Consider the following 72,089-nt stretch of genomic DNA (forward strand, 5'->3'; position numbering starts at 1 on the left):
GTTACCGCTAACTGGAAAAGCAAACTTGAAAATTTGGTGGGGTCTTCTCCACTTTTAGAGCTAACACCAAAAATATAAACCATCATGTCCTTAAATATAATAGATTCTCTACCAAAGCGTCTAAGATGTTTCATTCATTCCAGGTCTTTCAGTATAATGAACTTCATTATGATTCAAACATCTTATGATTATTTTCAAACCTCAGTACCTCACGTGACCATTTTCAGTCCTACTCTTTTAGTCTTAGCATTGAATTAAAGTATAGTTGTCCTGTTACTCTCAAATAAACACAAGCAAGAAATTTAATTGTAAAAATAATTGTAATATGAAAAATAAGAAAGAGTATTTTACTTCAAATATATGTTATTCCATCATTGAGGATCAGGAGTAAACATGATTCAAACAGTCTCAGTCCAGCTTATATACTACTTGTAGATTGCCTCTTTCCAAAGCTTTTTGTATAAAATAATAAGTCATAAAATACTTTTCAGGGAGGGAAACTTTGCTCTTCAGTTTCTGTAAACAGTATCCTGCCTATACCTTTATTATAGTATATTTTAATAATTTCACCAGGTCTTGGCTGAAAATAAAATTAATGTCCTAATAAGAGATACACAATTTTAATAAAATAATAATTATCCATTTACTGCAATAATTTTTCATAAAAATAATTTTTCAAAAATATTAACTTTAAACTAACCTATTTTTGGTTAATAGGTCAGTTTGAACCAAAGATAAAATCAGACATAAAATAAATATTTAAAATTAACATTATAATAGAGCCTTTACAGGATACAAAGGTACATAAGATAAAATAGTAGACAACAGTCTATTAAGTACAATAATATATCACTAGGAAAGTTTAAAGGCATAATGAGTTCATAATACAGTATGTTAATAGTGATAACTGAGACCACTTACAGTGATATAACTTAACTGTTCTGACTGAGAACTGAGATAAACTTGGCAATAACAACTATTTGCTCCAGAAAATTCTTGCCTAGTACAACGGACTGCAAAGTAGTCAATATCTGTGCTCTTTGCTTCAGGAAAGTTTTATAATTTATCTGAGCGAAAAATTTGCTCATTAAGCAAGTTGCCTCAAAAAGACAACAGGTTTTTCACTTGGACAGTAACTTCAAATATCAAAACAGTTTTCTTATCAGATCTTGTCATAAGACCTGCATCTTTCCATGCGAAATAATTCTGTCTATTGTGTTACACACTTAGCCAACCAGTCCCCTGCCGTGGATGGCCTATGCTAAATTCATTGAACTTATACCCCCAAACGTCATTAATATCTTTTCCTAACTTTCTTATTTTGAATCACTATGAAGACTCTGCTAAGGTACAGTTGTCCCTTGATGCTATAAGTTTATAAATTCAGCACTGCTTGATCTTAGATGTTTCAGTTAGAGCAGTTTTGGATGAGATTAACATTTAAATTAGTGAACTTTAAGGAGAACGGGTTGCTCTGTGTAATGTGGGTGGGCCTCATTTGATTAGCTGAGGCTTGAATAGAACAAAAAGATTGACTTCCCCAAAGCAAGAACGAATTCCACGGCTGGCAATTTTCTCCCAAAACTCTAACATTGGCTTTTCCCTGGGTCTTCAGCCTGCAGGCTGCTTTGCAGATTTTGGACTTGCCAGCCTCCATCATCACATGAGTCAATTCCTTAAATCTCTCTCTGTTTATATACCCATCCTGTTGTTTCTGGTTCTCTGGAGAACCCTGACTAATGCAGATTTAGACTGTTTCACAATCTGCAATTGTTCTAGGCTACCAAAGAAGCTGAAGGAAGAAAAAATAATGTGGGTTCACAATGTAGGTACTCTGAAAAAGAACCAAGCACTTAATCCAGTTTTCTATTAAACTCTTCAGAATAAATTTCTCTAAATACAAAAGAAAATTCTTAGGAAAAAAAAATATGGATATCATGTAATGAAATATTAACCTTAAATTTTGCCACTATCACACAATTTTATCTTTGGAAGGAATCACTACTCAGGTGGCAGAAATCTGTGTAACAAACTTCAGACATTATGCATTCATCACACAGTAAGCCTCACCGGTGTGTCTGCAACCAAAGAATATTTTTTCTCTTGTGAAACCACATCTGATAACTTAATAGAAATAAATTTATTTTATAGATGTTTAAATGCTCTCAGGGAGACTTCATTCTTGAGATAACCAAGAACTCTTCTTAATAATCAGGTCAATCGTAGTACATTTATGTGCCACTTAAGAACAGAGATATGTTCTGAGAAACGTGTCATTAGGTGATTTTGTCATGGTGCGAACGTCATAGATGCACTTACACAAACCTAAATGGCATAGCCTACTACACACCTAGATGGTATAGCTTATTGGTCCTTGGCTACAAACCTCTGTAGCAGCAGTCCCCAAATGTTTTGGCAGCTGGGACCGACGCTCCTATGAGAATCTAACGCCTGATGATCTGAGGTGGAGCTGAGGTGGTGACGCTAGCGCTGGGGAGCAGCTGCAAATACAGATGAAGCTTCACTCTCTTGTCTGCCACTCATCTCCTGCTGTGCGGCCCGGTTCCTAACAGGCCACTGACCTGTTAGGTTACATTATACCATACATATACATAGTGATTTCGGGGATTTACTTTTTAATGCCCTCCTCATTAAGATTTATAGCCATTTTCCTGGGAAAGTCTAAAATATACCTGTACTATTATGCCTCAGAAGTTGACTAAGACACTCTCCATATGACTGATATGGCCCATAGCTCAGAGGTTGGGAAGCCCTGATCTATAGGATGTTACTGTACTGAATACTGTAGGCAATTGTAACACAGTGTTAAGTATTTGTGTATCTAAATATATGTTAACATAGAAAAATCAAGTAAAAACATAGTTCAAAAGATAAAGTGTGTGTGTATGCATGCATTCCCACATGGTGGGACACAGCGAGGGCTTTGGAGGGAGGCACTGTTGGAGAGAGAATAGATGTCAGGAGAAGGAAGGGAGGAAGGGTGAGATGGGAGGAAGCGAAGATAGAAAGGTAGAACAGAGATAAAAAAAAATACCTAGAAAGATAAAGCTTGATAGGAGAAATAATAAAAAGGAATGGGGTAAGAGAGAGAGAGGGAGAGAGATGGGGAGGGATGGGGGCAGAACCAGGAGCAAAGAGAGGTAAAGAGAAACAGGGAAGTGAAGTGAATCTGTGCTCGCGAGTGTGTGTGTGTGCTTGTGCATGTGTGTCCGTGGGCATGTGGTGGGCGGACAGCTTGCCCAGCCTTCTCATCTATTCAAACCACTCAGAGCCAGCAGTAAATTCAACATTGTGGTTGGGTCCAGCCTTTTCTTTCAACCTCACAGACCAACTTTTTGCTTATACTCCATTATAATTTTATGAGACCACCTTTGTATATGTGGTCCATTGTTAACTGAAATTTCGTTATGCAGCGCATGACTAAAATTCGAATCTTAATCTACTATTTTGCTTGTGTCTGAATTAAGCTCCAATTGAAGATCTCCAGGAGTTCATGGCTTTTTATGGTCTAAATATTCTGCTGATATTAGCAGAGTTACTAGTGTTGAATATATTAACATTTAGATTGTCTCATACATACATTTATTCAACTTGTATATTTTCCTCTAGAACAAGAAGGCAAAAAAGGACCAAAACCCATCACTGTAAACCTGATACAAAAAAAGACTTATCATACTTGTGCCAATCACTGTAATACTAATCCTCCAAGACACAAAACACAGTAGGAAAAGATATTGATTTGTCCAGTACTCCATGACAAAAAAAGGAGATAGCAATGCCCTGCTTCTCATGATACCGAATCCAAGAAGTATTTTATCTTCAATGCCACCTAAGCCTATACATTTTACAATGTTTATCTGCACTTTGCTTTAATTTTTTAACGCCCTCCTCATTAAGTTAATTATTTATTGCCCTTTTTCTGAGGTCTAAAATATACCTGTACTACTATTCCTCAGAAGATGACTAAGACTCTCCATTTTTCACAAGTCTTTAACCAAGAACTTCATCATCTTAAATTCCCCTATGATTCTCTTATCCAATATATGAATCACCTCTTATTATATTCTCTTGATAATGTGATGTCTAAGATTGATTTTATATATTTAATTAGCTCAAGAATATTATGCTTGTTTAAAAAAGTTATACTTTGTCAAAACAAAAGATATGACTTATTCCAGAATAAAACATATTCCAAGAATGCTAGTCTTTCAAATATGACACATTTCGTATTATTACTTTTTTTTTTTTTTTTCATTCTGGTCAAGAGGTATTTAGAAGATTCCTTCATCTCACTGCCAATATAAGCAATGGGTTCATTACTTTTCTGAAATCATTATATATATGTATGGTATAATATAACCAAATTTTCAGTGATTGTACCTCTAAGCAGAAACAAACAATTGATGATTTAAAATAAACTCTTCAATAACTTTCCATCCATTCATGAATAAGTGATCTGGACAAGCCCTTGGTGTTCTGACTCAACTACATGAAAATCATCAGACAACAATAGTTTATTATAACATTTCTTTTTACTCTGTGGCAAAAGCCTATACACTCTGTTTTGCATCAATAATGGCTTTAATTCAAATAATAGAAGCCTGTGAACTGAGATTTAGATTTTCTTTTAAATTTGATAGTTCCTCATGCTAAACAATTTTTATTGCTCATTTAAAAATTCAATATTTATCAACAAGTAGGTCTATCCCCTCTAAACTTCTATTACTCCCTCACACATTTCCAAGCTTTAATGCAATTCTTTAAATCATGGCACTTTATTTCCATAGTCAGAATAAGAGGATATAAATAACTGACTGAACTCTGCCTAGAATTATCATCTATGTTCCAAACATATTTATTTTTCAAATTCTTACAGAAAATTTAGATATGATATCATATGAGTATCATCATATGATCAGAGCAGGAAATTTTCAAGATTTATCAAAACAGAATTCAACTTATGCACAGTATATGACCCTTTACTAGAGACCAAATCAGCCTGGATGGCAGAACACAATGCACACTCTAGATCTTGACAAATGTCTAGAGATAAGGGAGCTAGCATCTATCATAGTAGCAGACATGTTTTGGATCTAGTATATGACTTTGTAATGCTTTCAAAGAAGCAAGCATTCTTGATATCATCAGGAATTTTCATTCAGAATATCAAATAGATTAAAGAACTCTTTATGTTCTGATACTTTTGAAGTATATAGTCATCATATAATTAGAAATCTACACACAAAAGAATAACTAGAAGGCCAAAGGAAAGGTTTTAGGTAATCATTGTGAAAGACAGGAGCTTTAATTAAGATCTTGGCAGCCTTAACCAAAGTCTAATTTTTTAAAGAAGATAGAAGAAGTTATTATGTAATGCCAGTGAGTGGTATCACAATTAAAATACATATATATCTGGTTATGTATTACATGAAAATAATCCTTAGCACTTTCAGATCAAACACTTGCTAGTCCCTCAGAAAAATTGGAATAATTTTACATTAAAATTTCTACCACAGTAAAGACAATTAGAATATTATATTCAACCAATATTGGAGTTGAGATTTAACTAAAATGGCTAAGGAATCTCTGCTTTGTGTATCATCTGTCATTATTACTATCCTGGTGAACCTGTAAAGATGGGATGTGGACAACAGAACAAGTCTTAGGGTACCTTTGAACACATTCAACTGAGTTTCATACAGTACATTCTGCAATGAATTTTAAATGTGTCTTTGTCATTGTTTCCTTACTTTCGTGATGGATTGAAGCTTTACTTGATGGAAGGCTACTGGTTGAATGTTAGCAAAAGTATTGATTCATTCCAAATCTGGAGATTTTCAGTCTGTCTCTCCAGTGAAAGTAACGTTAGTTTAGAGTAAATAATATTACAGAGAGTTGCAAAGTCTTGCTACTTGCTTAGAAGTCTCACTGTCCAAATTATACTCAATCTTCAAAAAAGTTAGAAAGAAAAATATATAATTCTGAAATTAAAATCTGCAAAGCATTTAATGAATCTTGATCTTCTATGGCCTATGATTTGTTATTGGTTTTAATATGAAGGAATTAACTGCTTCTGGGGTTCATCTAATCCTTATGATTTAGTAATAGGTCAACCCACCTATCTAAAGATATTGCTCTGATGACGGACTCTGCTCCATTGCAAATAGGCATGTCCAAATACTCCAAGGAATTTCTGCAAAATACTTGTTCTTATCAAGACATGCAGTTGAACCTTCCTCAACATTGTTTTAACAACTCTTGAATAATTAATTCCTAGAGCCTCGGTAGTCTGGAAGAGAAATCAAAGAAAGACAGCCTGAAAACTCCTATGGAAAGGACCCTGCCAGCATGTAAGCAAAACTGAAAGAGGCTGGTTGTTAGAATCACAACTATTTATTTAAGAGACACAAGATATCTTCATATCAACTGCAGGATGCTCTGGGTGCAGACTTGAAAATGAGAATTCTTAGGAATTATCTGGAAGCTGACACATTCAAGCTCATGTAGATAACAATGTAAAGTTGAAGTTCCTGTCCAAGACTGAGAGAACAAGATCCTGAATTGGCAGAGTATCGTGCTTTAATGTATGGTAATGTATTATTAGAACTATTTTATTTTCTCTTTGCGGGGTTAAGATTTTGATTTCAATAGATTCTAACTAGTTTTTAACTATGATGCCCATAAGGCTTTTTTTCCCCTTAGTATCGCTGCTGCATTCCCAGCTACTCCCTGGTATAAGTTCAATATCTAGCTATAGTTTGCTTATGATTTAGCCAATATCTGAAATTCAGTCAACTTTTTGGTCTGTATATATATTCCTCTATGTTTCATCCAACTCCATTGTGAAACAAATAGCTTCAAGTTTAATGATCTCAACCAGTAAACAATTTTAGAAGCAAACATTACAAAAAGACAGCTAATCACATAAAACTTCCTCTAACGTCTCACATAGTAAAAAGTCCCGGGCCCTTTTGTAGGAACCTGGATTTGTAAGCAAACTTTCATGTATATAGAGCTTGGGAAGACTCTATGAAAGATATTGTGTTCATACTGAAGCTTTCCCACTTTTATATACTTGAATAGGAAGGCTCACTAGGTGAATTTTTTGACTCAGATCTTTAATAGATGATCTGTAACTGAGTGGCACCTCACCGCTCTTTTTAAACAACATTGAAAATGTACAATACTAATCGGCTACTTCAATGGTATGTTTTCTAAAAACCAGATAGTTAGGTGGTCCTTTACAATTATTATTTGATTTGTAGCACCAATGCCTATAGGTTACTGTAGGCAAACTAGGAGGGCCTTACCTTAGTAGATTGTTACCCATCTCCCTGATAGTCTCATATTCAAATAAACCCAGGGTCCATTATTACATATTGATTTATCCTATCAAAAAAAAAAGATTATTTGATAACTTAATTCAAGGAAAAAGATATCTAGCCTTTGAACTGTAACCCCAAAACTTAACCAACAAAAAGGAATTCAGGACTGTCTTTAATGCTCTTCATTTCATACTTTACAAGGGGTCCAGAAAATGGGGAGAAAGTCTTCATTCTGTGATTCAAATCTTGACTAAGATACCAGACAACTACTTGCCCTATAAGATTGGACAAGCAGTTGACTAAAACAGATTATCCTTAAATACAATATTGATTTCTTTAGAAGGAGCATGTGCTATCTTTGAGGAAGTATGCACTACTTCTAAACCCTAGACCTTCCTGTGATCTTTGATGGTATGAAAAAGATCCAGGAAAACAAAGAATAAAATTAGGTCATTTGGCTGATACTCCTTACCTGGTTCAGAGCGACAGAATCTTTCACACTGGGATAGAATCTTTTCTCTTCATATAAGTTGGGTGTTCTTGTTTTCTTGGTTTACAAGTGAACAAAACCTGATTGAATCAGCTTAGTCTGGATAATGACACAAGGCAGGGACTTAGAATTGAGCCCATCGGCATCATCATAGCTGTTGGGACTCAGATTTGAGAATATCTGTGTCAAAATAACTGCTTGCTCAAAGAACTTCTTGCCTCAGAGGCAAAGCTATAAAACTTTACTATTTCTTTAAGAAATGATGAGAAACTATTTTTTCATGCAAACAGTTTGCTCATCGGGGAAATCAGGTGCCTAATCATGGTGATAGTTTACACTTCTCTATAAACAGCTCACTTGACAGTTCATAAAAACAGTTCAAGAAAATCTGCCTCAGAGCCCTTACCTCACAAACCTAAAATATTGTGTCATACATTTTTTCATAAAAAAACTTCCTGCCTTAAATATATTACAATTTTATCTGCCAATTATATCTCAATAAAGCTAAAGAAAAGGGAAAAAATCATAAAAAGCTAACTTGATATTAGAGCTGATTTAGACATTATATTGCCCTATTCACTAGAACTAGGATGAACGGCGATGCTACGAGTAAAGATAAAGTAATACAGGACAACATGCAGATGTTGGGGTAAGACTCTTTCACTTTTAGAATTCTCTGTTTTGAAATATCCACATTGCATGTAGTTGGTTGAATGATTGAGTCTGTCCAGTGGATTGGTGAGAGATAGCACGTTAAGAGTTATCAGTAAAATGATGATTGTAATTGCGAAGAAAATGAAAAGAGAAGAGAGAACACAGTATAACCCTTTGGGAACAACAGACTGATGAGTAGGTAATAGAGAATATAAACAAACAAACAAACAAACAAATATAATGATGGAAAACTTAGAGCAATGAAGGAATAGCAAATTTTGAATGTCAATCAGGTTTTAATGCCAAAGAAATGCACTTAGAATTTATTTGATTAAAAAAAAAAATGGTGCCACTGTAATTTGAGCATAAAATTGAGTTTTGGGAAAACTAAGAATGCACATGTCCAGATTGAAAAAAAAGGTTGACAGAAACAGGGGCAGGAGTTTAGGGTGTGAAAACATGCTATCTTAGTACAGGGAAGAAGCATGAAAGTCTGTTTGCTCTAGAGAAGTATTGCGTGGAAAACAAAGGGGAGATTGGTATCAGGTTGTTCAATATTAGGATGCAGTTAAAATCTAATGTACAATATACTGAATCTGTGTGACCCATATTCTGTTTTAGATTTTCTTACTTCCATTTTCCCAACTGTTTCTCCACTATATTTACCTAATTTACATTTTTTCTTCACTTTTAACTATATCGTAGAGCTGAAATAGGTTATAGCTTATGATCTGTTATACTCTAAACAATAAAACCTCATATAATATTAAAATGTATAAAATATTAATATTTAACTAATAAAATTATGCATTTAGTGAAATGTATAATAAGAAAATGAATTTAAATTTATTCCTCAATATTTCTCCTTGCCTTTTGGTGTCTATGCCCTTTCTCTAGTCATCCTCTGAGGGGAGAGGAGGGTGATGAATAGTGGGAAGTTATGAGTGCTAGGCCAGAAATTCAAACACATAAAAAAAAGAAATATTTAGTTTCTGACTTCCCAAATAATAGATAAGAAACCTGAAAATCAGACTTCCTTGGGAAATTAAGTATTTTCAAAGTCCTGTATCTAACCTGGCCAACTGGCATGCTACAGTTTTACAATATGCCCAGAAAAGGAACAAAGAAGACATGATGATAAAAGTATGAAAATGACAAGAAAAGTGAGAAAGGCCTTGGCAGAAAGAAAAAAATGAAACCCCTGACAATAGAGCAGCTAATGGTTAAACGCTACCTGTAAGCTTTTGAAAAAATTCTAAAGAAGGTCATTTTCAACAATGTGTAGAGAAATCGTTGTGTGTTAAGTGACTGGCAGGAGAAAGCAATTTAGTTGGCCTTTGCCCTTCATGACCAACATGTGCTATGCCGAGAACCCAAATTTCCCAATGTGCTTTATGGGAACATGGAGGCAGAGGGAGGTTTGTGGTCATGGTGAAGCGATCACTGTACATGGGAATGTCAAGAACAAAGACAGGTGCCTAGGACTCCAGATGCTAGCTCTGGATGAAAGCACATATTTTTCTGCCAAGAGCAAAATGCATCATTTTGAAGCAGAAAGAGAATCCAGAAGATAGGGATGTGTACACCTCATTTCTCTTGCTCTTCACCAAGACATATTAGATACACACTTACATAACAGCCAGCCAGTTACCGTCTTAGTTGGGAGCACCAGGTGTGGCCAGAACTCTAAAAATATAAGAATTTTGCATAATCCATTCAAACACAGAGTAAGTTAGAAAAGATACTGAAGAAAGTATTAGCTTAAACTAGCTACTGATTAGGTCTAAGTATTACTTTATCTTTTATTTTTTAACTGCTCTATGTGGTGGAATTCATAAGGAAGAACAGATTAACAAATAGGAAATTATTTTTAAGGAACTACTTCTTTGTGATCTAAGTGGATTATGAATTCTGCTACATAATTTTCTTCTTTTGCTCTCATATGATTCATGCACTTAGTGGAAGGTAATAGATATCCTAGTACTTTCAATGTTAGGATGAATCATTGTATTGAGCTGGTAAATTGGAAGAAGTAACTGAGCAAAAGATTTTCTTGCCTTTACCTGGTTTCAAGTGTGATTCGATGTTGTAATTGTGATTAAATTCATGTTCCTGGAATATTAATGATCTTTCTAAAAAGGAGATATAGTAACGGTACTATCTTTATAGAATTATCTATTCTAGGAATCTGTGATTTAAAGCTAGCAATGGAGGTGTGAAGTGATAAAGGGAAAAGATTACAGGAGAAAATAAGTCCATGAATTTGAATTTCTGTTTTTTTTCCACTTCAAAGAGAGTAATTTATCGAGAGCAGTTATAGCTAAGCCAAGTTCTAATCAATTTCCACTATTGGTAAGGAGGAAATTGTTCATATTTTATTTAACATGTCATAGAATATTTGGATTTGAAGTCAAACAGCTTTCTTTGCAAATATTCTTCAACGTCATCAGTTTATTCTTTTTTTTTTCTTTTTTTTTTTTATCACTGTCATCAGCCTAGAATCTGAGGGAACAAGTTGATGGGAAGTTATATTTGACACCTAGAAATTTATATTAATTTTTAAATAATAATAACGTCTTTTATCTCTTCATAAGAGTAAATTTTCAAAAGAAAGAGAAAGAAAGAAAGGAAGAAAGGAGGGAGGGAGGGAGGCAGGAAAGGAAGGAGGAAAGAAGGAAGGAGAGAAAAAAAGAGGTCTTGTTGGCATTTTAGAGGTATCTATGTACACGAAAGCAATGAACAGAACACATACAGTGTTACCATTATTTAGGTAATGTGTTGGGATGTATTTTAAAATGATTCTTATATAGATGTTATATCAGATTTTCCTAATGGACAATTCTTTGATAAACTCTACATATTTAATGATATTTTATAGCTATTTTTCCACAAATTATTCCGAGCTAAAGTTTTGTACAGATACGTAGAGGAGAAAATATAGAATACTCTTTCCTGAAGTATTATTTGTGATAAGTAAAAGAAGGCTTTCATAATTGCTCTAACCTTTGTATTGCAGTACAGCTTCCTAAGAGGAAGGCTCATGTTCCTTTATAAGAGACAAAAATTGAAATGTTGCCAAGGTATCTTGCCTGAAGCCATCTCCCTTTATTTGTATCTTAAACTGCCAATTGAAGGAAACCCCAGAGATAGTACACAGAAATGTACTTTTGGATGCTTTATTTGCCAAGGAAAGTGTTGTGTTTAAAAGAAAAAGATGGAAGGGAAATAGTTGAATAAATTATTTGGCAATGCTAATGAAGAAAATCTGGAAATAATGATATGATTGACATAAATATCACCAGTTCCTCATGGTATTTGCTGACTTTTTCTAAGAATCAAAGAGTGGAGAACATAGTCTCTAGTCAGAAAGCCTGGCTTTTTGCCTTGAGTCAAGCCACAACACTAAATATGTTGCTAGTGTTAAATAAGGAGGTAACACAAGGTAGTTTACAAAAAACTTCAGCTCTGAGATGACACGATTCAATGTATTTTTGTTTTGTTATTTAATTATGCAACTCTTGCCCCACTTTCGAAAAATGTTCAAGTGATAGTGAGAGATACTCTTTTATAAACCTTAAGAGACCAACTTGAAATTTCAAAACTGGGACATATGATACCGATGCTTTTTATTATATTATTCTTTGAAGGGTCTTCCTTGTGTGATATAAAATTGCTGTTACAGGCATTCTTTTGATGCCTATTGTAGTCATTTTTTCTGTGGAAATAAGTGCAATTTTAATATATTTGTGTATCTTTACGTTGTTCTAAAAAGTATTAAAGGCATTTTAACTTTGTTTTTCTGTTTTGTTTATTTACTTTCAATTACGGTTGGCATTCAATATTATATTAATTTTAGGTGTACAGCATAGTGGTTAGACATTTATTTTTAACTTATAAAGTGATCCCCATGATAAATCTTGTACCCACCTGACGCTATATATAGTTATTACCATATTATTGACTATAAACCCTAAGCTGCACTTTGCATCCCCATGACTATTTTCTAACTACTAATTTGTACCTCATATAAAGCATCTCAAAAGGGAGATGCCAGCTGTGAATAAAGTAGTTCAGATGTTATTCCCACTCGAATCATTAATTATTTTTATTTTTGTTAAGTAAAAGTTAATGTCACTGTTAGTCATATTGGAATAAAATATTGATTGAACCAGTGTATATTTTTTCTGCAGTGACTAGATTTAGAGATTTAGAAATTATTAGATCCATTTTATTCCAGAGAAAGACAAAGGTCAACCATTAATAAGAATGTAGTGTCAAATTTCCAAAACCCTAGTATTTATCTATCTTTAATTTTAAATTTATTAAAAAATTATTTCTTTGGAAAAAGCATTTTGTAATGTGCCCAACTGGATAAAAGGCCACAAATTATGACATAAAATTTGTAGCAGTAAAATAATAAAATTCATGTCCATCAGAAACATATAACATCAATCTGTTTCAGAGTCACACTGTGTCTATATATATATATATATATATATATATATATACACATACATATATATATATATATTGAAAGTATAAATAAGGATTCTTTCTCTTTCATAATAATTATGATTATACACAATACATATACATATATATTTATAGACCCATATAACATATTCAGTTGTAATATTTAAATTTTAGCCTTTGGCAATTTTAGAAGTTTAAGGTAAAAGCTAGTCAGTATCTACATAGTCTAGAAAACTTAAAAAAAAAAAAACTTGTGATATTACTTTTAAAATAGGCTAAAAAAACAAAGGAGAAAAGGAAGAGAAGAGGTAAAGGAAGAAAGGATTTTATATTTACCTTGAATGATATTTTCCTTTTGCTAATTGCAAATTCTAGGGTATTTTAAATTTTAAATTCAGAACCTATGGCTTGGAATAATGAAAGTAAAAGCTGGTTTTAATTGAGTTCCTATTACTTACAAAATCACTTACGTTGAATTAGGAAAACAAAATGACTCACAACCCTTTGAGTACAGACAAAAAAGAAGCAAAATGGCAAATAGAGATTTAAAGATTATTCCTGTAAGAATAGATTGAAGAACCCAGCATAGCTATAATGACACAGCCAAGACCCTTAATATTTCCTCTCAAATCTTGATCCTTAAATGTTACACCTAATGGAATGCTTGAGACTGCAACACAAAATATACCCAATCTGGGGCCTCAAACACACTTCTCATATGGGGAGGGATGGAAGTTTGGTCTCCAGATCTTCCTGTAGAATGCATAGGGTTTGGCCACATATCTTCAAAAATGGAATGAGATCTGGGAATGCTATCACACTCTTTGAACAGACATACACAAAACAGAGAAAGAAATTAGTTGAAGCTTCTGTACTGTTATTTTTCCCCCCAATTCTCCAAATAGGTAAGCCACCCTTCATTCCATAAGAATAAAAATTTGGAATTCTATTTAGAGAATTTTGGGAAAAAAAATAACAGCACAGATGGCTCTAGAAAACAAGTTCCAGTTTAAGAGAATTGAGCAGGAACAAAGTAAGAAATAATAGGTGATTCATCTTACTAAATACATTTTTATTTGTAACAAGATGTCAACCTCAAGGCTTCTACTGAAATGTTAAATTACTAGATATCAGATGTCAAAATAGTTCTAATATAGACAACCTTCTGGAGAGTCACAGTAAATATCTAAAATCATGTTCAAAACTCACAGGCACCCTTGATAAATAATGGAGAAAGAGAACATGAGAAGGGGATTTTTTGAGAGGATACTTAGTGTCCACACTGGATGGTTGCGTCAAATGCCTGCCTCAAAGATGCACAATAGTTTTATCAAGAATTTGATGGTCCAAATAGTTTTATCAAGAATTTGATGGTCCATTAACACAATATTACATAATCTTCTCCAAAATTAGTACTTTATTAAATCATAATTTCTTTATCTTAAGTCAGGGCAAGGAGGTATGGAAGAATTGCCAAAAAAAAAAAATTAAAAAAAAATCAACCTCCTTGATAACTGTAGCTACAATCATACCTTTTTCTCTCTCCGATAAATCGCCTCCCATCCTATACTCTGAGGTCTTCCTTAATCTAAGGTCTGCAATCTATCTTCCTTAATCTATCCATCTGTCAGCTATGAAAACTTTGGGCTTTACTGGGAAACTTGAAGTCAAAATTTGATTAAATCTACCTAAAGAAATTTGAGGATCATTCAAACGAAAGAATAAAAGTGATATTCTTGTAATTCAATTTAATAGAAAAAAACAATATTTTATAATGTTGCCTCATGCTGAATGAATAGTCTGATCCCGAAACAGCTACAAATAACTTCGGATCTTTAATACTTAAATAGCAAAGCCAGACTATGTCTCTTATTTCTGTGCTATTCTAGAAAAGTGACTTCCCAAACCTACAAAAACAGTGACACAAGAGGTATATCAAAGCCTCCCACTTCCAGGTTTTCAAGCTTTCTTTTTACTAGAGCTAAAACTGCTCATATAATTTTTATGCATTAAAAGTGACCTTGTTTGTATTTGGTAACCCTTGTATAACTGACCATTACTAATTGAAGGTAGTAAGAAATAAGCTTATGTCTCTTAGCTTTATTTACTATTTAATTGGGTACATTAGGTGAATACTTTAATGAAGGAATGCTGGTTAATTTTCAAGGTGTTGAAATGTTCACACAGGAATTAAAGACATTAAGAGATTACGGCAGAGCTTCAACTTTACTAATCAGTACATATTATAAGACCTTCGAATGTATTTCTAGAGATGGCAGGAGTAACTTCATCAAGGAATGCACAAAAGCAAATTGACCTTGCAGTTTAAGTTAACACATCAGTGGTCTCCAATGTGTTAAAATTTGACGGCACATTTAAGCGTTTTAATTACCACACTACCAAATGTTAATATTACAAATCAGTGTGTTAGAACCCTTGAATCAGTTCACTGGGTCTCAAGGCTTCCAAGGACACGTTTGGAACACGCTGTGCCACAGCGTGCTGCATCTTACAGCTATCAGGTTTAAAGGAAGCACTGCACGATTGTCCCTCAGTTATTTTGGTTAGGCGTGAGAGAATAAAGGCCAGCTTGGGACAGAGGCATATGATGAAAGAGCCAAATATGGACAACTAAGTTTATCATATGTAAATATTCATAAGGCATTTCTCTGACATTTTCCAAGAGTTTCAGTCTTTATAAAATAGAATTTTGATCTGAAAGTGTTGGGGAAACACATTAAAGATAAAACGAGGTGCCTGGAAAACAGAATAACCCTGGCATGTCAGGTCAAGGAGGCTCCTTAGACATTGGCCATTTGAAAAATCCTTCCATCATCTGAACATACGAGATTAACAGACCTTTACCTTGAAAGCATGGTCTAGTAAGGCTGAAGTTGTTTCATTCCCATGCAATAAATTATTTTATAATTATAATAAGGGAACAACAAACCTGTAAGCTTCTTCACATTTTTTATGTTGTAATTTATCTTGACAATTTTGCATGTTTCTACTTTGTAGTATTTCTGTTAGCAGGTGGAGAAAGTCACATCAATATTCCAAAACAGGAGATAAAACGTGCAATTCAACATCTTCACTGTCAATCATGCATATGGTATAAGATAGGTCACTTTGGAGGGGGAAAAAAGCAGCAGTGACAATGCCATTTTCAATAAGCTTGATTGTGGATGAAATTCTATTTCTAAATTGTACTTACACATCGTTGGTCTAAAATAAGGAAGAGCTTCCAATTTTGCTTCAACTAGTTAAAAATGAGAAATCTCACAAGCAGTGGGTAATGGCTAATTATTATTATCTTTAGAATACAAAGGTATTTTTCTAAGAAAAAAATCTGATGATCTCTTGAAACTCACACTTGTTCACCATTGTACTATAAAAGAACCAGTAAATTAATCTGAGGTCAGGCAAGACAGTTACTTCTCATCTTTGGCTAAAAATTCCTCTAAGGTACTCTGGTATAATGACATCAGGAAATCTCCATAACTAGCCCTTGGCATTACTGAACTGAGACATTTATGGAGCAAATCTTGCAGGTTCAGATTGACTGCGATTTCTAACAAAATTAAAATTGTATTTTCACATGTGAATTCCAACAAATCTCCAAAGAAAATTCAGACTGCAGCATTGCTATTGATGTTATCAAAAGCGAGTTTGCCTCTCTTTCATGTTTTGCATACCAGGGTAACCAATGTGTGCCTAGATATAACAGGCATAGAGGAGAGAATCTGCCTTAGCATAGGAATGGACCTGAGGTGTTCCTGTAGCAATCACCATACAACCTGAGGCAGTAAAATTCAAAGCAGAATGTGCAATACTGTGATAGAGGTAGGGTAAAACAACTTGTTTCTTAAGTCTTTTCTTTCCCTTCCCATCACACTGTTATGTGTAGAGAATAATCATCTATCACTTCAGCAGTAAAATCATATTCAGATTAAGGCACTGATTTCATGGTAAAAATAGCTACTGCTTCAAATACCATTAGTCTTCAGGAAGTTGTTCAGACATGGCAGTTCGGTTCTCTAGTAGCTTATCAGAGAACACACCTCACAGTCAAAATAATCCCAGAGTGGCTTTATAACATAACATACATATCACACTCCAAGCAACAGGTATACTAGGGCCAAAGAGTATTCTAATCTAATCTTATGCCTAAAATAACCTGATCAGTAGAAGGACGGAAGTAATAAAAATCAGAGCAGAAACAAATGAAATAGAGACTAAAAATAAAAAGATCAACAAAACTAAGAGCTGGTTCTCTGAGAATATAAACAAAATTGACAAATCTTAAGGTAGACTCATTAAAAAAAAGAGAGAGAGAATGCTAAAAATACTAAAATCAGAACCAAAAGAGGGGAAGTTATAACAGATACCACAGAAATACAATGGGTTATGAGAGACTTGTATCAACATCTGTATGTCACAAATTAGGAGACCTTAAGAAAATGGATAAATTCTTAGAATCATCCAACTTATCTAGAGTGAATCATGAAGAAATAAAAAATCTGAATAGAGTGATCATTAGTTAGGAGATTGAAACAATTTCCAAAAAACAAAATTCCAAGATCAGATGACTTCACTAGTGAATTCTACCAAATATTTAGAGATTTAATACCTTCTCCATCTCTTCCAAAAATTAGAGGAGGGAATACTTCCTAATTAATTTTATGAGGCCAAAATTACCCCGGCAGTAAAACCACACAAGGACACTGCAAAAAAAGAAAATTACAAACCAATATCTCTGATAAACATAGATGTAAAAATTCCCAACAAAATATTAGCAAACCAAATACAACAAACATTAAAAGGAACATATACCCTGATCAAGTGGAATTCAGTCCAGGGATGTAACATCCATAAATGAATCAGCATGATGTACCACAGTAACTATACAAAGGATAAAAATCGTATGATCATCTTAATAGATGAAGAAAAAGCATTTGACAAGATTCAACATCTATATATGATTAAAAACTCAATAAAATGGGTATAGAAGGAAAGTACCTCAACATATGAAAGATCATATATGACAAACCCACAGCTAGCATTATACTCAGTGATAAAAAAAAAAAAAATGAAAGCTTTTCCTCCGAGATCAGGCTTTTAGGTGACACACTTGTGTTTTAATTTTTGCATCTTAAAAATGGTAATAACATCCACCTGCTCTATACCATGTTAAGAAATGCTTAGAAAAATATAAAACAAAATAAACTTTGGTGAAATTGCTTAGTATTGCAATAGCCTGTTTTTAGTGATGGCAGTGATGGAATGATTATCAAGGATAAGCATTACATAAAACATAAAAAAAGTGCATAAAAATAAATCATGACTAATCAGTTTAACCAAAAGTAATTGTAACCAAAAGTAATTGCTTTAATAAACTTGTTGATTAGACACAGGTTTAGAAATAGTGTTTTTTCTAAAAGACTAAATCTATGTTATATAAAGATTGTTGATTAATAACTTTGATGATTTTTAACATAAATAATTTGACAGCTATTATTTTAAGGAATCATTTATATTGATAAGTTTTATTTCCATAGTAAGAGAAAAAGGTGATTTTTGAATTACCATTTATATGAGCAATATTTATCATTAGAAAATAGAAAATTTTAGGAAAGTTTTGGCAAAAGGAATGAAGTTCTACTGAGATTATTTTATTTTAAATTATTAATTTTTAGAATTTCTCTCTACCTAATGCTTTATACTTAAACCAAAAGAAAATGTGCATTTTTATAAATTCAGTTAAAAATAAATAGAAAATGATGAACTGATGAGATGAATTGCTGAGGTTATCAGTTTTTGTTATATGCAGTTTCAGTTATTCTATTTGATCATTTCCTACATTGCCTTTGAGAACGCAAGAGATGAACATGCTTGAATCGCATCGAGACTGCCTGACCATCCCAGGCTTGCTGCTGCAATCTTTTCTCTGCCTATTTTGATGCATTCTAGTATTCAGAAATGTGAAAATTGTTGGGTATCCAGTCATCTAGTTGTCTTATTTATTAATTATTATTATTTATTTCATTTATTTTTAATTAAGATATAATTGACAAATAACATTATATTAGTTTCAGGTATACACATAACAATTTGTTACTTATATATATTGAAAAATACCACAAGAAGTCTAGTTAACATCATCACCACACATAGTTATAATTTCTTTTCTTGTGATGAGAACTTTAGAAACTTTCAAATATACAATACAATATTATTAAATATAGTCGCCCTGCTGTACCTTAATTAATTCATTATTAATTCTAGCAGAATAGTAATAATAGCAATAAGTCAGGTATAGCCAGAAAACTAACTAATCTAGACTTTGCAAATAAGAGTTGAGAAGCTACACAGGTGTTGGTAAGGAATTAGAATATTGTGACTACCTCTAGAGCTAGAGAATTAGGTCTCAATCTTGGAGGCATTTTAAAACATAATGCCTCTATTTTTGCCCCAGAAATTCTGATGCAAGTAGTCTCAATATGGTCTGAGCATTGAAATTTTAAAATAGGCAGTGCAGTCCAATTTACAATAGCCAAGATATGGAAGCAACCTAAATGCCCATCAACAGACGATTGAATAAAGAAATTATGGTTCATATATACAATGGAATATTATTAGCCATTAAAAAAATGAAATCCTAGAGATTATTATGCTGAGTGAAATAAGTCAGACAGAGAAAGATAAATACCATATGATTTCATTTATATGTGGATTCTAAGGAACAAAAAGAACAAAACTAATCAAAAACAGACTCTCAAATATGTGGACAATTTGGTGACAGAGGGGAATGCATTGGGGGGTTGTGAGAATGGGGTGAAGGATTAAAGAAGTAGTTGATAGATGGTCACGAGGATGCGGAGCACGGCATAGGGAATGCAGTTAGCATTAATATGGCTAAGCAGAGGGCCAGGAGAGGGAGGGAGCAATTGGGAGAATCGTTTTAAGAACGATATAGATGTCTAACCAATGTACTATATACTTGAAACTAATTTAAATAAATGAATTTATTTAAAAAATAAAATAAAAGGTGCAGTCAATGATATCACCCAATGGGTTAGGTGCAACAGCAAAAAGTAGTTTTCCCATAGCCCAGAATCTACAGCCAAGTGTTGGATGGGGGCTAGCGAATAGGAACTAGATCCATGGAGGAAATGCATTCACTACTTGCAAGACCACAAGAAGGAAAGATGGAAAGGAGAATACTCTGGTTTCTCCCCTTTTTCCTACCCACAAATGTTCCACCAGTAAAACCTAATGACTCAAACTACCTGGAAATCAGAGAGCAAGGGAGCTTGGGAAATATAGTTCTCTCTAGCATTTGACAAAGGGAGTAAAAACATTTGAGATTAAAAAAGTGATCAACTTTTAAATGATTATTTCTAGATGATCACTTAAATGAGCATTCTAAATGATCATTTTGAGGTGATCATTTAGAAAATTTTAAAACTAAATATACTATTTGAAATTAGTTCCCAATTTATCCTGCTATTGATATTAACTATTTTAGTACTCTAGTTATATTAAATAGTGATAAAATAATAGCATTTCGATTTTGTATTATATATACATACATATCTATATGTTTTAAAAAGTGTCTAAATATCATTTCATAAATTTTCTTTTCATTTATGTATTATTCCTGCTGAAACATTTACATGTAATCAACTAAAAGGGATTTAAATAATAAGCTTTATCACCTCACACAACAAGGAGACAAGAGATAGGGCAAGTTCCACAGTTAACTCACTGTTTAATTGACATTTTCTCTCCATTCTCCTCCTCTGTTCTCCTTATTTTACCAGGGATGTCACTTTCTCCTCTACTGATTTCAACACAGATATGGTAGTTTCTGGTGTCATATCAATAAATACTAAAATCCTGAAAAAAAGATGAGCACTTCCTTCTGTGAATCTCTTATTAATAAAGAAGAAAATATTTTCAAGATACGCTACCTTAAACTTCTCTTTCACCTATTATCTGAGATTGGGTCATGTCCCTCTACCTTAGTCATAAGGGTTGGTGAGAAAGTTAGTCTTCAGCCATTCTAGCCACCAGATTGGGAGATGAAATGTTGGGAAGATAAGCAAGACTCTAGGCCGTCCTATCTTTTTCAACTTCTACCACTTACATCCCTCTACCCAGACCTCTCCCAGGACCACCCCAACATAATCCATGTCAATAATCTAGAATATCTTTATTGGTTCATATACACATACACTTGTATACATAAATAGATATTCTCATTCAACAACTTAGTGAAAATTCTCCCAGCTTGGCTGGTAGAACTCTAATCCATTGTCTTAAATGACTATATCTAATATTATTAAACAATAAATTATCATTCAATGTAATATTTGATTTTATGTGATTTGACATACTATTACTCAGGCATTATCTTTTCTGGATATATATTTTATTTTTAGGGTTTTTTTTTCCATTATAAACAATATTGTAATAAATATGTATATAAACATGACCATATAAATAAGTATATGTGTTTATTTCTAGGCACTGATTCATCGAAAGGGATTGCTTGATCAAAGACTATATGTTTTGAATATTTATACATATTGTCAGATTGTTTTATTTATTTATTTATTTCCACCAACTGATACAAATTCTTGGCAGGATTAGAATATAATGCTTTTTTCTTGAATTTTTGTGAATTTTGTTTAATTAGTATTATCTTAAATACTGGTAAAGTTGAACATCTTATCTTGTGCTTATTGACAATGCCTATAAATTTCTTATTCATATACTTTGCTGCACAGCATTATATTGAACTATTTCTGTTTTCAGTGTTCATTTTAGTAGATTTTGTATATATTAAATGTTTAACAAAATTGTTACAAACATAAATATTTTTTCCTAAGATTTATGATTTCTCTGATGATTTTTTAAGGTATATTTTACCATACAAATACTTAAATATTATATATTTTAACATGTCTATCATATTCTCTGATAGTATCTGGGATCCTAGTCTTGGTTGAGAAGGTCTTTTCTGCTCCAGTGTTGTAAAAGCTCTCTCTGATTTTCTTGTAGGATGTTTTTGTATTTTTTAACATATTTTTAGTTTTATTTACCAGAATTGTGGACATATATTATCTTCTTTCAGATAGATAACTGGATAAGTCAATATATTTATTAAATAGTTTGCTATTGACACGGATGGACCTTGAGAATATCATGCTAAACGAAATAAGCCAGACAGAAAAAGTTGAAAAATCCCATGATATCACTTATATATGGGATATAAACCTAAAAGTAACAAATGAACAGGACAAACAAACAGAGACTCATGGACATGGACAATAGACTAGTGGTTAACAGAGGGCAGTGGGGAGGGGAGAGGGGGAAGTAGATGGGATAAAGAGGGTCAAATATGTGGTGACACAAAGAAATCTAACTATGAGAGGTGAACACACAGTGTAAACATATATGTGCCTTACTGTTAAACTGTACAACTGGAACTTATTGGATTTCATTAACCAATGTTACCATAAAAATAATTAATTTAAAAATTAAAAAAAATAAATGGTTTACTATTTTCCCACTGAAATAAACTTTTACATTTTTATTTATTAAATAAACACATACATATATAAAATGAAATTGATTCCTAAATTACCTATTTAGTTTCATCAATCTCTGGCTATTTCTAGACCAAAGCCATAATTACATATTTCAGTTCTTCTACATTAATCTTAAATTTAAAAGTAAAATTTATAAAGTAAAAAGATGTTCAATCAGATTTCTTTCTGTAAGATCACTCTGTTGGATCATGTATGTATTCTTTACAAATGGAGAGATCTATTCTCTTCTAGAATTATACAAAATAATAATGTGTCTTACAGTAAGGACTTCTTAGTTTTGACTAAAAAAAAATACAGTATTAGAATTCTTCATTTCATATTTGCTTTCCATGTTAAGATTTCTCATTTGGCACTTATGGTCCATATACTCAGTTATTCTATTATTTCGTGTGTGTGTGTGTGTGTGTGTGTGTGTGTGTGTGTGTGTGTGTGTTAGAAATAACGCAGAAAGAGAGATGGGGAAGGGGTGCATGAGAGATGGGAAAGAGAAGGAGAAAGAGAGAAGAGCTCTATTTTGTTCACCACTAGTTCCATTTCTCTTCACTGCCTGGAAGCCAGACATTTGCTCTGGTTTATTAGTTGGTTTTGAGAGTGACTTGAGTACAGATATCCCTTGTTACGTGAATGCCTTCTCTTAAACTCAGCAACTAAAAAGATTAGGATGCATTTTTTGAGATATTCCTGGTATTAGTTTTTATGTCTACTATATAAAAAAAAATACCACAAAGGTTTTAAACAACACAAACTTATTATCTTATAGTTCTGGTTTAAAACAACACAAACTTATTATCTTATAGATGAGAGGTTTAAAATAGTCTTGCTGGAGTAAAATCATGTTGTGGGTAGAGCTACATTCCTTTTGGAGGCTGTAGGGGAGAATTCTTTTTTGGCTTCTAGAAGCTGCCCACATTTTTTGACTTGTGATCTCTTCCATCTTCAAAGCCATCAATTTCATCACTCCAACCTGTTTTCATTGCCACATCTCTTTGTCTGACACTCCTCCCTCCCTCTTCCATTTATAAGGACTCTTGTGATTACACTGGATTCATTCAGATAATCCTAAATTATCTCTCCAACTCAAGATCTTTAAAATCCCATTCACCACATAAATTTAAACATATTCACAGGTACCAGGGATTAGGACAATAGTCAAAAAAGGGAACTCTGGCTACCTAATATATGAAACTCAAGAATCAAACAGATTTGAATTATGAAGCCTCACTCACTATCCAAACAAGATTCAGACAGTAAAATGTAGTGATATTTTCCTCTAGTGGAGTACTTATATGTCATCTTCTCTGAGTTATTCATATCCTCAAATAACTTTCTCTTCCTATGGCAATTGAATGATATTTTGGATGAGGCTAGAATTCTCCCTGTTGTCTGAATAAACAATCTCATGGTTTTCTATTTTGTCATGTTGTGCATGTCAATCTGATGCCATCTGGTGCTCTTTTTTTTATAGGTATTTTTTGTCTTGAATTATTATACTTTCTCTTTCTATACAAAATTCAGAAAATTTCTCTGATGTGTGTCTTTGATCCTTTATCTCTTTAAACTTATTGAGTTCTTTAACTAGCCGATTCTTCGATCTGGATAAATTTCTTATTTAATATATTTAATGATTATCTCTTCTATATCTGCCTTATCTTTTTCTTTAGAATCTCCATCTCCTTATGTTTTTGTCAGTTCTTTAAGATATGTATCACATTAGGTAACCTAGGTAGAATTATGTAGGATTCAACAGTGTCTATCTCTTCCATCATTTATAAGCAGAATTATTGAGTTGATAAATCACATTCTTTAGTTGCAGACGTATTTTATGTAGAATTTAAATCTCCCAAAGTGGTATCATCATCATCATCATAATCATCATCATCATCATCATCATCATATCATCAATTTATTTCTAGTTGTTTTTTGTGTCCCAGAAATTGACAGAAGTTGAATTGTCCCAGTTAAGGTGGATGGGTATTCGAACATCAGGGATCAAGAGATCAAAGAGGTTTCTTAAGGTTCACAAGGGCCTGGCAGATAACATTCTTTGGCACAGATATAGAAACAGTTTGCCTTTCACCATCCGTTTTACAAACAACATCCACTGGACCTGAGTGAGCCTCAGCGGGTCAACAAGGAAAATTGCAAATGGCCTAAGTAATTCCAGCCTGTAACAATCAGAGCAAATAAATACAAACTCAGTAAAATAAAACCATGAATAACACAAAAAACAACTTGAAATTGAATAATAACAATGACAACAATTGTGATATAATCTGGGAAGGCATAGATCTCTGATGGTAAAGCCTGTCTCAGAATCTGCTACTTTCTTGCTTAGCTCTTGGCTCAGCACACTGAATAGAACACATATACCAATTATTTCGGCATAAAATCCCTCAGAACCCAGTCTTTTCATGCATAAAGCTGCCTGAGGGCCCCTGGTGTCCTCTGAGTCAGGAAAGAAACATGGATTGAAAGTGGAAGTGGAGGGAGAGGGAAACACCATCAGTTTACCATGTTCCCATTTTCCTAGAATCCTTCTGTCTTATCCTGATCTTTTGAACTAACATTCATTAAGCACTTGCCAGGCCTAGGAAAGGTCCTTTGATAAAACTAGTTCTCTGGTGGGAAACAACAGACTCTGAAGCTAACCATCTATGTTCACTTCCTGCCTCTCCAAATATTAGTTGTTTATCAATTTCAACATCTGCACATTGGAGAAAGTAATAGTACCTACTTATAGGGTTGTTATAACAATTTAAAACATATACTTCTTGAAAATATTAGCATTAAAAAGAGTTACTATTACTACCAAGCTATTTTATACTCAAAATGAACATAGGTGGTAATTATTATTATCACCATTTTGTTGTTGTTGTTGTTGCTGTTATTATTGTTGTAATTAGAACACAGGCTGCTCAAGGAGATAAAGTACCTGATCCAAATTTTAATAGTCATGTGATGTAAAGCCTAGGTTTGAAATCAGAATATTGAGAGCTAAAGTCTATATTCATGAAATGAATCTGTAAAATGATCCCTTGTTTATTTGTCTGCCATTCACTAATAGAATTCATTTACACATTTGGTCAAATTACCTTTTGGTATAGGGAATAAGCAACACATTTAGCTGAAAGAAACGTGAGGATGACAAATATATTTAAAATATTTTGTCACTTTAGGAATATGGTATATATTTAAGAAACAGAACCAGATAATCTCAGGGAGACTTTTATAATAAGAATTAAAGTTTTAGCTCCTCCTCTATCATCACATAAGAGACTTTTTACTTCCAAACATTTGCTTCATCTGTATCAACTAAACTTCAACTACAGTTGTGGCTCACTCTTCATAGTATTTCTTATGAAATCAATGTTTTTGGCTTTTCACCTGACTATGCCTGCTAATCAATAAAATTTGTCTTTTTCAAAGAAGTTGAACAACTAAGGCCACTACACCAAAATTCCTTGAAATTTACTTATTTAATTTGAAAAAGTATAGAATTGGTTGATTTTCATGTCTTCTTTGGTTTCACAGCTTGAATTTTTCTAGATGTTCTACCTTTATCCATCTCTAAACCATATATTGCTCTTCATGAAGAGAATTACAGACTGTACCATGATTATTGCTTTTATATTAAGTCTTGTAGGACAAATTTCCAGTATAGAAAACATCAGATACCAGTGCTACCTACTGACATATAATTATACATGCAAAAGAAATTCCAAACATACTAAAGAAGCATATGAAGATACATATATTTCTTTGAAAAACTATTTGGCTATATATTACAATTATAAATGTTTACCAACTAAACTAAAATATGGTAGAGCCAGGGGTCTGAAAATGGAAGAGAAAATGAAAGCATGTTTGTGGCATGAAATAAATGCATAAAGAAACTTGCTGTATAGATACATGGTAAATCTATTTTTCCCCACCCATATATTTGTTAAATCATGTGTTGCATCAGATGTATGGAACATTTATTACAAAGTACTCTAAGATTATTAAAAATTATAAATAATAGATTACGTCATAGATTTTTCCATAGTAAACAAAAATAATTTTATACAAAATAAAAATATTCAAAGCTTGTTAAAAATGAGAATGAACTTTAACTTAATGTTGGTCAGTTAAGTGAGTTTATGTTCATTATTAATTTTAAATTGAATGAAAAGTTTTTGCTTTTTGTTTGATCTTCTACCATTCATGTTTAACTGAAAACACATTCCTAGACCTGCTCATCAGATACACATTCAGTAGTTAGAGCAATTAATTTATAAATTCAGAGTGAAAGTGAGTTAGAAATCCTGGGGGACTGGCAAATAGAATGCCTGCAAAAATAAATATGTCATGGAAATCAGAAGTGTTTGTAGTCTAGTAATAGAGAAAGAAGTTTTTAAAAACCTGGTATTATAAAATCCAAAATAAATTATGTCAATCTTTTCTAAGAATTTTTCCTTTCCAGAGTTAACCATGTAACTGTCATTGAAGCCCAGGCTTCAATGACATCATTTTTATTTTAATGTCTCGTCAAGTGAATATAAAATGTCTAAATGAAACATGTAATTATCCTAGAAATCTCATTACTTTTATTTGCTTATGATTTTAATAGAAAAATAACATGATAGCCTAAGCATAACATTAAAAACTACAGTTTTTAATTCCATTCAGTTCAGTATTCTGCAAGTCTTTTCTAAGGCTGAGCATATAAGAGATTGATGATGATGATTGACATAGCATCGACCAAATGAAATTCATGTTTTGCTCTTTGGTGGAACAAAATTTCCTCCATTTAATGTCTAAAAATGTACTAGTCTCTATCACAAGACCATCGTTCGAGAGAAAATCAGCCAATACATATTAATGTATATGCTTTCAAAGACAAATTACATGCTGCTATAATGATTGTTTCCACAATGCCAATTAGCTTGTACATAAACAGTGAACGAAGAACATGTTTAAGGTGATGTAGATTTAATTTTTATTCACATACTGGTTGTCCCCACACATTAATATTTTGCACCACCAAGTAGTGGTGAAGATACTGAAGATGGTTGTACAAAGGCCATTCATGCCTTGTTATTTCTGGAAACTCTGTCTTCCTTGGACCTTAGAATGTTTATTCTGGAGATCTGTCCTCCTTGTGTACTATGTGTGCCTTGATTTCCATAACTCATTGGTGCACATTCTTTATCAAAGCCACTTACATATTCATTCCTAAAAGGAATGAATATTTACCAATAAAAGTATTTTAATATGATAGTTGCTTTCAATAAATTTTTCTGTAAGTTTGGTATCTTTAAACCAACAAAGTTATCCTAAGAGCACAGGTAAACATTTTTTATACACTTATTAGTGGACTAAGCAAATTATTCTATTAACATATTAACATTTTACATGAATTTTGTATAGTTTATAGTTATTTCTCTCTTATTGGATTAAATTGGTCTTCACTGGTCAATTATTTTATTTCATACCTAAGGTAAACACAAACACACACACACACACACACACACACACACACACACACACACACACACAATGATTCCTTGTATCTTTTATACTCAAATGGCTGACCACTTAAATCCTCTAGATTGTCATCTTAGTTGTGGTAAAAACAGTTTTTAAATTGAGCTTTAATGACTGTCTAATATATTTTAAAATATTGCATTTTTTTAGAGCATTGGAGAAAAGGAAGTGGAACAAATTATCCAGTTAGCTAAAGATTTCAAGTTCATTTTAGGTTCAGTCACTTAAGTCAATTTCATTTGGAATTTTTAGATGTAATTCTTTCTGCAAATTTTAGCTCCCAGGTGGTATCAAATATGGTATTATAGATCCAAAGCTTTTTGTTATAGAAGACTTGCAGCATTAATAGACTGACACTGTTTGGATAACCTCAATCATTCATAAGCCTTTTAAAATACTTTTTTATCATTTCATAGTCTAATAAACTAACAGAATTCAATTTTCATGTTACTTGAGTTTTTGAATCTCTCACCGGAATTCTGACATCCATTAGCCATTGTCTGAATAAGGTGTCTGCTGTGGTAAAGAATAAGCCATAACAAATTATTTCACTAAAAATATAATATACATAACAGCTTGAGCTTTTCTTTCTCTTTTTCTCATTCTGACATAAACTGCTAGCTGTAGTTTCCCATTTTCCGAATAAGGTTTATGGCAGGTTCAGAAAGTCATGTACTTTGCTAAAAGCTTTCTTATGATGCAAAAAAAATAGAAATCAACCACTTCTATGATTTTAGCAGTTTTATTTTTTTGTTTTTTGCTCATAATAATCAATTCAGCCATTTATTTTAATGTCTGTGTATAATATTCTGTGCTTTTGCTTATGTTTCGCATATCTTACTTTTAGAAAATGTCAATACTAAAAGGGTTCAGTACTAAAAATTACTTTCTACGACTTCAGATGACTTCCTATTAGACTTTGCTTTATATAATACTCAATATAAAATGTTTTCGAAAATTCATAAAACATGTAGACATGAATAAAACTGAATAATATTTGAACAATAAAAACAACTGAAAAATCTAAGATGTAAATTATTCATTAATATATCTCTTATTTTAGAATATAGAGAAATTTCTTAAAACCTCTGAAAGATTAATCTATATTTGGTTACAACACTAGGAACATATTTTTTTTCTTTTTCTTCCAGGTAGTACCCTTAAAAAAGGGAGCATGATTTCAACATTGATTGTCACATTGAATATCACTTCATATTGTTTTTTTTCTAAGCAATGCTGTCAAGCAGAAAGGAACATGTGTGATCTATTTAAAAATTATCAAGTGTCCACTCCTCATAGAAATTCCAAATCCTACATTCAGTACCAGTATCATTTCTCCTTTTCCTCTCTCTCCCTCCCTCCTGTCTTTCTCTCTCTTCCAAAGATGCTCATGATACAATGATCCATGCCTGGAGGGAGTGTCTCACTGGCTTCACTAAGAAATTTTAGATATAATCAAGCCACAGAAGACTTAGACTGTCATTCCAGCTTTTTTTCTGTAATTGATCCCTCTATACACAGTTGAGCCTCAGGAAGAAGCATGACATAAGCGGAGGCAAAAGAAATCTGTAAGGATTCTCGACTGCGGGAATTAGCGTTTTTTTTTTTTTTCCAAAAAATTTCCACCAATTATTAGGAGTGAGAAAGGAGCAAAAAATAGAGACTTTACTTTTAAATGTGCAATGAAAAGAAGAAAACAAAGATGGAAAACAATTACACTAAATAACAAATCAGAAATTGAGAAATTGATCATCAACCTATTGCCTTTTAAGTTTCTCTACCAATGATTACCTCTCTTCTCTTTGAACTTTAATTTTTGATATCTGTTATTCATATAATAATTTAACCAAGCCTGTTTATATATATCATTCTCTCTGAAATGTTTTATCATTACCCTTTATTGACACTTTGCTTTATTCTCTATAAAATATTTCTGACACTCAAAAGCCACTAAAATACATAAAAATGTATGTGTAGGGGTAGGTTCTGAAGGTTTATTTATATATATATGTGTGTGTGTGCATGTTAAACATTCACATTTAGATATAATTTGATTACATATACATGTTCTATATGTGTGTGTGTGCTTGCATGTAGCATGTCAGAAGAAAGTTCCAGAAGCAGATGACTAAACAAACAGAAGTTGAATCTGTTCTGCTTGGTCATATAGACTAAAGAATGACAGATTCACCTGTTTTCCAACCTAATCTGGAGCAGAGCAGCTGATAATCATATTTCTAAATCTCAAACTCCTTTTAGTTTTATTGCATTACTTGTGTTTATTTGGAATGATAAACACTGTGTCAGGTTTTAGGAAGACATCAATGATTCTTAATGCATTCAAAATGACATGACCCCTGCCTTCAGGTGGCATGAAATTCAGTTGCACATTCCATTTCATCTGCTGCCGAAGCCAAGCTCGGTTCTATGGCCTCTGACATATTTGAGTTCTATGCTTGGTCCCCTAGAAAAATGTACAATTAACCTCTACAGAAAGATAGGAAGAGAAATTATCTTAGCTCTTTTTTTTACTTTCATCATAGTTCTTTTGTCTTCTCTTTCTTTCATATTCTTGCAGAATGTAGAAACACACGCGTGAGTGTGCACGCACACACGATTCATTCCATTGCACATCACAAGTAATTTAGCCGTTCCTCAAAATAAGGGTTATATTTCCTTTGTAAGAGATCTTATGATTTCTTCCATTCATAATCTTTATTTATGTGATGACAATATATAACATTTATTTATATGTATTTATAAAAACATTTTGGTGTTTCAGTATGCAGTAAGGCATACAAATGATTGCTACAGTCAATACAATATACAAAAACAAGTTTATTTGCAATTCATATATTCTTCCTACATTTTTTTCAGTTGGGTCTGGACTTTTTTCACACTCAGTAATTTCCAATACACTTAATACTGCATCTTGCTGGTTCTGGGTAGTCTGCATATTGCTAATTCTTTCCCTCTTAAATCCGTAGTTATACATGAGAATCTGGAGTAAATTGTGTTTACAAATTATTAGCTATATATCCTTTTTCAAATTACTTATCCTCTGTTATTTAATTTCTTCATCAGTATATCAGTGGGTGTAATGTTTAACTTGTAGAATTGTGGGAATTAAACGAATCAATCATGTAAAACATTTAGAAATTTTCCTGGTATACAGTAAGTATAGTTAGAGGGATCCCCAGGAAATAAGGCACCTTTTATTAGGGTGCATGAGACTGAGGTTCCTCACATTCCACAGAGGGACTACAGTATGAGGTACGAGCGGGAAATGTTGGGGGAGATGAGGTTAAAACGCCAGCCGCTCACGTATGGTCGAAGGACTGGCAGGTATAGCCATCGATGTCTATGAAATGCAGTGTTATCATACGTTTATCATTTTTACATGACAAAATTTTACCAAGTTTAATTCAATTTTTTACAGTGTCATATATATATATTTTTTAAATACATAGCTAACCTTTCAAATTTTGACACTTGCTAGTGCAATACACAGGGTTTCTCAGTGTCAGCACTAATGCCACTTCGGTTCAGATAATTCTTTATCATGGGGAACTGTCCTGTGCGTTTTCAGATGTTCGGCAACAGCTCTGGCCTCCGGAAATGCCAGTAGCATTCTCCCACCCAACTGCGACCACCGAAAATGATTCTGGACATTTGCAAATATCTCGTGGGGGACAAAATTGTCCCCAACTGAGAATCACAGTGCTAGAGAAAAAACAAAAACAAAAACAGTAGGATGAAACTTTAGAGGCTATAATATATCTACTGTTTTTATCACTGGAAAGTATAATAAACATATTTATATGTTTATTCACCTCTTCCTCACCTTTCTTCACCTCTTCTTTCCATTTCTCTTACAAAAAGCTACATTTACATGTTAAATGTACCTGAGGGGAAATGCGATAAGTGCAAATAGAACTACCTGCTCAGATGGCCAACTTTGCTATATGGAATTTTACTGTTGTGTTGAGCAATTTGATAATTCTGTATATTAAAAGAAAATAGACCTAGCATTTCAAGGACCTTAAGGATGAACTACTATATTAAGAAGGAGGAAAAAGGATTATCTCCTGGGAACAACACAGGAGGGTGAGGAGTGGCACATGGAAAAGTATGGACTGAGGAGCCTTAAAGAGATTAGGTTGAGACAGAGCATGGGAAAAAGGCAGCTGGTGGAAATTCCCTGGTGATGCCATAGTCAAAAGATATTTTAACAATAGAGATTTTTAATACTCTTTATTTTATTGTGAGCTTATTTTTTCTCCTCCTAACTTGCCCAGATATATTTTCATGTGTCTTCCAGTTGTTGAAGACATTTAGCTGTACGACTTGTTCTATTTGGTTTATAATTAGCAATGCTCGTGGAATGAAATAACTGAAAACTGAACAGTTTCAGTGAAAGCAAGCCTAGAGTGGAGATGGCTGAGGGGAATTCAGTCTCAGGAAATCTGAGAAATGCTGAGAAGTCTTTGAACTACCAGAGTAGGTGGATGGGGTTACAGCCAGTCACGCTCAGAGTGAATTTTTCTGGAAGGCTCCAGATAACATGTGAATTATACATGTCGAAATGGATCACACTGTGTCTTGGTGTTCTTTGGTATATTATAAAACACACTGAGTTGCAAGTAACAAACTAAATGACTGGGTATTTGTTCTAAGCTATCTGGAAAATTTGTGGGTAAAACCGACCCCCTAAACACCTCAACAGTCTGTCCATCTTTTCTTCTGTCCTTCTTCCCTCCATCCTTCTTTTCCTCCTTTCCTTTCTCTCTTTCTTTCTTTTCCTTCATTTTTCCTTTCTTTTCCTTCGTCTTTATTTTTTTCAATATCAACATTTAGAAGGCTAGGTAGTGCATTGCATCTTAAGAACAAAGTACTCTGTAAGATATAATGTTTAACAACACACTATGTTTGGTTTTAGAATATAGAAAATATCAGACCCTATATGCTAATAAGTTTAAATAAAATTATTTTTTTAAATAAAACTAAATAAACATGATTTCTCGAATGATCATTGGATGGTAAAGATGGAACATATCAAATATTTGTTTTATTAAATAAAATGGAATATTTATTTTCACTTTACCAAGTTGGGATCTCTAAAGATTTAAAGGTAAGTGGCAAGATGGCATGGAGTTTTTTGACTGCTATGCTAGCATGTGTCTATCCATCCTATTCCCCAAACCAAAAAGACAAGTAACCATCAATCAGAATGCACAGGATATTCTTGCTTAATTTGCCTCATTTGTCTATGTGTGCTGTTACAGAGCTTTTGGGAAACAATAATTTACTCCCTTTGTACATAGCTCGGCACTTTGAACAAACTGAAATAGATAAGATTTCTGTTCAGTCTTTAAATTTTCTAACTTATGTTATCTAGTGTTTTTGTCCTGAAGCTACTTTGTATGAAAAATTATTTAGTCATTTCACTTTTAATTTCCCTTGTTCTTTTCAGCACTCAGTATATTTCTAGTTTGATTTTTTTATTTACCATTAACTCTCTGTTCTCAAATGTTTATATGATAAAGTCTCCTAATGCCCCAGGAGAGAGTATATTATAAGGTTAGATTGTGAGATGTCTGAGTCTTCTGTCAATGTTGGTTGGAGGAGAGCGTCTCATATTCCTTAGGAGAGGAAACTGATATCACACTGCACATCAGTAGCATTTTTTTTTCTTCTAAGAGATTGGCAAACAGCCAATGAAACACTCAGTGGTGTTTTCTATTGATTGTCCTGTGGCTTTCATAAGGGTATATTTTTCTGTATCTGAAGCAGTGTGATTTTATTGTGAAGAAGGTAAGTCTCCTGTAGACTAATCAATATAACAATGTGATTTTTTTTTCAGAATTAAAGTGATGAGGTCATGACTTTTACATATTAGGCAAGAAGAATAATTCAGTGCAAGCTGGGATTGATGTTGATTACATGGTTCCATGTCCTTTATTAAATGAGATGTTTTTTAAAAGCATGTCATTACAGTTATTTGATTAATTTTTGTATTTTAGATCATATATTAAGTTATACTAGTCATTAGAAAAGGTAGCCTTATCTGTCATGATGCTTCAATGTTTCTAAGCGTTTGAAGTTTTCCTCAAGCTTCTTTGTTTTTGAACATGCCTATTCCACTATCTGTATTCTTCTTACTTTGGTTTTAACAATACAAAAACTTATTCTTTAACATCCACTTCAAACTATACTTTTTTTTTTTAGGCAAGGCAACACTTGGTTGACCTCACAGATTGCAAGGACCTTGTCAGCTTACAATCTTTTATTTTTATTTTTTATTTTTTTACACCAACAGCACCTGGATTTCCTAGGTGGACTCTCATCCAAGTACTAACCAGGCCTGACCCTGCTTAGCTTCCGAGATCAAATGGGATCAGGCTTGTTCAGGTTGGCATGGCCGCAGACACAAACTATACTTTTGGAATTCAGTTAGTAGGTGGAAAAGAGATAAAAATAGATCAGTGTGCTCAAGAACAAATAATATTTAACAAATAAATAAAAAAGTTTAAGAAAATCGTAATTTATGTAAAAAAGTAAAACTGTTTCATACTCAGTTATGAACAGTTAGATAAAAAGAAAGTAAGGCTCTGGAAGCTTAATTTTTTTGTATACAGTTTTGAGAAAAGTTAATGAGCATTAAGGTTATCTCTAAAGAAGAAACACATAGGTAAGAATCAGGATCACTTAAGACGCTAAGCTTGCTCTTCATAAAATAACGGCCTGCTAATATGAAGCTGTGAATGTTCAGGCGTGATCTGCACACAGAAATTTATACCACTAAGGGACCTGGTGATAGACGATAAGCCTCCACTACCATCTCAGAGAGAAAAGGAGTCAGTATGTGGTAGAGATGAAAGAGGAAACAGGAAATGTATATATTATTTTGTACACATTTTTAAGTTCAGGCAAAAGTTTTTGAGACATTTTGGGCCCACAGATCTTCTCCACTTGGGATCAGCCAGTATGGTTAAAAGAGCCCATTGTTACGTATCCATGTGGTTATACTGTCTCCTAATTAGTCAGCACTGAGGCATGGGGGAAACATGGAATGGAAAGAACTGGAGACTCACTCTCCCGGGGTCCTGTAGAAATCTGCTTGTTGTTGGAGTCACAGGGCTCTCAGAACTTGGACAGCGGGACTGGGCTGGCCAGAGAAAGGACAGAATGAAAAGGGCATCATCTGAAGCTTTTTCCATCCAATTAAAACATATTTTTTATTCTCTGTAGCACCTATGAAGTCAGAGTAAATCCATCACTTGATAAGTCAGTTCAAAAAGTTATTTAAATTGCTTATAAACACTAGAATAAACAACAGAAATTGAAGTATTTGAAAGAATCCCTGCATTAAAGTATAATTTTTTAAAAAGTTTCTCAGGTAAGAACTAAATTTATTAGAATCAAATGCTGATTGTGGTTTTCTCTTAAAAGCCAAAAGAAAAAGAAAATCATTCTTTTCATATAAAGAAATTGGGAGTGTCTGAAATCTTCATTTATGTGATTTTTAATGCTTGGATAATGGGCATGATAACACGCCGGCAGATCCGTACCTTCTGGTTACTCAATTCAGAAAGATTTTTTCTCTTTATTGTGGGAGTAATAAAAAGCATTACACTATGCAGATATATAAAAAGCCTGGGAGCATCGATTTATTTCGTGGGAGGCCAGTAGAGATCCTCTGTCCCACTTCGTTTTACATGTGAGGAAACCAAAAGAAAAACAACAACCAGGTGTCATAATCTTTTATACCTCAGGCATGAGGTGTACCTTTTCATTCTCTGTCTAAGGAAAAAGACTTTTTCCAACTTCTATCCACTTCCAACTTTATGCTCTAAGGTGGTGTTTTATTCCTGAAGGGAGTTAGGGCTGAAATACAATATTTGCTTAGGGGTAAATTACAGTAGGGACCCTTTGTGACTTTAGAGGTGTTTTAGTGAAAAAATTTAAGAAAATGAAATATCATGTATATGGCATAAATTTTTAATGTCAGTACTTTCCATTACATTAAAAGGATGTACTATATTAGCTTGGCACTTCATCACATTCATTCAAACTGATAGTGTGAATACAGTTATAATAACCAAAATTGAGCATAAAAACCATTCAAAGGTATGTAGAGAAGTGTTTTGTAAATGTAAGGCTCTGTTAGAGGAGACTAGCATGATGGTGATGGGTAGTGATTATAGCTCATATTCCACCGCTGTCTCTATTGCAGCCTTCTCTCAGAAGTTAAGTGCTCCTTTTCTCTGTCTAGACACATTTAAATAGGAGTTTCAATTGCTCCAAGGTCATTTTCAGACCTCTGAACAAGTTCAACTGAAGTCACTTTGTGCATGACAATAAAAATTTTGGAATTTGTGTTTATTATTTTTATTTGTCAAAATTAAAATTTACACCTCCTGTTAAGATAATTGAAAGAACAAATTCGACCCTCCTTCTTTTTATGTACAGTTCGTTATATTTTTCTTCTCCATGCCTACTTCTACTTTATCATAGCCAATTAATTACAGCTGTTTACAGCAGTATCCTGTCTTAGAAAACAGATTAAGGAGAAGGTTAAAAATAATGGAATCTCATTTTATAAATCAGTGTTTATAAACCACAAATGATATCTGAGATTTTATACCTCTCACTTATAAAGCATTAGCTTTAAATCATAATGAAGAAACTTTATAATATTTTATAATACTTTATTCAGTATACTTCTGCCTGAACAGTTTAATAGATTAAGGGCATTTTTTTAAAAATGTGTATTTTCAAAATGCAATTTTCAATGCCTATTTTATACTGGAATTAGATTACATATTAGAAAGCTATTTTATACTCTATTGGTAAATTCGATACAAGAACCTAAAAATCATATGCAGGATACTCAATATGAGAATTTTACTTTAACCCAATATCTTAAGTAACAATTTACATAATAACATTAAAATCTAGGGTTTGAATAAAACTACAAAGACTAGACAAAAATATTTCTAGGCTGTGAAGGAAATTATAACTCTCGTGGTTTATCTGGGCTAATAATTAAAACTGAGTAACCTTTGGTTTTCTGGCATTTGCATCTCAAAATAAACTACTGATTGTAATGCTTGTTTATGGTGCTTTTATCTCCTTCCTTTAATGAAATTATATATGATTATAATGTCACAATAGGTCCCCCTTATCTACGAGGGATATGTTCCAAGACCCCCAACAGATGCCTGAAACTGTGGATAGTACTGATCCTTATATATACTTTGTTTTTTTCTATATACACATATTTTTTCACCTAAAAGAAGTACTTTACGACCTCTCTTTGGCATATCCAAACTGACAGCAAAACGACTCTTTCATTTGCAGGCCATTATTAAGTAAAATAAAGGTTACTTGAACACAGCGCTGTGATAGAGCAACAGCTGATCTGATAGCTGAGGAAGCTACTAAGTGACTAAAAGGTAGAGTAGCACGTACAACATGGTTACAATGGATAAAGGGATGATTCATGTCCTGATGACCTGAGACTTCATCATACTACACAGAATGGCAAGCAATTTAAAATTTATAAATTGTTTATTTCTGGAATATTCCATTTAACATTTTTGGATAGCAGGGTAACTGGAACCACAGAAAGCAAAACCACAGATAAGGGGGGACTATCATATTGTCCTGTACAACTTCGACTTCAAAATAGCAGCAGTATACTGGTGAGAATTCCTTCTTATTGCAGATCCTGATCAGTAATTTATAAGTTTAAAACAAAAAATGTTTCCAATTTATTTTTTGAAAGGATTTTATGCTGAAAATAATGCATTTGAGCTATTACTGATAGACATAAAGCACAAATTACCATGCATAGTTGAAAGTATTCTAATGCTTTCATAGGGCTGGGTGGAGTATTAGCTGAGAGTTTAGAGACCTACATTCCACTCCCATCCCTAGCACTTGTTAATAGTGTCGTACTGGATAAACTGCCTCATCTCACACTGGCTGTCAGTTTTCTTATAAACAGAGGAAACTGCACTAAGTGATCTACAATATGTTTTTCATTCTTTCACAAGTTTTCAAATATGCAAGCAAGAATTTAACTCCATTTAGTTACTGATAACTGCATAGTTATTTGTTATGCTGGACTTCAGTAACAATTATTTGTATAGTATTTTGTGTGAAATGTATGAACTGTAATTTGAATAAGGACTGATTTAAAAAAATAATCTCAAATCAGCCTTTAAAAATTAGTCTTCTTGTATAATTATGAAAGAGAATTTATTATCACTTTAAAGATTTTAAAAATTAGAGATGATATCCAAAAAGTTATCACTTCTAATCCAATGACCCAAAATTATCATATTTGGGTATTTTTCTTTGTGTTTTTTTATTATACATTTATTCAACAAATAATTATTGACTATTCCATTAATTCTTTTTTCTTTCTATTCCTTTGAAGTCCTATATTTCATATTTGTTGAAACTTCTTAGTTTGACAACTTAAAAACACATTTTATTTACTCTCATTCTTTTCAAGTCATTTTTTTTTACTTTTTCTTTGTGATTCCTTCTATTGTTGTGAAGCTTACAAGTCCTCTCCTCATTCACAAGTAAACAAAGATTCGCATATAAGTAGGCATTCAGTAGATATATATTCACTTGTTAATTTTTGTGTTTTTTATTCTTTAGTGTTCAATGTTTAATCTTTTCACAACAAAAATCAATTTTGGTGTCTAGTGTAATGTTAAAAATTAGGTGTATAATATTAAAAATTAGAAAAAAATTTATTCTAAACCATTTGTTGCCCCATTCATATTTTCCATATTATCTTTAGTAAATATTTTTATTATATGTTGAATTCCTAAATATATCTGAATCAAGATTTGAGATATATATAACTTGATCTTTAACCTCTTTATTCTTTTACTATCTGATTTTAATTGTTGCAACTCTATGGCATTTTGTGATATTTTAAAGCAAACCTGCCCAAACCCTCATTGCACTTATTTTTTAAAGGTTATCTTGGAAATTCTACATTGCTAAATGTCATCTATGTATTTTTCACATCTTAAACAAAACTTTAGATTGTTATTTTCATTAGTTTGCTCTTGAAAAATCAAGCCAAAATGATAAGATGTATATTAGTAAATACAGTTTTAATAATCACAGTCAGTTATATTATAGTCATATTTTCATAAAAAAAGTAAACAGCGATGGAAACATATTGGTATCAGATATAAATGTAAGAGTATATTTGTAGTAACCCCAGAGTCTGACAGCTATAACATGCAGCAAAACATCTGGTGTTGCTAATGATTTTTTATATTTTACAAACATTGGACTGATAGTTACCGTTAGTGGAATTTTAGAATTTTTGTAACTGATAAAAAGGCTATGATATATACTTCTGAAATAATCTGCCAATTTCTTCTCTAAAAATTCCAGCCACACCTTCTATGCAAAATTATCCATCTACTTTTCACTAGTTCTGAAAATTTTTCTGAGGAAATTAATGTTGAAATGGCACTATTTGTGATGTATAAGTATTTTAATATGGAACAAAATAGTCTACTTCTAAAATTCACAACTCATCAATACAGTCATAAATTATGTTAATCAGTCATGATATATAGTCATAATATATTAATCATACACATCTAAAACCATACTTTTGGATAGATTCTCAAAAATAATACTAAAAATATATGCCAAATAACTTTACTGAATAATATTCTGTAATTATCTTATACAATTCAACTAGAAATTTAGCCCTTGTTAAGGATTTTGAAATTAAGCACTAATTTTGAGATTAATTATATTTCTGGTAGTTTATAATTTATACAATACTAACACCTATTTCAGTTATTTCATTGAGGCATTATTTATTTTAACGAATATCAGTACAGGTAAAATAAAAGCTTACTCTACATTAAAGAGGACTATAAAAAGATATATTCACTATAATCACTTAGTGCTGATTTTAAAATTATTTGGAATTTAATAATACTTATCATCCTGTTATGAATATTGCATATATATTTGTAATATAATGGATACTGGCCACGGTTTCCTAAAGAATCATATATCCTCCTAAGGAAGAATAACATCGCTTTGAGTTACTTCGTCTCTCTGGAGGTGGACATACTCTATAGTTCAAAAACATAAACGATCTGGCTGTTTAAAGAGTAAGTCCATGTGCTCCAAATGAAGTCCTACCTTTTTGAAATGGCTAGACTTCTCTGAAATAAGATATGGTAGTTAGTCCAGGAATAGAGAAGCTAAAGTTTCTTTTAAAGATTCTTAAGCATTCTCCTCAAGAGGTTGAATTTTAAAGTAAGTGATGTATTCCTTCTCTACTCTCAGCATGACCTCAGAGACAGTTAAACTGCTTTAAAGTTTTTACTTTGTTAAAGAGCCTTAGAAGTTTAAAACAGTCCAACAGGAGGCCTAGAAGTGGGAGGGCAAGTAGAATATTTTCAGGGTTGGGCTAACTTTGAAGCAAAATATGAATGGAACTAATAGTGTAATAAAATCTAATATCAAAAGATCTGTCTATAGATCAGTAAGAATTTAGATAAAAGGATTCTATTAAGGCAAGTAGTACATTTCATCTGTTACCACCAAACCAAATAATCACCTACAATAATCTTACCAGTGTTATTTAAATAAATGCAGCGCAGTTTTCACAAAGACAAATAATATTGGTTACTTAAGATACCAAATAACTTTACAGAAGCTTACATTTTCCTCTAAAATGGTATTGGGATATGGCTATAAAGTTCAGAATATTCTTAAGGCATTATGCTTTTATCATCAACTTATTAGCTCAAAATACATCTAGATAAGGTAAAATTGACTCCAAGAGATCCAGAATTTTACTTCATACAATTCGGTGTTTTGGGAGTGTCTGTGAAGTCGTGTTAATAGTATTTTTGACTCACCTGTCATGTGCGGTCAGTTGAAGTATTTCTTGCAAAGTTTAGCACTGTGAAAATAGACATGAGGGATTCAATGATGGATAGGAGAATTTGAAGTTAATAACATAAAAAATGACATAATCCAGTTAGAAAAGCAAGGCTGTTAATTAGTTGAATTAATTCACTGATATTTATTTAAAAATTTAAAGCCCTAGAACACAGTTTATCTGAATTTTCAATCTGAAGCTACAATCAAGCTAAGTTACTATTGCTATTTGTCTTCTATTTTGATCTCTCATTTTTAACTTTTATAATTATGCGATTTCAACACATTTTCTTCATATCTTTCTTGTGACTAAGTAAAATTAAACTTTCAGGTAAGTTTATATAAAGACTGTTAAGATTTTTATCTTTTTAGATAACTGATATGCAGACATTGAATGGTGAATCCTAGTACTCCTGCTAAATTCTATCTCATTGATTTCCAACAAATTTCCTCAGCCTAATAAAATTATTTTGACTTCTGCATATTTATCTCACAGATATACATCATTCATAAATTACACAAATGTGTTTTGCTCTTCACTCAAATCATTAAAGAAAATATAGACAAGTTACACAGCTCGTAATACAATTTGAGACACATCTTCAGTATCTCCCTTCTTCATCCCTTCCTTCTTTCCATTCAACGATTAATTGCAAATGTTTATGAGGAACTAGTTACAGTCTACTCTCACTATTTACCATAATTATGTGTTATAAAGTCATGGCAGACACTGAATTAGCAAGTACTGTTCATTACCCGTACGGAACAGTGAAGGTTAAGACCAATGGATCAATTTAAAAGACATGTAAGAGCTGGGTCTATGGGATTTGGTGATTGACTGGATGTGGGTAGTGGTTCTTGTGAAACTTATTTCACTTTGGGCCCAAAGGACTGTGTTTGCAAAAATCAACTGTTATGGATAAGATAATACCTCCCCTTCCGCCCCCCTCCCCCAGACAAAGAGCAGCCTTGCTTACCACTAACTATAAAACTCAGTTTTCTTCTGTTCTCACACAACCCACTGAGTGTGTGCAGGTATCCATCTGGACTGATCTACATTGTCCTCATGAAATTTGAAGGGTCTTGGAAAACTGGTATGAACCAGAAGCTCTGGCTACTTCTTTTGTTTTGAGTAATAAAGTCCTTTGTCTCTGATCCAGGAGTCACATATCTTCTGCTAGTATCCATGAAGTAGTCACAAACTAGTTTGTTAGCTTTTGAAAAAGGTAAATTCCAAGAGCTCCTGACAGTAGTTAAATAAGGGGGTCAGAAATAATTCCATGGTTTCTGACTTGGGTCACTCAAGATCACTGGGATAGGGGATATGAGATGGTGTATGAGTTTAAGTGTGAAGGAAACAAGGTCTGTTTTAGCTATGGTGAATTTGAAGTGTCTAAAGCAACCATATGAAATGAAGCCCAGTAGTCAGTTTGACATGTAAATCTGTTGACAAATAGATAAAATATTCGTGATTTTCAGATTAGAATTTAATATATAAAATATGAGAAATCCCAGTGTAATGTCTAGACTGATTAGAAACAATTTATAAAACAGAATGCAAAAAAAAAAACCCAAAAAAACAGAATGCACAATTATATACGCATTTAAGAATAATTTGAAAAGAAACAGAAAATCAGGAAAATTTTGAGCTATAAGAGGGCAGGCAATAGAATGGTATAAGAGAAAGTGTTCTACAGTTTCTACATTCTAAAGCAACAAATGAGCACTGTATTCAAGAATAATATGGTGATTGATAACTTTAGCATATATTTATAGACTTGATATAGGTAAAAAATCAAAATAAATATTATGCAATGAATAAATTGTAGGATAGTAAAAACAAGATGTTGAGAAGGAAAGGGAAGAGATTTCATGGTGAAGAAGAATTTAAGAAGAAAGGTATATATTTTAAAATGGAAAAGATTTGAGCATATTTGAATTTGGATGGAAAAAGATGACAAAATTTATCGAGAAATGCTTCTGAAAAAATGGTAGGTGATGATATTAGCTTTTAAATAACCTTTGCTATTATAAACCAAGAAATAAGCAAAAGGTAGCTTTAAAAAGTATGTTTTATAGCAAGAAGAGGAGAGAGTCGATCTATTGCCTTCTTTTTCTCAGTGCTGCCAAAAAGGAGTTCTTTAGCAGAGGGAGGAGGTAGGTAGAGCAGTCAATAGTGTGAGGGTGTAAACAAAATTTACAGGAGCTGTTATTCAGAATGGCAGAGAGAGTCGCCTGAACATATGCAATGGGATCACTGAGTACTTTGAGAGGACAGTTGATGTCGAAGACCATGAATTAACACAAGAAGTTGTTTATGAAATTTTATGTGGTATTTCTAGGACAGCCCTTGGCACTATGTGGTGAGGTCATTCCATAATGTCAATAAAAAAACAGAGACCTTTGAATTGATGGGGTGATAGAAAGCAATACAGCTTAGTTAAATATATTGGTAAAAGAAGAATACTGATCCTTTGGATGATAAACTATAAGCATTATTTTTGGGTAAAAAAGGAAAAAAAGCTGAAAGGGAAAAACTGTAATAAATAAAAGGCCTGGATGTTTCAATAAGATTAAGAAAATTACTAGTGGGAATAATTTAAGGTGCAAGTTACATGATAAAAAATGTGTCATGGATGGAGATATTGAATTTTGGAGTTTATACAGTAGTTTTGATTCCTTTATTAAATATTTACTAAGTTCCTTTTATATTCTGAGAAATGTTCTAGGGGTCAGCGATATTCTAGTGTAAAAGTTAAAATGCCTACCCTCATGGACCCTATTTTACAAAGAGAGGAATTTATCACACCTTCATTTGGTGAGTATGCCTCCATATATTTTTCAGCATGTGAGTGTCCAATTTATATTGCTTTTTTTGTAAAAAAGAATTATACCACAAACATTTTTTCCCCTATTTTCTTTTTCCTCTTAATTGTCTCTTGTGCACATTTAGATCTAACTTATCATCTTTAACAGCTATATTTTATAGTGTAAAAGTAGCATAAATCTCTTGATGGAATGTACACTTCCAATTTCTCAATTTTTCTCTATTATCTACATTGAATTTGAGTGACTCTATTGGGATTAATAAATAGAAGTGAAAACATTGTATCAAAGTATGGTAAAACTTTTGTTTTTAAAATATAGTATCAAATTATCACAGCATGCAAATTTATATACCCACTGATAGTTTTATGAACATGCCTAGTTTCTTGTATTCTTAGCAATACAAGGTCTTCTCTATCTTTATTAACTTTATCAGTGAAAAATATATTATTGTTATAACATTTATTTTTTAAATTTCATTTTGAAATTTAATAAGTTTGAAAAATTACTTTTATAAATGTTTAACATTTTGTATATCTTTTTCTGTAAAATTCTTGACTTTGTCCATATTTTTATTGGTGTGTCACCTCTCAGTGATTCATTAAAAAATGTCTATATAATTTAATTATATAGATAATGATGTGATATAATTATATAAAATATAGAATATATTTTGTACAAAAATTTTTCTCTAACATATTGGCATTTCAAAACATGTTAATTATATTTTATTTAACCTCTTGTCATGTGTCTCTGGAAAAGCACAATGTTATGAGTAACTCTTATAAAGAGCAGTCTACATGTTTAAAATATTAAACTGTCCCTTATCTTTATAGTTATTCAGATATGACTTTGATAGAATGATTTGCTTATAGAATCAAATCTAAAAGTGTTTCATAAGAAGTGTCATCTGAAATCCTGCCATACAAATGATAAGGACAAAAATAGTCTGGATTATGAATTTTAATTAAAGGATATGCCTACAAACTTTATTGAGGGTTAGACAAGAAATCAAATTCTCTAGTAAATATATTTATTACAATTTAAAAGACAGACTAAGTAGGTATGGTTTGTAGTCCTAACATCCTCCAATTATATCATATTCATTTCCATCTGAGTTTCTATGCCTACATGTCATGCATGTGAAATAAGCTGCCAGCCTCTGTTATGAGTTAACTATACACTTGAGTACATAAAAATTGTTATTTGTATTACCAAAACCAGTAATTATTTCTGGTTATTTGTTATTTGATAACCATAATTCATAAGGGGAATAACCTTGTCTGTGTTGTTCACACCATGCCCCCAGTGCCCACACCAGTAGCTAGCAAACAGCTGACAATCAATGAGTTTGGATGAATAAATTCAACTGCAATTACTCACTTTCAATATTTCCTTAACTGAAACATGGATGTATATAAAACAGCTTATGCCCTAAAAGGACACATATAGTTCATTTTAAATAGTAGACTACTAAAAGCAAAGTCCTTAATACATATGAAACATTTTTTTTTAAAGCTGCTTATAGAGCATTTACAAATTTTCTGTTCTTTTAGCTAACACATTCCTTAGCTTTCTTCTTTATTTTATTTCTGTTTTTCTTCTATGAAGCTAAACATCATATCTTTCTAGAAGGTAGGAAAAGAAAACATGGAATACTGTTTGATTGATAAAAATCTCACATTTGGAAATTGCAACAGGGTTCTAAGTCTAAGAAAAGATTTAAGCTGCTCCATGCCTTGGAGATTTAACCACCTTCTCATCCAGTATATTTTATATCTGCATTTGTTGTCTGTGTAACTTATGCCAAGACGAGTAACTGTGTCCTTAAATATACTATGTTTTTCTACCACACAAAGCATAACTTAATAATAATAATAATAATAATAATAATAATAATAATAATAATAATAATACCACCATGATAATTTTAATGAAAGAAATATGAAGTTATATTTGTACCATATTCATTTTTATTGGAGAAATGCTGGAAAGATTTTAACAAAGTTTCTCCCTCTCAAAATCTCAAAGCAATTGTATAGAGCTGTGTACCTACATTCTTTGCTTTTTGCATGATTTAGTTGATAGCAATGCAAATATAATTATCTCAGTATTAAATAAGGATAATGGCACAACTAAATAAAATAAATATGTTTAAAATAGATTATCCATTCATTTAAGCTCTACCTTCTGAATTTTTCAAACAAAAGAATACATTTTTTTCCTATCACCTTTTGTTAACCAATATATACTGACAAAAAGCAAGAATTTAGTTATCTATACAAATCAGGTAAAAACTGCTTATTAGGAGCCAATAAACATTCACTCCTTAGCAAGGTTAATGTTCATATTTCTACTAGTAGTAAAGAACTATCAAGCACAAAGTAAAATGGAAGGTAAGCAGTATCTACATTACTTGGTGTCCAAAAATACTGTATTATTTATTACCCAATTAAGTAGAAATATATACATGGTTGACATAATTATACATATAATTTGGAGAAAATTGCCTCTAATCTTAAGGAAAAAATATACTTTCAAGCTGGAAAATTTCTAAGTAAATTTTTCATATTGATAAAATTCAATGGTTTTGGTTGATCTTTTATATTAGTTTTCCAAGGTAGTCAGAGCTTTGGAATTTCCTGTACTACATTTTATTTTACCTCATTTGAACTGCTAATTAAAGAGTTAATGGACAATGAAATGACCAAAGTTAGATGGTAAATACAAGAAAAAAGACAAATATATATGGATTGTTTTCCTTTATGGAAGGGACAGCCTACAGTCAATCCAAGCGACTGAACTGATTCATCTTAAAGTAGTAAACCTATTTCATTAATTAGAGAAAAAATATTTTCCAAGTAAGATAATGTAGTTTTTTAACAGATGTTTTACATCAATTTATATGTTTTTAAATTTTAATTAAATGAAAGAATGTTTGGATATTGTTAAAGTACAGTAAGAAGATTCTGAAAAATAACAGAAGATAAAGTGGTCAAAGACAGAAAATAATGAAATAGAGCAAAATGTTGAATCAGTGATTACAGACCAATGACTATTGATTATTGGCATAATTTCTCAATAAATTACTTAAACAGAGAGATTTCAAAATGTTAATTATTTGGAACTTGGATAGTTTTCAGACCAGAGGTAATACCACAGTGCCCAACACATAAAAAATACACAATAAATAATTTTTATCTGCCTTATACCTGATACAAAGAAATTTATTCTACATGGCATTGCATTTTATTCTTAATGAGAACTAAAACCTAATTTTGTTTTTTTTTTAAATAGATACAGACTTTAAGTGTACATTCTTCAAGTATCTTATTTACAGCACTGTCCTGTTAAGCAGCTGCTTAGATAAGACCTACAGAAAATGCTTATCAAACTTGCAGTTGTAAAATCAATTGCATGTAAAAATCAGACTATCCCAAAGACTATTGAAATTTCAGGACAAAGACAGAAATGATATTTAAAAGAAATACAGACTTTAATTTGACATATATATATAAACTACATATAGGATGCAATATGAAAGAGTAGCACATAATTGATAAAATGAGGAATTTGATAAAAATATTCTGCATAAACCAGTCCTATAGTACAAGTGATATTAAAATGAAACAAAGTAAAATCTTCAAATGCATTTCAAGAACCTACTTGATTGATATTGGTCCAACTATGCTTTGTGTTCCTCAGATAATATCTAAAATGTTCTGTCCGTTTGGACTTTCCATTTTATGGTATACTTGACATTCAAGATACATCTACAGGAAGATGAACAAAATCTTATGATAACTAGCAATCATGTTACATGGAGAATTAGTGAAGTGGAATATTTTACCACAGGAAAAAATATTTGAAGAAATATGTGTCACATAGAAGTAGCTGCATACTTACTCTGGGGCATATTAGAGGGGCAAAACAGATTAAATAATAAAACTTAGAGGAAGATTTTGTTCATTCATTATAAGAAAGAATTTTCTAAAACAGTGTTATACAACAGTGGAGATGACAATTTTGAGGTGGCACTTGCTTTTAGGTGAATATATTCAAGAAGAAACTGCCTGGGAGGTAAAGAGAAATTCTCAATTTGGGTAGGAGATAACTCTGATAAATCAACACTTTGTTGTTAATAACTCCCTGTGTACAAGTCCATATTTTATCTTGTATTAGTATGCAAACATTAAATGTATCATTATTTTAATCTATATGTATATATATTTATAAATTTCACATTTATAATTTAGATGAATGATTCGACTCTAAGGCATTTTGATGTTTCTAATTTGTAGTATTTTGTGGCATTCTTCTTATTTAAACCAGAAGTGAATTTTTCATCATATTTGCACATCTCACAACTGAGTCCTGTGAAAAACAACAATGTATATGGGCAGCCCTTCATAATTGCTTTTGAAATTTTGAGTTCTCAAGTAGCAATGCAGAAGATAGAAATGTTATTTCTCATTTCCTTCATTTGTAAAGGTTTGCTAACTTGACCCTGAAGTCTACAAACCATTCAACTCATTAGTAAGCTGGAACGCTTTATATATATTAATGATAAACTTTTGTCTATGACTGAATGAAGCTGGTTCAAAATGAGAGAAATATGATACTTAAGTCATGTTTCAGGATAAATATAAAGGACATATTAAGTTGCATTTTAATTTATCATTCATTTTTAATTTTTTAGTAAGAGTTACACTGTGAGACATTTTTATACAGTGGATAAAATAGAGACTTTTAAACTCAGGCATGCCTGAATTCAAATTCCCTAAAATTGCTGAATTCTGCTTTACTTTAAAAAAAAAAAATTACTTAACTTTGTATGGCAGTTTCTTCATTCTTAATGGGTATTAACAACTATCACAAAATTCCAGGTTAACTATAGAGAATATTGAAATAAAGTGCTTAGTACAATGTTTATCATGCAGCAGGTCTTCAACAGATGTATCACAAACCTCTCTTAATTACTAGTAAATTTTTAATTATTTTACTCACAATTATAGAATAATCATCTGCTTCCAAAAACTGTTTTGTCTTATTTTGAGATATTTAAAGATAGAATCATGAATCAAAGTTATCACCTGTTTGTTATCTTAAGAAAATTTCCATCTGAAAATAGCAATTTTTGAAATATTTTAAAAGCTTATATTATTGTAAATTAAAGAAAGGCTTTGGTTATTATAACACTCAGATTTGTGTTATTAATAGAGTTTAAATATTTTTTTAATTATTGTGCATTCCTTTATTCTTCATTGGATAAGATGATCACATTATGTGTGAATCAATAATAAGATTTATAGTTCTGTATGTTTCTCTAATGTATTTTCACAAATTCATTTAAGATATATGAACTAATTTCTATCCTCTGACGTATCTCTCACTTGTATTCAGCCATCTGATAATTGACACTTTGACAGTGCCTGTAAACTATGATAAAGCTAACTAGATAAAAGAAAGAATAAAATTATAACACAACCTCATACAATGTTAACTGGATTGAAATTCATTGTAGAATTTGAATTTTATTATTCATGCAATATGTCTCTTTAGAGGAGGATTGGAAAACCTATATTTAAACAGACATCTGCTTACAATAAAATAATATGATAAAAAAAACCCTTTCTTCCTTTGAGGTAGCTTTTGATTTTCTTTGACTTGACGTACATATCTTATTTTCTTTTTTTTTTTCTTTTTCAGATTTGTAATATATCTACTTTATTGAGGCCAAATACCTATAAATATGTAATGATATAGTAATTACAGCACCTACCAAAGTAATAGCATATTTTATATTGCCTTTCCAACAACAAAAAACAAATTTTCAGTAACAAATGTTACTAAATAGATCAGAAAAATAATGCCAATTAGAATTGCCTAATATTTTAGATCATTTTACAAAAAGTGTGGAGTACATATATCATACATTTTTAGTACATAATTACTAGAACTTACACATTGTGCAAAGGTTTTGTTTTAGTTCACTTGATCATCTTGAAGTACATTTCTGTGTTGAAAAATTGTTTCTGACTACTATTGTATTTCTATGAATTGAGTAAGTTGTTGAAAATATTTTCAGTGAAATTTTTATTACTTATAATATACCACTGTTAAGCGTTCAATTGGATTTTCCTGTATGTCATCCTATTTTAGAGTACGTCTGTTTGAAATAATCAAAACCACATTATCGATCAGGGTTTTTGTTGCAAATGAAAGTTCTAGAAATTTGAAGCACAGTTGATATTATTTGTAGAGAAAAAGTAGCACCAGAATTGATGGGATAAAAAGGGAAGCAAGTCTAGAAAATGAATGGGAGGAATAAGGAAGGATAGTGAAGTATAAAATCTATCTTAGGTCGTGGTAGGATCTTTTGGGCAAGATGCTGCTGGGTGTTCTGTAGCCATTCATTTTGTTCTATAAATGTATCACTGTTTTCTTCAATATTCATTTAATTTATAAGCTGTTCTCTTTTTTGTTGTTATGATGACAAAGTAGACAACTTTTCTCCAAGATTTTATGTGTATTTGTTTACTTTCTTAAAAAGATAATCTCAGAAGGAAAGTACTATAAGGATAAACCTTTAAAGTTACTGCAATATACTGATTTTTTTCTAGAAAAGTTAATTACCAGTAGTGTAAGATGCCACTTTTAAACAATAACATTGTAGAAAATATTTCATTATGGAAAAAAAAGTGCTGTTTTATTTTATATTAGTGTTTTATTTAATTTATTGCATATTGCATATTTGACCATTTGTGAGGTTAAAGTCTTTATTTCATAAATATATGAGTTGAGATTGTGATAAGTATTAAGACAACATTGATAATGAGACTTAACTGATTCCTTCTCTCTCAAAGCTTACAGTATAAGGGAAGAAACTTGTGAAGCGACTAACAGCTACTTTGTTAAGAGCTATGGATCTAGGTGATGCTAGTTTGGAAAACATAATGTGAGCAGTAGAGCCAAAGCCCTGAGAGTCACTGATGCCTCCTAGAAGAAGGAGTATCCAGCCTAAGAGTTGAGCAACCATCCAAAGAAAGGAGAGAGTGGGAAAATGTCTGGACAGTGGAGAAGCAAGATTTGTAAACTACTAATTACAAAAGTGTGACCATATGAGAATAAGATATAAGGAACTTAAAGTTATTTAAAAAGTCTACAGACTGGAAGGTGAAGAGTTGTAGTCCAACATGAGTCTGAAGAAATGAGTAGGAGATAAATAATATAAAACTAAAAAAATTAAAATAGTAAACTAAAGGGTTTAAACTTCATTCTGACAGCAATAAAAATTCATTAAACTTATCATTTTTTAAAGCGAGGAAGGCCATTATAAGAGTTGTATATTAGAAAGACCATTCTCACTGCATGTCTCCAGATAGAGTTCTATGGAGATGGAGGTAGGAGGCCATGCAATATTCTCGATGGGAGACAATGATTAAAAAAAGAACACACAATGCAATACACATATGATGTGTTACTGAATTGTACACTTGAAACCTTTATTATTTTATTATCCAGTCACCCCAATAAATTTAATTAAAGAAAAAAAAAACTAGACATGGAATAGGGAAATGTGAAAAAGTAATTATTTTGAAATTTACTTAACTTGGTGATGGGATTTTGATTGGGAATTGAGTTGGAGAGAAAGAAGGTCAAAGAATCAAATATTATAAACAATTTAGTTTGGGGCACCATGCTTTTGAATTTTCTTGTCTGTAAGATATCTAAGAGGATATACAAAATAGGCAGGTAGCATTTTAATTTTTCTATGAACTAAACTCTGTCTCCATAAAATTTATATGTTGAAGTTCTAATCCCCAATGTGACTGTATTTGGAGATAGACTTTATAGAAGGTAATTAAGGTTAATGAGGTCACAAGTATAGGATCCTAATCTGATAAGATTGGCAGTTTTATAGTTTATAAGAAGAGGACAAGATACATCCCCCCTCCACCCCCTGTCTGTCTGTCTGTATGTGTGTGTCTGTGTATGTGTATGTGTCTGTCTGTCTGCCTGCCTGCCTGCCTGTCTGTCTCTCTCTCCCCACTCCCTTCCTCCCTCCCTCTTGCCTGTTTCTCCTCGTGTAGGCACTGAAGAGAGGCCATGAGAGATAAGAGCACACAGCGGAAGGCTGCCATCTGCAAGTCCGAGTCCTCACTAGAACCTGATCATACTGGCACCCCAGTCTTGGATGTCCAGACTCCAAAATGAGGAAAAAATAAACTTCTGTGTTTAAATCACCCAGTCTAAGGTGTTTTGTTATGGCAGCCTGAGGTGATGAACGTAGACTCTATGTCTCAGAAGAGAGGACTGAATGACAGGCACTGTGGCGGAAACTTGGTAACACTCACATGTGCCTAGATATGGTAAACAGGATTGTAGTCTCTGTTTGTCTTTTCATTTCTTCTATTATGTCTGGTCATGGCTTTTTTCCTTCCTGGTGAAATTTTAAAGATTTTCTTATCTGTGTATACCAGGTCTATGTATATTACAGATATCAATCCTAACTATTTACCATACATTTGGTTGCATTTTGTCAATTGTGGTTGATTTTCCATGATTGTTAAGTTGACATTTACAGAGGTGAATCAATCAAACAGCATTTTATCAGACTCAAAACTGTGGTAGAACTTCTCCCATTTTCCAATATCTCTGTTTCATACGCAAAATGATTCTGCTTTGTGTAAACTTAATTAGACATGTAAAAGCTTTATGAGAGATTAATGTTGGACTATTTTTTTCATTGCTCTAACAAAACATCTCAGCAGTGGAATAGATGAGGTGTGCTGCTTAGCAACATTCATCCACATATATTATGTTGCTTAGCAGCAAACTTTCAATAAAGTGCTACTTTGAATTGGTACAATTACTTTCTTCCCTGAGTAGAAAAATTTACTGGCCCTGCATCCAGCCTCCGCAATAGCTACATTATAGAATCTAGACAAGGCAGAAAACTAATATTCCCAGTTCTTTTGGCTCCTATATTCAGAAGGCTGTCTCCCCAGTCAATTTTTCTTGATCTACCAGAGGCTCGAGGGTGAGTTTGGGAATAAAAAGATTAATCTCTTAAAGAAACTCATATTTTATGGATCTTATCTTGCACGTATGTCTAAAACTAAGATCCAAATTGAGAAGAGATTACCATAAGTTTTGCTGTTCTTATGTTTCCTCTGGTACATTATATATAACCTTTCCAAAAAGAAATTTCTTACAGTGATGAACTATCCAATAATAATGCATTATTTGGCAAAACTAGAGGAGCAAGATGTCAACTGATTTCAGTTCAATGGTGTTTGCCTTTACTGGTTTCCTCTCTCAATTTTCATATGTTCATGGTAGTTTTTTGGCCTCATTTGCACTGGAAATGTTACCAAAGTGATCAAATTTTTAACATCTTGGTGGAACTCTTATATCCTCAAAATCCAGCATCAGGCTTTTATTATGTCTATTTAGATAAGAACCTATTATAAAAGAGAACAAAATGTATTAAGAGGGAGGGTGAATGTTTAAATGACACTAGGAGCTCAAGATAGGTGACTTATAGATTTGATGCTTGACTCCATTTATCCCTTTTTATTTTCATTTAAAGCTTATCTCTCATGAGGATACTTATTTTAAAACTAGTAAAGTAGACAAAAATCACAAAATTGACTTAATAACTAAGAAAAGCTTTAAAAAATGTTCCCACTATATGAGGTACTGAGAGCAGTCGAAGTCACAGAAACAGAAAGCAGAATGGTGGTTGCCAGGGGTGGGGGGAGTGGAGACTGGGGAGTTATGGTTTAATGAGTGAGAAGCTTCAGTTTTGGAGGATGGACAAAGTTTTGGACGTGGATGGTGGCAATGGTTGTACAACAACGTGAATATACTTAATGTCACTGAGCTGTACATTTAAAAATGGTTAAAATGGTACATTTTATGTTACATTTTACCACAGTAAAAAAATTTAAAAGGATAAACAACTTTAACATGTAATTTAATATGTAATTAAATCAAATTAACATATATTAAGATTACTGTTTATTGTAAAAAATAGAAAATATATTTAATTATTATTTAAAGATAATTTAAAATTATATTACTAATAAAATAAACTTATGAATTAAAAACATTTTTATATTCATTTTTTAGGTGAAGCAACAAAGGTAAAGCCACTTGCCCCAAATTGTAGGGTGAGGAAGTGACAGTGCCCAGAGACTAACTATGGAACATTATTTTAACCACTAAGCTACACTGCTCTCATGGAGCTAATTTCTTTCTATTAAGAGCTTATGACATGTCAGATATTTTTAAAAGTGCTTTGTATGTATTATTTATTCAGGAAAAGACTCAGTTACTAACAACGATACCTGTTATATAAATATATTAACCCATTAATCCTCATAGCAACCTTTTGAGAATAACAATACGCATACTACAATATTAGCTAGGTTTCTGACATACAATAGACACTAAATATATACTACTATCAATACGATCTTTAGTTGTATAGTCTGGTGTCATTTCTACCAAATGTTCTATCGGTCACTTTCTAACATCATTGTCAATGATTCAGAAATATGTCTTATTTTAATCCTATGAATATTAATTTCTTTTGGTAAATCTCTTTTTGTTCTTAATTTATCTTTCATCCTTCTTATTCTTCAAGGTTTTGTTCCCAATGATATCTAGAGTAGATATAATCTGTAGATTTCATTAATATAATAATTGTCTAATTCATTGACCAACATTTTCATGCATCAGAGCAAATAGGTGGGGGCAATTCTTTGAGTAGGAAAGTTAAAAGTCTAATCATAATACATGTATAGGTAATGTCTATTACATTTAAATTATGGAATTTTAGGTAGAACTGAAATACTAAGCATGGTTGCTCTCTTGCTATTTGTAAGTTGTGTTATAAAAATAAAAGGTTTGCCCTATTTAGGACACAATCAAGTTTAAGTCAAGGTTAGTAAAAATTGCATACATTCACTAGCATACTAACAAGATACATAATGATTGATGTGTCTGCTTTAGATATGGTCTGCTTTAAGGTAGCTTTCCTTTTAACAAGCTAACTTTTTGGTTTGAAGTAGAAACTATTAGGCCCATTTACTCTTATTCTTAAGAGAATGAAACAAAACCAAAATGAAATAGCAGTCCTAATAAGTACAGGTATTTCGGCAATATCACCATGTATATGTTCTTTGGAAAAAAAACAACTAACAGTCTTCTTCTAGTTTGCACATTAAAAATTACAAATTGCTGGCTGCCAGAGGGGAGGGGATAGAGGGATGGGTGAAGAAGTGAAGGGGAATATAGTCAATAATATTGTGATAACTGTACCGTGACACATGGTTACTGGACTTAGTGGGGTGACCACAATATAAGATATACAAATGTCAAATTCACTATGTTTTACACCTGAAACTAATATAATATATAATATATATAACATAATATATAATATTACACACACACACAACACACACAGCCACTATGGAAAACAGTATGGAGGCTTCTCAAAAAATTAAAAATGGAATTACCGTATGGGTATTTATCCCCAAAATTTGAAAACATTTATTCATAAAGGTATATGCACCTCAATGTTCACTGCAGCATTATTCACAGTGGCCAAGACATGGAAACAACTGAAGTGTCCTACAACAGATGACTGGATAAAGAAGATGTGGCACATATACAATATTACTCAGCCATAAGAAAAGATTTAAAAAACGCCATTCATGACAACATGGGTGGATCTTGAGATTATCATGCTAAGTGAAATAAATCAGACAGAAAAGGTTGAGAACTATATGATTTCACTTGTATGCGGGATATAAATCTAATGTTACTTCTTTATGGAAGTCTTCCAAAATCACCCATTTTACTGTTTTCCCTTTTAACCTACCATATTAACCAGTTTATTTACTGAAAATAATATTATGTCCATAATTTATCTGATCTTATTAAATTGTATATGATGTCCATTTACCCCACTACAGCGTAAACAATCAAGATTGTCCATTTACCCCATACAATCAAGATTTTATTTGTTTTTGACCACTGCATCCTGTTCTAGAAAATGCCTGTGGGACTCATAGATACAGAGTCTATGAAACAATAATAAATAAGTACATGAATGTCATCACTGTCATCCTTTATTTTTCTTGTATTATCACTTAGAAAAATTATAAAGGCTGGACGGGGGAAAGAACATAGTAAATGCCAACTACTCAACTTCATTGTTTCATGTTCAATGTGATTATCTGAGATAATATAAATGTTTTAGATAAGAACATTTGGAAAAAAAACCCTCTTTCTTCTAATTAATTTCTCATATGTAAAAAAATATATATATAAAACACAAGACTCTGAAAGAGGTGAAATCATAACATCCATTCAAGAAATACCCTATTGATAAATCTTAAAATAGTCACATATCCTTACGAATTCAGTATTTGATGTAATAGCTTTGTTTTTTATTTAGTTAAGTACAGCTATTGTAAATGCATGTGAAATGAAAACTGAAATGGAAATCGATACTTTGATACATAATATTAATTTTAACCATAAAATTATTTGCTATGCAAACTTTTTAAACAGATAAATTTGGTAACTTTCCATTTACTTGTGAATTCTTAAAAATAGGCTAAATCGACATATTATTCATTGTTCTCTATGTAATCACAGAAACTGCAATCGAATATGGCATTCTTAAATCCAGTTGTCAAGCTTTACCCATGAGTAGGCCTTATGAGAAGTCAGAGTAGGCAGCTGAATATGTCACATGTTTTGAGAGCACTGGAAATTATTTTTACTTAAAATAAAGTATCTTCCTCGTTAACTTTCTCTGTGCATGAAATTTGCCTTTAAAAATCTCTTGAGGTTTCAACTTTAGTTTTCACTTAACACTTGGAAGGGTGACTCCTCTTTTACAAATGTTCTTTGAGAGTTCATCTAGAGATTGAGAAAAGACTTCCTGAATAACTGATCTATTTCAGAGAAGTTTTTCTTGTCACGAAATTCAGATACATAAAGAAGAGAAGAGGGCACCCTTGTAGCTGGCAGATCAGCCGAACTACACCTGGGGATAAATGGTAAATCTTTCATGTCACAGTCAGACAGCATTCATGTGCCCTTATAGGGGGTTCGTTGACCAAATTTAGAGGCCAGGGAGAGAAACTCTGATTATGAGGAGAACCCACAATAGAGAATCTTATAAGATTATATTTAATAGAATTAATTCTATCCCTTCATCCCGCTAAGGAACTGAGGATCCAAGAGATTATAATTTGCTTATAGAAGCACAACCGTTCTAGATGAGAAATTATACTCACATTTCCTGACAAATGTCTCTTTTCTGCTATGCACAACTACTTTCCATCCAAATCAGAAAGAGGGGAAAACACGGTTAAGCTTTAATTAATCTTTATGTATTCTGATTTTGTTGTTGCCTTGTATAGTAAAACTCATTTTAAATGATTTACCCATCAGAATGAAGCTACATATTTAATTTGTTAAGCAAACATAAATAAAAAACAAATAAAACTTTACTCCATTACTTAAACATTGTTTGTACCACTTTACAGTTTTAATTTGAGTAATAAATATTTTCATTCATCAGTATTTTCTATGCCTTTTCTCTTTTACTTTACACTTAGCAATTAATACTTTTTAACATAATATGTGCTTTGCTGTGTATTATATTTATTATCCCTTCTCTGCACCCTCTACCAGAATTAAACTTTATGAGGACACAGATTTTTACTGATTTTATTCATTGCTATATTCTAAGTGCCTCCAACAATCTGACACGTATTCGGCATTCCATAAATTTTCTGAATGAATGGATGAAGGAAGTTTGAGACAAGAGAAGCACAATCTTCATTAAACTAAAATGTGAACAGTAGCACACTCCTACCACTATTACATATAATTTCTAACGCCAGACATAATAAATGCACAGGGCAAATGCAGATGTTTTAAACAGGCAGTGATAAATGAGTCAAAGAAAGCCCGTAGAATACAATAATATTAGAGAACAGTAAATCTTATCTTTTAGTGACCTGTTACCTTAGAGTCCAGAGGCCTTTCTTAAGTGAGTACTATTTCACAGATACTAGAGTTACATTGCAAGTGACTGTAAGGTTTGTGGGATTCACTTGTCCATATTCTCCTTTTCAAAATTTCTTAATGTCAGGTAAAAATATAAAGAAATTGACTTCAGTCAATCTGCATGTATTATTCAGTAGTACCCAGATACTCTTTAATTAAGTTACCTTGAGCAAAAAGGCCTGGTTTAGAATGGTAAATAATAATAATAATAATAATAATAATAATAATAATAATAATAGGATCCAAGAGCAATTAAAGGTAAATATAATGTTAGATTGTCTGGGAAAAGAAAATTTGCTTGAAATTATGTTTTAATAATATCTATCATTTAAATGTAAGATAAAAATTTGTCAGTAACCCAGCTGAGGCACAAACATAATTAAAATCTTTGTTCTCCATATTTCTTGAAAAAAAGACAATATTAAATATTAAATAAAGTATTGATTTTTTATATAGTGTGTGATCATTGGCATCACAATCAATATTTTTAACCTATCTATAATGAGAAAGTTCAGTTTGTCATAGAATTATATAACCATGCTGTCCACTTTCAAAACTTACTAGAAAGAGAGCCCTCTTGGCAATACTGTGAATCAGTGTCTGTTTTGATTTTGGTTAACTGCTTAATATTTTAGCCTGTCTTCATTCAACATAAAGCTTGTCTAATTCATTGACTCTATGTGATTTAAGATTTCCATGGCATATGAAAAATGTGATTTAAAATATAATTTTATTGAACATGTATTAACAGTCTCATAAGTTAAACGAGAAAAGTTGAGGCAGTTCAATCTAACACGTGAATTAGCCTTTTATCATGAGCTAGACATTTAATACTAAAGTCTTAGTTAAGAAGGTTGATACTTCCAATATCCTTAATCTTATGGTATGTAATCATGATAGCAAGACTAGGAAACAAAAATCCTGATTATGAGAGAAGCAGTTACAGGTAGACTGTAACCTAGACAATTCTATATAACATTAAAAATTAATAACACTTCAAAAAGTAGGCACAGCAGACAGAAAAGAAATATAAGGTCATTATCTAGAAGTTTGTGGTCATTTATTATAGGGGCAAATTACTTCTATAACTAAACAAGCCTATATTACTATACGATCAAGTTTATAGTAAATCTTTCTCATAATTAATTTTTAAAATTATGTTCACATTTTTCTTTTTAGGTTAGCATAGAAGTTTATAATTTAGAAAGTTTTCTATTAGAAAATTCAGTGGAGAAATCAAAGTATTTTGGCTTTACTTAATAAAAGATGATAGTAAAAAACTGGTAAATAATGAAAATTATGTAAATAATGAAAAATTATATTTCTTTCTTTTTCCTTCATCTCTTCCTGCCTCCCTCCTCCCCTTCTCCTCTTTTTCCTTCAAACATCTAAACAATATTTATCGCACACATAATAAAATTCCATTGGCTTCTAATGCTAAAAATGCAAATGAAGCAAAGTATCTGATTGCAAAACGCTTATGGTAGAGAATCTGGAAATTTGAAAACAAAAAATATGTCATTCTTCCTTGTTTAACTCAAGTAAACATTTACAAGTGCCTTGCTATAAAAAAAGTTGTTGAGATAGACTTCATTTTTTTTCTGTACCGTATTTACTACATTTGGCATGTAAGTATGATGATGTTTCAAAGAAGATATATAACATTATTTAATGATAAAATTCACATGATCAGTACATTATAGAGTAATTAAATATCTCCTCTTCCCTCTTCCTCTGTATGTCTATGTAGCCCTACGTTGGCATGCATATATTCAGTAGGGGCACAATCGCAATTCATAGATAAATACAAGAGAACATAAAGAAATATGTTCTCAATACATTGATCTCAAATCAAAGTATCATGCATTTAAAGATGCTAAAGAAGTAATTTACTGTAGGATTTTAAAACATGTGCTTTTCAGCCAGAAAGAATGGTTTTTAAACCAAGCTGCAGGCTCTACGAAGGGAAGGGCTAGTTCATCACTGAAGCATTTCTGGCATATAGTGCCATGCCTAGTATACAGTAGTTACTCAATAAATGCCTTTTACAAATGAATAGTTTCCAAAGTTTAAAAATCCTTTTAAGACCTTGTGAGAAAGCAACTATTATCCATTTTTAGCGTCTTTTATATCTCGGCTAAGGAGAGATTAAGTTCCTTGGTAAATGCTCCAGTGACACCTCGTAATCGTTTTATGTGGCATTTACTATCTTACTATGTTTGCTAATTATTAAGTAACTTTATTATTTTATTTTCTATCTTCTCCTATAGATTTAGTTCATTACTTTGTCCCTGATAAATATAATATTCCCAGAAACTATATTAATAACTCAGAAAATATTAAAGTATTTAAGGAATTATTGTGCTTCAGCTCATTATAGGCTAATACAAACCACAGTCAATTTTAGCATGCTTTAAAAAATATATATAGCTATACTATATTAGGGCAGTAACATTATAGGTTTTACATGATGTTCCCGCTTCTCAAAATCTAAAATTGATAAATATCACCAATTGGCAATTAAGTTAGCCAACGAATTCTAATTTTGCATCTATTATATTATAGGTCCTTTAAATATTTTCTTAAATTAAATTTGTTCTAAAAAAGTTATTATTTGTTATTAAAATAGGATATATTAATCTTACTTTATTTAAGCAATTAATCAAATAGGAATAAGTAAATAAATTTTAATTAGCTTTCAATATAGCTTTAAATTCGTAATGCTTTTTGACTAAAGTTACATTGCCTTTCAACAGCTAAAAATATGGAGAGCAAGGTAACCTTTGTGAGAGAAAACAGAAATGTCATCTTTATTGCCAATAGGGCACAAAAACATGACAGATTTTTTATTGGTATATTTAGGAAACTGATGACAAAAGTGTCTTGTCAGTGAATGATAACTGTTGAATTTCCGTGAGCGTACTGAAATTTCACTGCTCCTTTGCAAAGCTGCAAGGTGAGAGAAGTGTGCTTATTTTCAGTCTCAGCTTCTCATTCACATTCTTCTTTCTTTTAACACATCCCTTCACATGGTCTCCATGAAAGCCCAGCTGACTCATGGTTCTCCTTCTTTTTACACAGCTCCTCACTTCAGCACCCCCCACAATTGTTGTTTCCCTTGACTTATGATCCAAGTTATTTATTTCAAATCCCACATCTAATGCTCCATATTCTAGTTTATTTTCTCACCTACTTAGTAGGTGATAAACGAAGTCACACAAAGCTGACAGTGCATTTTATTATTCTTTGCATTTTTTTATATTCATTTTAAAAGCAGATGTGTAAAAGTGACACGATCTTAACTCAAATTAGTGTAGCCGTAATCAAGCAAATATAGAGATTTTCTGTAGGTAGATTTAAGACATATTAGGTGGAACAGAATTCTCGCTGACTTTCAAATTCTGAGTCCTAGTTGCCTATACTATTTTTATACTTTTTGATTTGTTATAAAAATATAATTTAGTAGCCCACTTCTTAATTCTTTTGATCAAATTATATAGACTTTAATTTAAAAATAACATTTTCAGCATTAGTCTCAGGAATAAAAAGAAATGATGCTTGATTTAACCATGATTGATTTTAAGACATGTTATATTTATCATTGATAGCACAATGATAGTGTCAAGCTTGTCAGAACATTGCTCTGATGATGAGAAGCTGACATTGTGCTACATGTAAAGTCTTTTAGAAGGATACTTAGGAATTCTTTCTTAGTACACATAAACCATCACTGTCTTACTATTGGGACACAGTTTAAGCCTCCTAGCTAAGTAGTTATATAGTGTCAATATTTGCAAAAACACTGCAAAACTCCCCCTGCTGGCAGAAAGTGCTGAGCATATTATCTGCAGTATACAAATCTTTTTGCAGGCAACACAGAGGGAAAAAAAAATGATGAGAATCAATCAGTTGCCCAAGGAAATATAATCATCAGAAACCAATCAGCAAGTTAACTGCTCTGGGGCTTTCTAATGGCTGATAGGTAATGATACATGGTGAGAAAAACAGGCTTATAGGTAAGTAACCTTCATTTTTCCAAAGGCAATGCATACCATCTATTATATTGTCATGATTCCATAGCTGGAGGCTTAGAGAGCTCTTAACTTGTAAATAGATTCTGGATAATGGTTAACTCCAAATGACTTCATTCTTGAGGCAGACTACAGATAACAATTTTTTAGGAAAGTCTGATGGCATGATTCGCTAGTTGTAATTTTACACTTGTAACATTTTAACCCTTAGAAAAATGTTGAAGTAGTGCTGTTAGACCCTCCCCGCCCCCAGATTTTTATTGTTGTTAGAGTAGCAGTGTCTTCTCAAATGTCTAAAGTTTCCATGATACGTCTAAATGATTTTCAATATTAACTTTCAGAGACAGCTTTAACATGGAGTATACTTATCAAGGAAGGTATAACTTGGAGCTGCTCTCTTAGATAGTGATATTTTAACAGAAAATAAAATCTTAAATCAAAGGCCCTCTAATTAGAATCACAGGCATTGACATATATTTGAATAGAAGAAATTATCTGGGGGAAATATTTCTCAAGGCAGGATTATTTTGCTCCTTTTTCCTATAAAGGTAAATCAATAGGTCTACATCAGTACTTTCACAAGATATTATTTCTACATACATGATCCTATGTTCAAAAGAGTCTGGGAAATGACACAATGTAAATCTCTCAGTGTCTCCAATGTACATCAGTATATTGAATTTTCTGAAGTTTAAAAAAATATATTTTTGTTCGACACAGTTTTCCCAGACATATATGACCACAGAATTTTTAAAATGTAAATTCTTACAACATCCTAAGAAATACTACTTGAGAAACACTGATCTAGAAAAGGACACTGACTTGTCTTTGATTACATTTAAGCCAACATATTTTTCTAAGGAACAAAAGTATAGAAAACATATTAACATATTTTTTAAACCTACAGTTGGTTAACATTAGATATATAATTATGCCATATTGCCATATATGAAATTATTTTTAGTGTTCACAATGGCTATTCCCATATTTACATCCCTTCCACAAATATTGTGTAGCACATATGAAAAGCAATCTTTCTTCACCTTAAAAAATACAGAGATGTGAGTCACAGAAGGGCAAAAGGGGTATTAGAGATAGATAGCTCTTTCACAAGTGAGAAAGCATTGCAATTTCAGGGAAGCAAGGATGGTTCAGCACAGATGTAGGCTACCATATCTGTTGGTCTAATGTGTAGTATAGAAGGAGGATGAAGATGTAAAGAAAGGCAGTAGTCAGAACATAAAATGCTCTGCACGCAAAGACAAAGTCTGAAATGTGACCTAATCTGTGAAGAGGTGTCTTTGATGCAGAGGATATAACTGAAGAAAAATAAAAATGTTCATGGACTGCAGTTTTCTCCTGCAAATTAAAAGAGGTTTGTGGAATTCCATGAATAATATATATTCTTGTAACTTGTATGATCTATTTTATTGAATAGAAGAATGTTACTGAGAAATTGGCACTGCTCTTTAATAACAAAAATTTATTAATATCTAAAAATATTTTAAAATGAGCAACACAGAAACAGCCTTATCTTTTATCCCTTTCATTTGAGCTTTACTTTAGAATTTAACTGGCAGTTTCACATGCATGATCTCATTGCACGCTCACTTTACAAAGAAAACAGTTGAAGTTCCAAGACTTCAAGTTACTTTCTCATTCTCATACAGAAGAGCTGGATATTCAAACTGATTCCTTTCACCGCAGCCTTTGTAGAGCACCTATTGAGTGTCAGGTACTATGCTGGGCACTGGTGGTGATAGAACAGGGAATACAACAGTCCTCCTCCACTCTTTCCAAAATCACACATTTTTATTTGTAAACACCTGTGATCTCTTGAAAGGGCCAGATGGCTAGGGCTTCCTCAGTATCATTAAAATGCTCCTGAAATCCTAGACCCAAGTCTCAGCAAGGGCATGACATTGCGTCATTCAGTGGCTGAGTATTTCTACAGATTCCTTTATTAGCCCCTCGTTTTTGAGTCTGTGGTTACATGTTGGTTATACCATATGGTAGCCCCAGTGCTTCTCCTTTGCAAAAAGTGAATGATGCATTTACAACTACATTGCAAAGCTAAAAGGCTATGTGTTGGTCATGGGCGCTGAGTACAATCCAGTGTCTCCACTGCCTGAGTGAAAGTGAAGAACAATTTGTACCAGGAGTGTACTGTAACTTAGAAAGATAATTCAGGCTTATTTATGTTGCAGAAATGTTGCAAAAATCAGACAGGGCGAGAAACCAAGCAGCACTCAGAGAGTTGGAGAACTCAAGTTTATTATGCCAGCAGTCCCAGAGGAGCTAGTGCTCTGAAGATCTGGGCCAGAGCTCAGTTGCAATATTGCTTATATAGAACTTATTTGGCATGGGCTGACTGGTTACTTTATCCTCAGATGGTTACAAAGTGCTATGGGTTGCAGGCAGTTACAAAGAGTTTCAAAGCGTGGGAGTTGCTATGGGGTACAGGCAGTTACATTTGTTGTTTAGACAGAACAAGCAAAAGGGAAGATGAGTCTTTAGTTAATTTCAAGTATGGCCTATGCAGCAAGCATGTCTACAGAAGAACAAAGAGTTGATTAGCTTTTTGAGTGAAAATTCCTCTTCATTTATACTAAATACTTAGTGTAGACAAATTCATACTATGTAGTACAGAAAAAAGGTATAGTGTAGAAAAAAAAATCTAGAAGAACAAGACTAGACACCAATTTGGACATGTTGGAAGGCTGTTGAAGAATGCAAAGTAAGAAATGATGAGGGTTTAGTCAAAATAGGGGAAAGAGGATAGAGAGGGTTAATTCAAGAAATAGAGAATAAAATAAAAAGTATTAATAGCTGGCTAGGTGTAAATGAAAACAGAAGAATCTACCATAACTTCTATATTTGAGTTGTATACTATAATACTTCTTAAAGAAAGAAGAATGGAAAATGTGCTCACCAAGTTTAAATAGGTTGAGTCTATGTATATCTATTCACACATATAAAGACTGTTATTTCCTTACTAATTCATCTTCTTTCACACTCAGATTCCTAGAAAATTCCACTAATTTTCATAGTTTAAACTGGTACTTATATACTCACCATGACTCTAATATATTTATTTATACTAGCTCTCTCAGATAAGCTTCAGACTCAACCAACTCCCTACGAGATACCTCCAACTACATTTATTTCCCACTGATGATTAATTCAATATGTTCTAATCTGTACTCATAGTTTTAATGCCCTAAATCGTTGCCCTTGCTATATAGTACATAAAGTTGTATAACCTGGGTTGGCTCTCTTCAGTTCTCTAAATCCATTTTCTTATCTATAAAAGTAGAAAAATGCTACCTACGATAGATTTCTATGAAGATTAAACGAGACAAAGGTATTAGCATTATGCCCTTATCCTAGTAAAAATTAAACAATTGGAAGTTGTTGATGATTTGTTCATCCATTTATTCACTAATTCCTAAGCAAATATATATTGAGTAATTGTTATGTGCAAACATTATTATAGGTACCAAACATGGAGAAATATAGTAAACAAGGCCTTAACTTTTCTATAGCTTCATTCATTCTAATTGAGGGAAAGCAAATGATAAAAAATAAATATATGATGAGGTTAATCGCATATGAGCTATAAAAATATATAGAGCAAGCTCTGGGAATCCAAATTGATTTGGGTTTTCTTTCTGGAAAAAAAAAATCAATCAATCAATCAATCAATCAAGGCCATTCAGAAGAGGTGACATTTGAGCTAAGACATGGCAAAGAGGAATAAATGGAATGAAGAGCTTTCAAGGTAGAGACTAAGGAACTGAAAAGACAGTAGCATGTTCAGTGTATTTAAGGATCAGTAAGAGGCCAGTACGGCTGTTGTTGAGTGAGCGAGGAGTCAAGTCCACAGGAAATAAGGTCAGAGAGAGACAGCCACAGGCCAGATATGCTGGCATTTATTACACATTGTGGATTGCTGTTTATTCTAGAAACACCAGAGACAGGTATAAAATCTTCTTTAAAAAATGTTATAAATACAATAAATGGCAAAAACAAAAACAAAAAACCTGCATAAAGAAATCAATAATGAGAAACTATATAAATTAAGTCAGAATGATATGATCATTCTAAATTCAAATTCTTGTTTTGCAGTTTTTCAGGTGCAAAGCACTAGCTAAATAAAACTACATTTTTCTCTGTATAGTTTGGCCCTTCTTTTATGTGTTTTACTCGAATACACTTTACTTAATCCAGCATTTTTTGAATTAACAAAACTATTCTTACCAAGTGTAAAAATTATGCATTTTAACCTACTTTAAATATTCCCTTTAAAATGCATTTGGCTCCCTGTAAATATTAAAGATGCAATCATTTTCTATTTTGAATATCTTCTAGGAAATTTCTTTTTAGTATAAATGCTATATTACAATTTTACATATCTGCTTGAAATCAAGATTTTGGGCTTCCTATAGTCATATTTTCATAAGAAAATACATACTAGCTGAACCTAAATCCAATATAAAGATATTTTCATAATTTAAATTTGATGATATAAGAAGGTTAATATTTATACAAAGTACTTGTTCAGGATTAGAAACATAGAAATGACATATTTCTTTCAAATGGCTACAACATGGCTACATTTCAAGAACTTTTAAAGAATTGATACCTTTTATAAGAAAAAATGTTTGTATTTATTTCCTCCATAGTGTTATAATACCCATCCTGAAAGGTTCATTTCATTAACACTCAATAAGTTTGTAGGAGTTGATCTCATAAAACATCTAAACACTTTATTGCGAAAAGAGAAACAAAGACTTCCAATAATAATTTATTTGGGGCTGAATTTAATAATGTGCCAGGCAAGGAAGAGCCTTGATTCTCTGAAGAGAGTCCAGTGAGTCTCCTCAACTCTGAACTATGAGAGTTCTACGTAGAACGAGGTAGAAATACTTTCCAACTAAGATAAGATTTGGAAAGGCATTTATTGATTGCTTATAGAAGGGAACTGGAAAACCATCTTGGTCATTATTATCACAGTGTGACATCCTTTTAGTGGGCATCAAACTGGGTTCACTTCTTAAAAAGGTCTGGAATTAATACTGGAGTTGGCTTAGGGTCATGCAAGAGTCAGGGCCATATACACATGTGCAAGACTGAACAGATATTTCCCTTTTCATTATGTACACTCATTGAGCACTGCCCATAATCTAGAGAATAAAAACATCAAGTATGTATATCAAGAGTAAATTTGGTATATTCAGCAAAAATCATTACTTGTGTGTTTTTATTCCATGTTTTGTCTAGAGTAAATTGGTTTCAGTTACTCCATACTTAGTATGCTATTGACTATAGTACACTATTGTAGGGAGCTAAAGCTCCCCAAATTCAAAAGAGTGCATGGATTATCTCGGGAGGCCTGCTTGCATAAAAAAGAAAAGGCTGGTTCTGTGGAATTCCAGGAAGAAGAAGATTAAGTATAGACAAAGGGAGTGTCAAAGGGAGTGTCAAAGGAAGTGTGGATTGTACCTTGATCTTCAGGATGTTACTTTTATTATGTTATCTTGGGATACACAAAGGAACAGATTATGTATAAAAAGAAGCATAAGAAATAAACTCGGAGAGACAGTTGTGAGATCTGTTCTCCCTCCTGCACCCTGTCTGTCTTCTCTTTTTTCTCAGTCCCCGCTCCCCCATTCAGGTACCCGGTTTGACTTGGTTGGCTGGCTTCCGACACACTATGTTAGAGGTAAATGCCTGTGTATAGTTTCCTTTGCCTTTTAATCAAAATGTTAATAAATATCTATTAACAATATGTATTTAATAGATATTATGTGCTAAGAAACAGGAGTTATAATGAACTAAAACAATTATCAAAATGTTTATTCATTCAATAAGCATTTATTTTTAATATCTATTTTGTGCTAGGTATTGTTCTAGGAAGTCAACATACCATGGTGAGCCAAACATAAACTACCACCATCATGGTGTTGAGGGAACCAGAACTTGTCACCTCTAAATAGGCATCTTTGACATAAAATTATTTTGAGCTGAAGACAATTAAAAAACAGAAAATACAGGGAAGGCTTTCTCTGTCCTCTGCTTTTAAGTCTAAAAGAAAGAAATAAATTCTTCTTTAAGTGAAACAGATTCTTATCAGCCCAGAGAGGGCACCAGAAGAATCTACAAATAAACCTTACTCCATTAGTTTCTTCCAACATATTTTTCTTCCCACATTTAGCCACCCTTGGAAGCCTAAAACTGCTTTCCCTTGTCTTGTCATTTCTCCACAAATATATTGTTCTTTGTTGATGCTGTTATATAGGCCAGAGTTCTAAGCCACCACTTTGAATTATTTTTCATTGAAGCATCTCCCACATGATGTGCAATGCACATGTAAATACATTGCTTTTCTTCTTGTTTTCATTAAGGAGCCCCAGCTGAAAACTTGTGATAGGTTTGAAGTAAAATTTTACCTCACCTACAATGGCTACATTCAAGTGGAAGGTTCAGAAAATAAACGAGCAAATAAATGATTTAAGATTAGCACTATGAACATTATCAATGTAAAAATTGTACTAGACAAAGTAAAACAGGCAAGGGAGACTTTTTCAAGGCTATTACAATGAGAAAGGGATGCCAAAAATAATCGGAACGCAACTCTACTGAAACAAAAATTAGAAGAATTTTTAAGAGTTGGGTTAACTAGTGGAAAAATACTGGAAGGTGTTAGAAATAAAGCTGATCAGAGAGATGTGTGGCATATGTTGAGTTACTTCCTCAGTTTGCAGATATTTTTTTTCTGTGATTAGGTCATTTGTATTTGCTAATTGGCTGCCATGGAAGTTAGGCTCCTAACCTCCCTATAAAGATCGGGAGATAGGGATGGATGCTATCTTTCTTGATGATTACGTTTCTAAGGGGTGTCTCTGAGTCTGTGAGAAAGACATGTGGAAAAATGTTCTCACATGTGTTTCACCTACTGTGTTGCATTACAATACGTCTTTCTTTAACCACTGCTACTGTTTAATTACTGTTTCATCTACAGTCTCTTTAACTTATATTCATACATTTATGTAAAAATATTAGGAAGCAATTCCACAGTCATACATTTTTATTGCTTTAATACACTGTCAATGACTGACAACTATATTTGTAATAGAAATCTTCTCTTTAGCCACCTCCATATATTAAGCTAAAAAGTCCAAATTAGAACATGGGTCTGGCTCTGTTCCTTGAATTTAAAATTTAAATTGAATTACAAATTTTTTGAGACAACATTGTATCATTGCTATTATACTCATCCTATTGCTATTATATTCATCCACTCCAATCAACTCCTAAAGTGTGGCCAAGTGGAGACCCTCTAGGTTCTTCTTTAATGAACAGATAAGCTTCATTAATACTTTATTTGCACATTAATATGTACTGAGCACTTGAATATACTCTCAGGTATGTTAACTTTTTCTCACGCAATTTTATTTCCTTATTATTGTTTCTTTTGTATATAAAACAAATGGGAAAAAGTAAACTCTAATCATAAAATTCCAATGTAGTTAGTTTCATTATTCCTTTCCCTCACTCATAAACACAAACACAGTGAAGTGAATTTTCAGAAAATGGTTTCTACAATAGCTGGATTTATAAAGCTGAATGCTTTATAAATAACCTAGATAAGGGTGGTACAACTTCACGAGGAGTAGCTGTACAAATTGAGTTTATATGACAGTGTTCTAGAATTATTGCTCAGTTCGAACAGTAATAATTTTAAGAGAAAAACAACACCAAGAAGGTATATCTGCCTCTTATAGTTCTGCATTATTTAAGTTATTACAACAAATGCACACACTTATATTTCAATAAAGTGAAATTTTTAAATTTAAGCAAGACTTGATTAGGATGAAAACAGACAGTATGAACAGCAACGGATAAGAAAGCCTGAGTTCTAAAAGTATATAATTAAAAAAAAGAAACTAATGAAAATATGGTGGAGCATAAAATTAGTAAAACCTTTTTTCAGATTTGAGTAAATTGTTCTTAAAATATTGCTACAAGTATATGAACAGAAAAACAATTCTTATATTACAAAATTCTTTGTTTAAAAAAAAATCTTTAATTACACTATAATTTAAATATATAGGAATAGTTTTCCATGAAATGGAATTTACTCTTCACCAAAAAATGAGGAGCTATAAATTGGGTTGACTTTAGCTAACAAATTATTAAACTACTGCAAATGGTTTTTATATTTTAGTAATTTGTTACTTTTAGTGGCCATATTCAACTGAATGTTTTAACAATTTATTAGAAATGACTGTGTTTATTTAAATATAGTGAATTCTCAAATTATTATGCAGCAATTGTGTCCTCTGTTATGTAAATATTGTGTTGATATGGACAGTAAGCACAGGATTTTATTTATGTGAGGATTTGCCTATTCCCACCTTGTCAAGGATAAAAATCCCCAATTGTTATGCATTATCACCAGTGTAGGGTAAAAAATAAAGGCTGTGTGTAGCAAGGAGGAAGCAGTCAATATCTCATTAGTCCTCTGAACAAGATTTACACTGCAACACACCTTCAAGCTCCAGTCTATAAATTATGTAGGACTGTTACCCCCAACTTGTGGACATATTTGCAGCTGCTAGTAAAAGGGTAGGCAAAACAATCCTTTCACGTACAGAATTTAACCAGATGTATGGGTTCTGAAAAATAAATGTTAATATGAACATTTTAAATGTATGTGGATTGGTGAATTTAATTTTTGTAAAATCATATTCTATAACGGTGGATGTGTTTTAAGTCTCTTTAAAACATATAATAGACAAATGGATGAAGAATTATATGAGATTAGCACTTATTTCATAAAAAAAGAATTGATAAGTATTGTTGATTACCTTGGATTGACAAGCTTATGTGTTTCATGTGTTCTTCACGTGGATCTTTTTTAAGAGGGCTTAAAAATTAACATGGCATAAGGCACATTCTATTAAAACAACAATGATATTTTAAAGAGGCAGACTAATTTCTGGAGTAAGTATAGAAATGTATCATATATCTTTTACAATTTAGGCAGAATGGTTCTACAGACATCATTTAGACTAAGAAGTTGTTGGACTTAATTTTGACTGCTGGTTCTGATGTCTTTTAAGGGAAGTAAAAGTGAGCAAACACATTATTTAAGCTTTTTTTGCCAGGTTTGCTCATCTGATAAAACGGGTGTAACAATAATTTCTAGTAATAATTATGAACTAAAAACTGTGCAAAGTCCTTAACATAGGTGCGTTAAGGTTCTTCAAAGAAAATGCACCTCTGAATATAAAGGCTATTGCTGTTTCTGTTTATTCTTGGCCCTAACATGTGCCTTCATCGTTACTCATTTGCATAGCCAAAGAAGTATTCTCTACGGTGTAATTTAATCTAGTAGAGCCTCATATTAGTCACACTATCACATTATTTCCAAAATTTCTCTTAATTTCTTTGATCAATGTTTAAGGACTTTTACTGTTTTGCCCCAAAATCTTTTTTTTTCCCCCTTTCCCTTCATTATTTCCCTTCCTCAAACATATATTCTGGTCAAAATATGTGACTTTATATTTCTTAGCTATTTCTTCCTCTGTGTCTTTTACCCATTTCATTGTTTGCTCATTCCAAATTAGTGCATCCCCACTGCTCTTCTGGTCTATAAAAACTTCTCATCTTCTGACAATCAGCCACATCTGTCATATAATTTTTACTGACCTTCATCTTTCCCCTCCCCTGTATCGTATTATGTGTACAGTGTGTGTGTAGCACTCAGAACAAATTGCTTTGTATTGCAATTGTGTAAACTTTTCATCTACTTTCCTAAATTATAAATGATATGAAGGCCTAATACTATCTTATATAACCTTGTAAACTTAATCTCAAATACTTTAAAAAATATATATATATAATTTTTTTTCTAAAGAGTAATACTATGATGTTGAGCTTACCTGAATCATACTTTGCTCAAAGAAATGAGTGACTTCTCAAATAAAAAGGAGATAATTTGATCTACCATTTATTTATTTATTTTTTGGTCATTAAACCTAACACTTAAATATTGCACTCTGTA

General features: G+C 32.3%; 1 pseudogene; it reads right to left on the bottom strand.

Annotated features, from left to right (window-relative positions):
- Positions 1 to 34,416: 34,416 nt before the first annotated feature.
- On the bottom strand, positions 34,417 to 34,535 carry LOC120622539 (uncharacterized; annotated as a pseudogene).
- Between the last annotated feature and the right edge of the window lie 37,554 nt (positions 34,536 to 72,089).

The sequence above is a fragment of the Pteropus medius genome, unplaced genomic scaffold (genome assembly GCF_902729225.1).
Source record: "Pteropus medius unplaced genomic scaffold, Ma_sr-lr_union100, whole genome shotgun sequence".
In the NCBI taxonomy this organism is placed as follows: Eukaryota; Metazoa; Chordata; class Mammalia; order Chiroptera; family Pteropodidae; genus Pteropus; species Pteropus medius.